Source organism: Lactuca serriola, chromosome 2, assembly GCF_051521515.1.
Source record: "Lactuca serriola cultivar US96UC23 chromosome 2, Lser_US96UC23_V15, whole genome shotgun sequence".
Taxonomy (NCBI): Eukaryota; Viridiplantae; Streptophyta; class Magnoliopsida; order Asterales; family Asteraceae; genus Lactuca; species Lactuca serriola.
In genome coordinates, this window is record NC_136409.1 from 91,876,379 (window position 1) to 91,948,467 (window position 72,089).

Consider the following 72,089-nt stretch of genomic DNA (forward strand, 5'->3'; position numbering starts at 1 on the left):
CAAGATGATACATGAATAAGAGAACACTCTATGAACTATACAAAAGACTACTACACTATATTACAAGAGAAAGCACTAACCCAGAGTATAACACACTAATCCTCTACAAGACACTCTACGCGCTACACACCATGACCAGAGCTTTCCGGAAGGAAGGCGACGCTACATGTATAGATCTATACGGGGCAGACATTATTATATCCCGACTGTTAACCGCAGTCCGAGCCGAGCAGGCCCAGGGATGGCACTACTTCACTGCACTATGTATGACCGGGAAGGTCATGGGATCCTCTATTGTTCACACTATTGGTCACATAAAAGGAATACACTATATCCACACTAAAATACTAAGACTAAGGTCTCAGTTAATATCCCGAAGTAAATAAGTATCTATTACTAATGGAAGATCGCACCACTATTACTGTCAACAGGCATAACTTTTCCTCTATCTATACTACATACTGGAGATTTAGTACCACACTTTTACAACAAACAGTTTTCAATGATAAAAATTACATGCAACTTAGAGTTTTTCATTTACTTCGTATTTTCTGGAAAATATAGGATTTTCTAGGGTTTTCTACTACTTATAAATGTAAATTGCAGGTTTTCACACTATATATTCTAATACATTTTATACAAAATTCACACTAAATTCTTATGAACTCACCAGCTTTATGCTGATACTCGTTTTCAAAATAACTTGTATCCTCATGTCAAAGATAGACAGGTACAGGTGCAGCATTTTGGAGAAGATGGAGCATACAAGATCCATCTCTTATTTTTGTATTACTTTTGGTGTCTATTGAAACTTTACAGAACACACTTGTAATTAAACTCTCTATGTAATGAAATGGTTGTATGTTTCTTGTTTTTACTATTATGCAATTGTGATGATACTGTACATGACGTCCTTCACCCCAAAACGTATTCCGTCGTTATCGGTTTTGGGGTGTGACAAAAGCATTGCTTAAATTGCATAGACTTCTATTAAGGGACTCAAGAATTAAACAATGCTCATCAAAGCTTTGCTAAATTACGCAGACTACTTCTATTGTGGAACTCATGAATTATACAACGCTCATCAAGTCTTTGCTAAATTGCATAGACTTCTAATGTGGAACGCAAGAATGAAACAATGCTCATCATAGCTTTGTTTAAGTTGTATGGACTTGTAACAGCCCGGATTTCCAAGTATTTTATTGTTTTGTTTTTTTGGTGTTTTGAGAGGGGACTCGGCGAGTTGGAGCTCAGACTCGCCGATTAGGGTCGCGATTCTGGACGCGGGATTCGTCTGGACTCGGCGAGTCCAGGATATGGACTCGGCGAGTCCACGCTGTTTAATGAAACCCTAATTTCTCGGGTTTGGGACCTATTTAAAGGGCCTTATGGCCGTCATTTGCACCCAACAGTCCATAGAGAGAAACCCTAGAGTGCTTTAGCGATTTGAGAGAGAAAGGAAGCATTTCTTGACATTTGTGTGTTGTTTAGCAAAGAAGAGGGAGGCTCTAGCCAAGAGGAGGCAAAGGGGGACTGCTATTCGGTGGATTTGAAGCTTAGCCCTTCAATCTAAAGGTATGATTTCGGCTCATCTCCTGTTTTGTGAAGTATAATTGATTTTAGGGTTTCTTGTGACCTTGTTGAGTTGATTGGACGGCCAAATAGTCCCTTGCTAGTGATGAGACTTCGGATCTGGATCCATAGAGGTCCAGAGAGCCTCATTCATCAAGCTTTATATAGAACAATGGAGGTTATGACCTTGATGTAGTGAGATTTGTTGATGATTCTTCATATATGGTCATATAGAGGTTGTTTATGCACAAAGTCTGGAGCTTTACGTGGTGAATCATTCTAGGAAGGCCAGATCTACGAATTGTTGGAATAGATCTGACCTTAGAAGCAAGTTTGAGTGATTGCATGGCATGGACTCGCCGAGTCCGATGAGCAGACTCGGCGAGTAGCTTGAAAATTGCCTTGGACCAACCAGTGAGTGGTCCAGTCGAGTCATGGATTGACCCAGTGAGTCAGGGCGAGTTAGAGAGGGTTGTCAAGTGGTCTGAGTCTAGCTGGGACTCGCCGAGTCGTTCTTGAGACTCGGCGAGTTGAGTCGGGGTGGCCCCGCGATTCTTCCAGGTGGAACTCGTCGAGTCAGGGGGAGTACTCGACGTGTAAGAAGGGAATCCTAGAGAGTTGGTGAAAACGTCTAGACTCGCCGAGTTGCCCTCGTGCACTCGCCGAGTCCGGTCAAAGTTGACCGTTGACCGTTGACCGTTGACCAGAGTTGACCTGTGTTGACTTCTTAGGGATAGTCAACCTTAGAGATAAAAAGTGTTAATTAGAGACATATGATGTTATAGGAGGATTATAGCTCGGAGGATCGGGCACGAGGGATTCAGGATTTGTGAGTCATCGAGATCCGCGAGGTGAGTCTTCTCACTATATTTTACCTTGAGTAGGTAATCAGAGTTATGTGTTAGTGTATGTATGTTATGTGTATGTTATGTGTTGTACTGCATTATTTCTATGTGATTTATGCTGTGCATGATTACAGAGTTGGAACCGGAAGGTTCCTAGAGTTAGAACCTGAGGGTTCACAGAGTTGGGTGCACGGACCCATAGAGTTATAGCCTCGAGTGGCTAATATGTGTTTATGTGGTATTTTGGGGAACTCACTAAGCTTCGTGCTTACAGTGTTAGTGTTGTTGTTTCAGGTACTAGCGATGACCGTGGGAAGGCGCCGGCTTGATCTGTACACACGCAGGGGACTTTGATATATTTACATTGATCTTGGGATTTTGTGTAATGTGAATTGGGATTTAAACCTGATGTTTTTATGAAAAAATTAATGAGAAATGTTTTTTATAAATTGTGAAAAATTATTTTAAAAATTTTCGGTGTTACAAGTTGGTATCAGAGCCTTGGTTTGAGGGATTCGAGTACACCTTCGGGCGTATTTGAACTCAAACTGGGGATTTAAAATGTATTTTCAAAAAGAGTAAAAGATTTCTTTGAAAAAAAAAAAACGCAGAGCAAGAGATGTGTGTACGATCAGTCAGCGCCCGGACGGTGATTTCCCAAAATACCTTTATATATTATGTGATATTGATATGATGTATCCGCATGCTAGAGTAGGCTAGGTATTGCTATTAGGACTAGGGTGGCCTGATTTGTGATGCCTTAGCCTAGGGAGATGTGAGCTGCTATGCGATGCTTGAGAGTGAGTAGGTAGCAACGAGGGGCTTATGAGAGATCTATTAGAGAGTGGTCTATGCATGATAGAGTACTTGAGACCTGGGATCCAAAGAGAAGGACTTGGAGTGTATTCCGGTGCGGTGCGGACAGTAGTATTGGGCCCGTACTACTGGAAGCACCGGGGCGGTGTGCAGCCCAAGTCAGAATCTTTGGAATGCCAAGAATCGAGGAGGAAAGAGTTGACGAGTGTGAGCATACTCGTGTGGATTCTAATTTATCGTATGTTGTATTTCAGAGGTAGATCATGGTGAGGACGCGTTTGATGCCCGAGAGCAGGGGTACCAGTGAGGAGGAGATCCGCCGGATCATTCAGGAGGAGGTGGCTGCGGCCATCAGGGCAGAGATACCGGAGATGTTTGGGTCTATAAAGACCACATTGATTGAGACGTTTGATGAGCGTTATGCCGCTCTTTCTGAGGCTGCTGCTGCAGCGGCTACCGCAGCGATTGCTGCTGCGAGGCCGCAGGGTGGGGATGCGTTGTTGTTCCGTGAGTTCAGCAACACAAAACCACCAGAGTTTGATGGTACTCAGGATCCGGTGGCAGCTATGAGGTGGATATCTGATATTGAGGGGTGTTTCTTCACTTGCTCGTCTCCTGAGCATTTGAAGGTCCGGTTCGCGCTGAACCAGCTTCGCTTGGGAGCGAAGGACTGGTGGAAGTTCGTGACGGCGCATTATACGCCTGCTGAGCTTTCTACGGTGACCTGGGAGAGGTTCACCACCATGTTTCGGGATGAGTACGTTCCCCAGGTGGAGAGGGAGCGTTTAGCACAGGAGTTTCTGACCCTCAAGCAGGGTACTGAGTCTGTTACAGCGATCACGAGGATGTTCCACGAGAGGGCGATGTTCTGCCCTGAGCACGTGTCCACTGAGCAGGCACGTATGAGCCGCTACTTGAGCATCTTGAGGCGGGATATTCGGGAGTTCGCTGCGAACTCCTCGTACCGGACATTTGCCGAGCTTCAGGCAAATGCCCGGAAGAGGGAGATTGAGCTTGAGACTCAGGCCAGGGAGGAGGCGGAGTCTCAGGGGAGGGATCGGCGACCGGCACTGTCGCAGCCGGCCGCCAAGCGGGCCAAGCCTGCTGATCCCAGACCAGGGAGCCAGAAGGGCCGCACTTGCGGAAAGTGCGGCAAGGGTCATGACGGAGTTTGCCGAGCGGGGTCTTGCTACAAATGTGGCAAGGAGGGGCACATGGCCAAGGACTGCCCCAAGGGGTTTGCAGTGTGCTTTCACTGCAACCAGACCGGACACCGGAAGGCCGAGTGTCCGCAGTTGCGCGGAGCATCTCAGGGGTCTGCTCCTGCCGCCATCAAAGCTACAGAGAGTCGGCCTGTGAAGGCCGAGGCGCCGAGAGCTCGAGGGAGAGCCTTCCAGTTGACTGCGGAGGAGGTCCGCGTTGCGCCCGATGTTGTGGCTGGTACCTTTCTTGTGAACTCCGTACCTGCTTTAGTGTTATTTGACTCGGGTGCGAGTCGGTCTTTTGTATCTTTGGCCTTTGGTCAGCATATCAGTGTTAGTCGTGAGGCATTGAGTCGGCCTCTGAGAGTTTCCATAGCTGACGATAGAGTGATTTATGCCACAGAGGTTTTCCGGGGATGTGTGTTAGAGATTTTCGGGGTTGAGTTTCCGATTGATCTGATTCCTATTGCGATGGGTGATGTTTGTGTCATTGTGGGCATGGACTGGTTGAGCCGATTCGGCGCGGTTATCGACTGTGAGCGTGTAACGCCCGTGTTTCTAGGCTAGGCATTAATATTGACATAATGGTCTAGGTTAACCTTTGTAACTCATTTAGAAGAAATGAAAAGGAATTATGTGAATTTTATGTGAATTATGTGTTTTATGCTTAATTATTAGGGTTTAATTAATTAAAAATAAAAATAAGCGTCAAAATTAAAGTGTGAGATAAGCCTGATATCTTTACGTAAAGTTGTAGTGGTCGAAACAAGGATTTCGGGGATATAAAGAATACCAAAATCCGAGTTATAACGAAGAAGTTATGACCTATTGAAGTTTCGCGACAAAACTGGCACGGTGCTGAATGTCGTAAAAAGTGAGTTTTTGATAAACTACTTTTTAGCCTTAGTAATCTAAACGAAAGTCGTAGTATTCGTTAAACCGAGAAGTTCGATAAAAAGAACGCCCAAATCTGACTTCGTATGAGGAAGTTATGATTTTTCGAAGTTTCAGCGTAGCAGTAGACAGCTAAAAACTCGAATTTTAGATCGAGCGATTTTTAGCCGACACAACCTAAACGAGAATTGAAGGTCTCGTCATTAGGAGCACAACGGTAAAAAGTCTGACGAAAACGGACGTCGGATGAAGAAGTTATGAATTTTTAACGGATTTCCTATCCCGGTCTGTTAAAAATAATAATATAAAATTTAAAGTCAAAATTAGCCGACGAAGTCTAAACGGAAGTTGTAGATCGTAATTTTAGCTACGCGTGCATATAAAGAACGTCAAAAACGGAGCTCGTATGCGAAAGTTATGGATTTTAGAAGTTTTGGCACGAAAACCGAGAAATTTCGCATAGTCACACAATTGCCACGTCACCCTCGCTTAGAAAGTGACACGTGTCCTGCTGAGTCACCTGGCTGCTGAGTCATTAGGCTGCTGAGTCACCGAGGCTGCTGAGTCATGCGAGCCACGTGTCCTCTTCTGATTCGACCGAGGAGGAGGCCCAATCCGAAGCAGCCAGCTCCCCAGCCGAAGCTTCGCCCAGCTGCCGCGTGTGTCCGAGCCTCGCATAGCCTAGCTCCGAGTCTCGCAGGTGCGCCAGCAAGCCGCGGTCCACTTAGAAGCCGCCAGCGAGCCCTCGCATGTGCGAACCAGGTGCGAGCCATGCGAGCCTTGTGCGAAGCCACCCCCTGCGAGCCGTCGGATCTCCGAAGCGTGCCATCTTCTCAGCCGTTGGATCAAACTTCGGACCCTATAAATAGAAGGGTACCTGCGAGGGTTTCCGGTTACTTTTGGAATTTTGCCACTTTTAGCCCCTTTCTCCATATTTTCTTCATCTTAACATCCCGCAAAGCCCCGGTATCGATTGCAAAGCCCGGAATACCCCACGAAGTGCCCGAGAAGCCCGGAAAATTTATCTTTTCGGTTTCGAAGCCCGACCTTTCGCAGAGCCTGGTTTCTCAATAAAACTCCCGGTTTTATTAGAAACGATCGTTTTAGGAATCGAATTGCTGCCCGATTTTCACCAAAATAAGTGAGTGTGTAGTTACTTTCAATTTACACATAGATATGAAGTATTTACCTTGAAATACGTGTTATGTGTAAATATATTAATTGTTTGACTGAAGTGACTGTTGAATTGATGTTTTATACAAGTTTTAAACTGTATATGCTTTTTATCTACAAAATATGTTGGGTAGAACATGGGTAGATGAAATAGTGGGTATGATGAAAGGTGAGTTGGATAAAGGAGATGATCAATAATATTGATCATAAGTTAAGGGTGAGTGGTGAAAATTTGAGAGAATCACTTACCCAAATTGTTGGCCCCCGTCATTCAGCAGAGTATGGATGACAACCATGGACTATTCTAGACAGTCTATGGAACACTAGCAGGCCCGCAACCTGTAGGTGTAATGAACTATATGTTCATTTGCTGTACTCTAAAAACCCATTGACATGTATTGCAGGAGAGAACACCTGTAAATAATACTGTCGATAAATGAGAGCTATGGACTTAGCACATGTTGAATAAACTTTGGCAGCTATGGAATTAGTGCCCGTTGTATAAACCCCGGTCACGAGGTGACTTTGTGTCTATTCCTTAGGATGAATCCTTAGGAAGGAGTGATAGTTGATTCTTAGGGTAAACCCTTAAGAAATAAATAAAATAATGGGGTTTGGGGTAGTTAGGTTGATTGATTGATGTATAAACATAATAAATTTATGTATTGTGGGTTGAAAACCCTATATGCTCACCAGGCTTCCAAGCCTGACCCACTCAGCTGTTTATATTACAGGTAGAGGACCCCGAGCATAGTCGGATGATGATGATGAGTGAATTTTGGATTATAGGCCAGTAGTTACAAATAATTGTCGTAAGGCTTATAATGTCTTGTTTATGCTTTTGATCTGTATTGGAACATGACATCCCGAGGTTTTGATATAAAAGGAAATGATATATTTCTTAAAGAAAGATTTTGACAAACTTTTATCATATTTTGTTTTGGGGACCAACTCCGCAACATCTTTTATAAAGATTTCTCTGATTTGATTTTTAAAAAGCATAAATTAAATCGGTCTTTTCTGGCCGAGAAATTTGGGGATGTCACAGTTGGTATCAGAGCATTAGTTTAAGCGAACTAAGAAATTGTAGAATTTCTAGACTTGAACTTAGAATGCTAAGTGATGATTGTGAGATGAGTGTCTACCATATTTTAGACACGAGCACTAGTTTAGTTTAGGGAAGATGCCTAAAATGCCCTTATGTGCTAAATGTTTTGTGTTATAGCTATAATGATGCTATTATTTGTTCGGATCTATGGTCTGTTGCCGACCGGATCTGGAAACCTTATGTGTGTAGGATTCTAAACGTATGACTACGATATTGGAACTAACATATAAACGTTTCGAAGACTTAACATCTAAGAAAAAAAATGAAGATCTAAATTCACCTACGATTGGTGTATAGATCGAAATGCCGAGTACTCAAAGTGGGTTCGGAAGTGATAATCCACAGCCTGAGCCAATCACGATGACTGGAGTGCAGGCAATGGTACGTACGATGTTAGGTGAACAGATGGAAGAAACAAAACGTTTACTTCAACAAAGTAAGGATGAACTTATTGTGCCAGTACTTTAGGCATCTGTTCTTGAGGCAACTATTAGGCTTGCCAAGTCCATTGAGGAAATGATCAATGACACAACCGCCAACAAAGTTGAAGTTGGCAAGAAGAGGAAATTTGAGGGGTCTTCAAGGCCCAACAAGAGCAACATATCCACAAAGTTTGGCAAAAGAAGAGATAAAGGAAAATGGTGCGGGAAGTGCAAAAATAAACACTCTGGGAATTGTGACGGGAAGGTGAAGTGCTTTAAGTGTGGAGAAATAGGGCATTACGCCAATAAGTGTACGATTCCCAAGGAGGTGTGCTACGGATGTAAAGAAGAAGGCCATATTTCTAAGAATTGTCAGAAGAACAATGAAGTAACAAGGCCAAGTGCACCATCAATGCCAAAGGAATTTCAGGATATCCTTGAAGAAGCGATTAATAACACTAGGAAGTAGAAGTCATGACTTGATACCCGAAGATCAAGTTACGAACTAGTAATGTGAATAGTAACAAGTAGTTTAGCCTATGAGAGGCATAGTATAGGGTAAACTTGAACCTTTGTGTAATCGTTTCAAGGAAATAAAATAAACCCTGGTTTTGTCGTCTGATGAATAGAATGGCTGGTGTAATTTTTGAAGTTGTCCCAATCATCTGAAATTTCCATCACCAACCAAGTTGAAGTAGAGTTGATCATTGAAGATACGCGTGAAAGAAGTCCTAGTAGCGTCTAGGAAAATTTTATGATTAATTGGACACATTTGTATGTGTTAAATTGTTTTGTGATTTTAGGACTTGGGGACTGCGAGACAGTACTTGGGACGAGCATGAGTAGGTGTGAATAGTAGTAGAGATTTATACTACTGGAAGCACAGGACTCGCACTTGGATCAGGGAAAGTCACAAGGTTACCAAGAAGCTATTATTTGATTCCGTCTTGTTCTAGTCTGTCGTTACCATCGTTTCGGTAATGACTAAGAAGATCATTGTTATTCCGACCTTAGAGGTCATATCAAATTGAGTCCGACTACGATGAGTTTATTATGTGGTTCAGAGAACCAAGTTCGATGTAACATTTGACTTAAGCCAGAAGATTGAAATGAAAGATGATCAAAGCGATCAATAGAAGTATCGCACTCATTGTTAAAGAAGTTGGTAGTTAGAAATGATACATTTTGAACGGTGATCGTATCGCATTAGAACATGAAGGAAGGTATAATTTGTTCTGAAATTGTCCCTAAGAGATCTGAGTCTAAGTAGTGCAGTATACAATGAGAGATCATTAGAACATGACCCATCGGTTTGTTACAATAAATACTTATTCCAAGAAGAAGGAGGAGTCCTCAATAAGGATTTATTTTGTAACTCGAAGGGTACAATTGAAAGTCCTATAGAGATCTGAAGCTTTTTAGGATTAGCTGGATATTATCGCTGATTTATCCAAGGCTTTTCTTCGATCGCGACTCCATTGACAGCTTTGACCCACAAAGGAGTTGTCTATACTTGGAATGAGAAGCATTGGAAGCTTTGAGAAGTCAAAGAAGAAGTTGTGTGAAGCACCGATTCTTTCATTACCCAAAGGAGTTGATGACTTCACAGTTTATAGTGATGCCTCTGGAGTTGGGTTAGGATGTGTTCTGACCCAAATGGATAAGGTGATAGCATATTCATCGAGGCAATTGAAAGAGCATGACAAGAACTACCCCACTCACGATTTGGAGTTGGCAGCGGTAGTATTCGCCCTAAAGATATGGAGGCATTATCTTTATGGCACAAAGTGTAAACTTTTCACTGATCATAAGAGTTTTCAATATCTCTTTAATCAGAAGGAATTGAACATGAGGCAACAATGCTGGCCAGAGTTACTCAAGGATTACGACTGCGAGATACTTTGCCACCCTGGTAAAGCAAATGTGGTTGCTGATGCTCTCAGTCGGAAGGTAAACCTTGAAAATTAAAGGCCAAGAGCGTTGAGAATTGAAGTTGTCTCGACAATTGTGGAAAGTATAAAGAAAGCTCAAGAGGAAGCTTTAGAGAAAAATGACCGAAAGGAAGCACGTTTGGGCAAAACGTTAGTATTCGGTACAAACAACCAAGAGTTGAAGGTATTCCAAGATAGGATTTGGGTACCTAAGATGGGCCGAGTAAGAGATCTTCTGATGGAAGAAGCTCACAAGACCATGTACTCGATTCATCCCAGCAGTAGAAAAATGTATAGGGATTTAAAACCCTATTATTGGTGGCTGACGATGAAGCTCGATGTTGCTAGGTATGTGGCCGAGTGTGTAACTTGTGCTAGGGTTAAGGCACAACATCAGGAACCGTATGGGAGTTTAGAACCTTTACCCGTACCCATGGGTAAATAGGAAGACGTCACCATGGATTTTGTGACTAAACTGCCCAGAACAAGGAACGGTCACGACATGATTTGGGTAGTCGTTGATCGCTTCACTAAGAGTGCGCATTTCATAGCAGCAATCGAGAAATGGTCTATGGATAAACTCGTGAATTCTTATGTGAAGGAAGTGTGAGGCTTCACGGTGTTTCGTTAACGATTGTATCCGATCGTGACAGCCGTTTTACCTCAATGTTTTGGAGGAGTCTATAAGAGGAAAAGCAGTTTATGGGACTTGAAATAGTCCATTAGATTGCTGAAAAGTTGTAAGTGATTAGGAAAAAGATGTTAGCTGCTCAAAAGAGCTATGCTGACAAGAAAAGACAACCGATATCATTCAAAGTTGGAGATTCGGTTTCACTTAAAGTCTCGTCGTGGAAGGGACTTATAAGATTTGGTAGAAGGGAAAAGTTGAGTCCAAGGTTTATTGGACCATTTAAAGTTCTTCAGAGAATCTGGAATCAAGCTTACAAGCTAGAGTTACCGGAAGAACTAGAGGGTATTCATAACACCTTTCATGTGTGTTATTTGAGAAAGTTCACGGGAGGTGTGCCCGACATAATTCCCATTTCTGAGTTAAGGTTGGACGAGAACAAGAGATTAATTGGAGAACTTGAGGCAATCGTTAACCGTAAGACTAAGAAGTTGTAACATAAGATAGTCGATTTAGTGTCTGTACGTTGGAAACTTATAAATGGGCCAAATCCCACCTGGGAAACGGAGAGTGACATAGTGAGTCGCTACCCGTAGTTGTTTGTCGTTGTGTGATTCCGAGGACGGAATCATCCTAAGGGGGAGAGAGTTGTAACGCCCGTGTTTCTAGGCTAGGCATTAATATTGACATAATGGTCTAGGTTAACCTTTGTAACTCATTTAGAAGAAATGAAAAGGAATTATGTGAATTTTATGTGAATTATGTGTTTTATGCTTAATTATTAGGGTTTAATTAATTAAAAATAAAAATAAGCGTCAAAATTAAAGTGTGAGATAAGCCTGATATCTTTACGTAAAGTTGTAGTGGTCGAAACAAGGATTTCGGGGATATAAAGAATACCAAAATCCGAGTTATAACGAAGAAGTTATGACCTATTGAAGTTTCGCGACAAAACTGGCACGGTGCTGAATGTCGTAAAAAGTGAGTTTTTGATAAACTACTTTTTAGCCTTAGTAATCTAAACGAAAGTCGTAGTATTCGTTAAACCGAGAAGTTCGATAAAAAGAACGCCCAAATCTGACTTCGTATGAGGAAGTTATGATTTTTCGAAGTTTCAGCGTAGCAGTAGACAGCTAAAAACTCGAATTTTAGATCGAGCGATTTTTAGCCGACACAACCTAAACGAGAATTGAAGGTCTCGTCATTAGGAGCACAACGGTAAAAAGTCTGACGAAAACGGACGTCGGATGAAGAAGTTATGAATTTTTAACGGATTTCCTATCCCGGTCTGTTAAAAATAATAATATAAAATTTAAAGTCAAAATTAGCCGACGAAGTCTAAACGGAAGTTGTAGATCGTAATTTTAGCTACGCGTGCATATAAAGAACGTCAAAAACGGAGCTCGTATGCGAAAGTTATGGATTTTAGAAGTTTTGGCACGAAAACCGAGAAATTTCGCATAGTCACACAATTGCCACGTCACCCTCGCTTAGAAAGTGACACGTGTCCTGCTGAGTCACCTGGCTGCTGAGTCATTAGGCTGCTGAGTCACCGAGGCTGCTGAGTCATGCGAGCCACGTGTCCTCTTCTGATTCGACCGAGGAGGAGGCCCAATCCGAAGCAGCCAGCTCCCCAGCCGAAGCTTCGCCCAGCTGCCGCGTGTGTCCGAGCCTCGCATAGCCTAGCTCCGAGTCTCGCAGGTGCGCCAGCAAGCCGCGGTCCACTTAGAAGCCGCCAGCGAGCCCTCGCATGTGCGAACCAGGTGCGAGCCATGCGAGCCTTGTGCGAAGCCACCCCCTGCGAGCCGTCGGATCTCCGAAGCGTGCCATCTTCTCAGCCGTTGGATCAAACTTCGGACCCTATAAATAGAAGGGTACCTGCGAGGGTTTCCGGTTACTTTTGGAATTTTGCCACTTTTAGCCCCTTTCTCCATATTTTCTTCATCTTAACATCCCGCAAAGCCCCGGTATCGATTGCAAAGCCCGGAATACCCCACGAAGTGCCCGAGAAGCCCGGAAAATTTATCTTTTCGGTTTCGAAGCCCGACCTTTCGCAGAGCCTGGTTTCTCAATAAAACTCCCGGTTTTATTAGAAACGATCGTTTTAGGAATCGAATTGCTGCCCGATTTTCACCAAAATAAGTGAGTGTGTAGTTACTTTCAATTTACACATAAATATGAAGTATTTACCTTGAAATACGTGTTATGTGTAAATATATTAATTGTTTGACTGAAGTGACTGTTGAATTGATGTTTTATACAAGTTTTAAACTGTATATGCTTTTTATCTACAAAATATGTTGGGTAGAACATGGGTAGATGAAATAGTGGGTATGATGAAAGGTGAGTTGGATAAAGGAGATGATCAATAATATTGATCATAAGTTAAGGGTGAGTGGTGAAAATTTGAGAGAATCACTTACCCAAATTGTTGGCCCCCGTCATTCAGCAGAGTATGGATGACAACCATGGACTATTCTAGACAGTCTATGGAACACTAACAGGCCCGCAACCTGTAGGTGTAATGAACTATATGTTCATTTGCTGTACTCTAAAAACCCATTGACATGTATTGCAGGAGAGAACACCTGTAAATAATACTGTCGATAAATGAGAGCTATGGACTTAGCACATGTTGAATAAACTTTGGCAGCTATGGAATTAGTGCCCGTTGTATAAACCCCGGTCACGAGGTGACTTTGTGTCTATTCCTTAGGATGAATCCTTAGGAAGGAGTGATAGTTGATTCTTAGGGTAAACCCTTAAGAAATAAATAAAATAATGGGGTTTGGGGTAGTTAGGTTGATTGATTGATGTATAAACATAATAAATTTATGTATTGTGGGTTGAAAACCCTATATGCTCACCAGGCTTCCAAGCCTGACCCACTCAGCTGTTTATATTACAGGTAGAGGACCCCGAGCATAGTCGGATGATGATGATGAGTGAATTTTGGATTATAGGCCAGTAGTTACAAATAATTGTCGTAAGGCTTATAATGTCTTGTTTATGCTTTTGATCTGTATTGGAACATGACATCCCGAGGTTTTGATATAAAAGGAAATGATATATTTCTTAAAGAAAGATTTTGACAAACTTTTATCATATTTTGTTTTGGGGACCAACTCCGCAACATCTTTTATAAAGATTTCTCTGATTTGATTTTTAAAAAGCATAAATTAAATCGGTCTTTTCTGGCCGAGAAATTTGGGGATGTCACAGAGCGTCAGCTGGTGACTATACGAGACCCTAGTGGGGGAATTCTTTCGGTGTACGGCGAGGGTACACGTTCGGGATCAGCCTTTTGTTCGGCCGCTAGGGCGAGGCAGTGTCTACAGCAGGGCTGTAAGGGTTTTGTGGCGTATGTGATGGATACGCGAGCGACTTCCGAGAGACCGAGTTCAGTTGGGGAGGTACCGGTGGTGCGTGAGTTTCCAGATGTCTTTCCCGAGGAGCTGCCGGGGGTACCTCCTGTGAGGCAAGTGGAGTTTGGTATTGATTTGGTTCCGGGGGCTGCGCCTATAGCTAAGGTGCCTTATCGTCTTGCACCTCCAGAGATGCAAGAGTTATCCTCGCAGCTTCAGGAGTTGCTGGGGAAGGGATTCATTCGGCCGAGCAGCTCGCCGTGGGGAGCACCTATTATGTTCGTCAAGAAGAAGGATGGTTCACACCGGATGTGTATTGATTACCGGGAGTTGAACAAGCTGACGGTCAAGAACCGTTACCCGTTGCCGAGGATCGACGATTTATTTGATCAGTTGCAGGGAGCCTCTTGGTTTTCCAAGATCGACTTGAGGTCGGGATATCATCAGGTGAGAGTGCGGGATGAGGACGTCCAGAAGACAGCATTCAGGACGCGATATGGGCATTATGAGTTTGTGGTGATGCCTTTTGGGCTCACCAATGCCCCGGCGGTGTTCATGGATCTCATGAACAGGGTATGCAGGCCGATGTTGGATCGGTCGGTGATTGTATTTATCGATGATATTCTGGTGTATTCGAGATCTAGAGAGCAGCATGAGGAGCATTTGAGGGAGGTCCTTGGGGTATTGAGATCGGAGAAGCTTTATGCAAAGTTCTCCAAGTGTGATTTCTGGTTACGGGAGGTCCAGTTTCTAGGACATCTCGTTAACCAGGAAGGGATTCTGGTCGATCTGGCCAAGGTTGAGGCGGTGATGAGTTGGGAGGTGCCAAAGTCACCCTCTGAGATCAGGAGCTTCCTTGGACTAGCAGGGTATTATCGGAGATTTATCAAGGATTTTTCCAAGATTGCAGTGCCGCTCACCAGACTGACCCGGAAGGGTGTTGCATTCTCATGGGGTCCCGAGCAGCAGACCTCCTTTGAGACACTTCGCCAGAGGTTGTGCGAAGCCCCGGTATTAGCTCTCCCGGAAGGGATGGAGGATTTTGTAGTATATTGTGATGCATCGATTTTGGGGTTGGGTGCGGTGTTGATGCAGAGGGGTCATGTGATAGCATATGCATCGAGGCAGCTGAAGCCTCATGAGATGAGATATCCCACGCATGATCTAGAGTTAGGGGCAGTAGTGTTCGCCCTCAAGATTTGGCGCCACTACTTATATGGGGTTCGATGTACGATATACACGGACCATAAGAGCTTGAAGTACTTGATGGATCAGCCCAATCTAAATATGCGTCAGAGGAGGTGGTTAGATGTGGTCAAGGATTATGATTGTGAGATCCTGTACCACCCGGGCAAGGCCAACGTGGTGGCTGATGCGTTGAGCCGCAGGGCGGAGAGCAATCCATTGCGAGATGTATGTTTGAGATTGACCATGATAGCTCCGGTATTGGATGCCATTCGTGGGGCACAGGCCGAGGCTGTGCAGCCGGAGATGCAGAAGAGGGAACGGGTCGTTGGTTTGGTTTCAGAATTCGTTACGGATGGGCGAGGGCTTATGACTTTTCAGGGTCGGATTTGGGTACCGTTTGTGGGTGGTACGCGCACTTCTTTGATGGAGGAGGCTCATCGGTCGAAATTTTCGATCCATCCGGGGGCCACGAAGATGTATTTGGATTTGAGGAAAGAGTATTGGTGGCCCTGTATGAAGAGAGACGTCGCATGGTTCGTTGAGAGGTGCTTGACCTGCCGTAGGGTTAAGGCCGAGCACCAGAGGCCGCATGGCAAATTGCAGCCATTGGAGGTTCCCGAATGGAAGTGGGAACAGATCTCTATGGATTTCATCACCAAATTGCCGAGGACGGCCAGAGGAGTTGATGCGATTTGGGTGATTGTGGATAGGTTGACGAAGAGCGCTCACTTTCTTGCCATCAGTGAGAGTTCTTCAGCGGAGAAGTTGGCGGAGTTATATGTGAGAGAAGTGGTATCTCGGCATGGGGTGCCGATCTCGATTGTTTCAGACCGTGATGTGCGCTTCACTTCCAGATTCTGGAAGAAATTTCATGAGGAGTTGGGTACTAGATTGCATTTTAGTACCGCATATCATCCCCAGACAGACGGTCAGAGTGAGCGGACGATTCAGACGCTTGAGGACATGCTTCGGGCATGTGTGTTGGATTTCGGGGGTAGCTGGGATGCGTATTTACCCTTGGCAGAGTTTTCCTACAACAACAGCCATCATTCGAGCATTGGTATGCCACCCTTTGAGCTGTTGTATGGTAGGAGGTGTCGGACCCCCATTTGTTGGGGAGAGGTTGGGTAGAGAGTGATGGGCAGTACAGAGATTGTGCTTCAGACGACAGAGCAGATTCAGCAGGTCAGACAGAGGTTATTGACCGCCCAGAGCCGACAGAAGAGTTACGCAGACAGACGCCGATCCGAGCTTGAGTTTCAGGTCGGCGACTTCGTTCTCCTGAAGGTCTCTCCTTGGAAAGGAGTGATTCGATTCAGGAAGAGGGGCAAGTTGGGGCCCCGGTATATTGGGCCATTTCGTGTGATTGCAAGGGTAGGCCAGGTAGCCTATCGTTTGGAATTGCCAGCAGAGTTGGGGCAAATCCACGACACTTTTCATGTGTCGCAATTGAGGAAATGTATTGCCGATGAGTCGGCAGTAGTTCCATTAGAGGATATTCAGGTGGATGCGAGCCTGAATTATGCCGAGAGACCAGTAGCCATCAGAGATCGGAAGATCAAGGTACTAAGGAACAAGGAGGTACCTCTGGTGTTGGTTCAGTGGCAACACCGGAAGGGATCAGAGATGACCTGGGAGCCGGAGCGCGAGATGCGGGAGCAGCATCCGGAGCTATTTTCAGAGCGAGACTTCGAGGGCGAAGTCTAGTTCTAGTGGGGGAGAGTTGTAACAGCCCGGATTTCCAGGTATTTTATTGTTTTGTTTTTTTGGTGTTTTGAGAGGGGACTCGGCGAGTTGGAGCTCAGACTTGCCGAGTAGGGTCGCGATTCTGGACGCGGGATTCGTCTGGACTCGGCGAGTCCAGGATATGGACTCAGCGAGTCCACGTTGTTTAATGAAACCCTAATTTCTCGGGTTTGGGACCTATTTAAAGGGCCTTATGGCCGTCATTTGCACCCAACAGTCCATAGAGAGAAACCCTAGAGTGCTTTAGCGATTTGAGAGAGAAAGGAAGCATTTCTTGACATTTGTGTGTTGTTTAGCAAAGAAGAGGGAGGCTCTAGCCAAGAGGAGGCAAAGGGGGACTGCTATTCGGTGGATTTGAAGCTTAGCCCTTCAATCTAAAGGTATGATTTCGGCTCATCTCCTGTTTTGTGAAGTATAATTGATTTTAGGGTTTCTTGTGACCTTGTTGAGTTGATTGGACGGCCAAATAGTCCCTTGCTAGTGACGAGACTTCGGATCTGGATCCATAGAGGTCCAGAGAGCCTCATTCATCAAGCTTTATATAGAACAATGGAGGTTATGACCTTGATGTAGTGAGATTTGTTGATGATTCTTCATATATGGTCATATAGAGGTTGTTTATGCACAAAGTCTGGAGCTTTACGTGGTGAATCATTCTAGGAAGGCTAGATCTACGAATTGTTGGAATAGATCTGACCTTAGAAGCAAGTTTGAGTGATTGCATGGCATGGACTCGCCGAGTCCGATGAGCAGACTCGGCGAGTAGCTTGAAAATTGCCTTGGACCAACCAGTGAGTGGTCCAGTCGAGTCATGGATTGACCCAGTGAGTCAGGGCGAGTTAGAGAGGGTTGTCAAGTGGTCTGAGTCTAGCTGGGACTCGCCGAGTCGTTCTTGAGACTCGGCGAGTTGAGTCGGGGTGGCCCCGCGATTCTTCCAGGTGGAACTCGTCGAGTCAGGGGGAGTACTCGACGTGTAAGAAGGGAATCCTAGAGAGTTGGTGAAAACGTCTAGACTCGCCGAGTTGCCCTCGTGCACTCGCCGAGTCCGGTCAAAGTTGACCGTTGACCGTTGACCGTTGACCAGAGTTGACCTGTGTTGACTTCTTAGGGATAGTCAACCTTAGAGATAAAAAGTGTTAATTAGAGACATATGATGTTATAGGAGGATTATAGCTCGGAGGATCGGGCACGAGGGATTCAGGATTTGTGAGTCATCGAGATCCGCGAGGTGAGTCTTCTCACTATATTTTACCTTGAGTAGGTAATCAGAGTTATGTGTTAGTGTATGTATGTTATGTGTATGTTATGTGTTGTACTGCATTATTTCTATGTGATTTATGCTGTGCATGATTACAGAGTTGGAACCGGAAGGTTCCTAGAGTTAGAACCTGAGGGTTCACAGAGTTGGGTGCACGAACCCATAGAGTTATAGCCTCGAGTGGCTAATATGTGTTTATGTGGTATTTTGGGGAACTCACTAAGCTTCGTGCTTACAGTGTTAGTGTTGTTGTTTCAGGTACTAGCAATGACCGTGGGAAGGCGCCGGCTTGATCTGTACACACGCAGGGGACTTTGATATATTTACATTGATCTTGGGATTTTGTGTAATGTGAATTGGGATTTAAACCTGATGTTTTTATGAAAAAATTAATGAGAAATGTTTTTTATAAATTGTGAAAAATTATTTTAAAAATTTTCGGTGTTACAGGACTTCTATTGTGGAACTCAAGAATTAAACAGTGCTCTTCAAAGATTTGCTAAATTGCAAAGACGACTTTTATTGAGATACTCAAGAATTAAACAATGGTTATCAAAGCTTTGCTAAATTGCCTAGATTTCTAATTTGGAACTAAAGAGTGAAATAATTCTTATCAATGCTTTGCTTAAATTGTATAAACTTCTATTATGGAACTCAAGAATTAAGCAATGCTCTTCAGAGCTTTGCGAAATTGTGAAGACTACTTCTATTGTGGAACTTAATAAACAATGCATATCAAATCTTTGCTAAATTGCATAGACTTCTAATGTGGAACTCAAGAATAAAAAAAATGTGTGACAACCCGAAATTTCTATTATGTACAACATATCAAGTCAATAGAAGTCAGAACAGTTACTGTTAATTTTCAGACTTTTTAGAATAAGTTTGAGTAATTTAGGATTAACACTTTAGGAGATATCAGGAGAGAGGATGCACTAGGGTTTATTGTGCAACAATAAAGTCTCGACACTTCAAAATATTGGAGTTTACGGCCTAAACAATGGTGTTTACGGCCGTAAACCCCAAGGAAGGGGGTATATAAGTGACACTTAGTCATTTACACCATTTTTCCACCTTTTCAAGAACAAATCTCAAACTCTCTCAAGTATCATCCAAGTTTTCTTCAAGATCTCAAATCTAGTAAGTGTTTCTAGCTCTTTCAAGTTAGTATATCACCTAATCTAGTGTTTTAACACACATCCATCCGTGAAATTGTTCAAAAAGGTTGATTCTTCAAGTTTCATCAAGAACACCAAGAACACACACTGGTGTTCTTCGACTTTTAGCTCATTTCATGCTTCTATATTGTAAGTACTTCTATCCTAGAGTATCATAGGGCTTTTGATACTTCTTTACATCAAGAAAACACAAGGAAACACCAAGATCAAAGGTGTTTACGGTCCAAGAACACCTTGGACCGTAAACCCTTCTTTAGGGGCCAAAGTGACCCTAGTCCCTTCCTATGCCTTAGTAACCATCATGGATCCCTTCATTGATATGTTAAGGACTTGAAAACACCAAAAATACCATATTCCATAGGGGAAGTGGTCTTAGGGCTATAAACTCCTCAAAGGAGGGAAATGGTGCACTAACTTCTTCCTTAGGCTTATACATCAAGTAGAAATGCTTCTAAGGACTTGTAAACCTTCAAATAAACAAATGGTCAAAGGATTATGAGCTTATGGTTGTAAACTCAAGGGTTTACAACCGTAAGCTCAATGAGTTGAGGTCATAAAGCCGTAAACTCAAGAAAGGGGTTCTTTTGAACCCTAAACCAAATAGCTTTGTCCTACAACACTTAGATTCAATCCTTGGGACTTATAACACTTATATAAGGTGTTTAACTTGTCTTAGGATGTCTTAAATTTGTAAATTAGTTGTTTAAAGACTAATTGGATACATATATGTGTATTTATATGTTAACTAGGATCATTGTGTGTGTACAAGTCTTCACTTGACACCTAGCAATCCTATTTTTTCAGTTCATCCATACCACTCACTACAGGTGAGTTCATACCCCTTAATTAACCTTTTAAATGTTTTGAAATGCTTTTATGGGGGGAATACAAGTCGAACAATTCTAGTTATTATATCAATCACATGTAATAATAACTACCAAACTAGTGGATTATTACTTTTCAAACTGTGTTACCAAACTGCTTTACTTCGAACTGTTTTACAAACTCTTTTGCTTATCAAATACTTTTACTTAAACTCTTTCATACTTATATATTTTCCAATTCATGTCTATGTATGTATAGTTAGGAAGGCCAACTCGGTTTAATTCATTTTCCTTGTTTAGATGTTGCTTTAGGGCATCAGTTATCCGTCCAAAGGTCGTTTAAATATTAGGTATATATCATGTATACATACATAGTCATAAAAGTTCCTTCAATCAGTTCTATATCTTTGGGTAACAAGGGTATACAAACATGATCATACATTACTAGTAAGCTACCATAGGGGTAGTTTAGGAAGATACTAAAACAGCTAGAACAATGAAACATACAATGAGTCAGTTCATTTATGAGTCAATACTTGCTAGATAGAGAGAGAGCACACAATACAGCTAGTACACACAGTACATTACTATACATGCTAGATAGAGAGAGAACACACATTACAGCTAGCACATGCAAAACACTACAGTACATACAGGCTAGAAAGAGAAAGAAGACACAATACAGCTAGCACATTCATTACATATACATTCATGTAGTTATGTGAACCGTTAAAAGGGGCATGGCACTACCTGCCATGACCGTTTTTGTATCCACAATCTCCTTAATTGGGGATCGTATGAGTTTGCGTATAGATCTATACTGGATTGACTATCCTACACCTTGCTGCTCACTATAGTGGGACTTGCAAGTCTACGGGTGCCAAATGTCATTTCTTACGGCGTCTTACATCGTCGTTTTACTAGAGTCAGTAGCAGGATACAGGTCGATCACATGTTACTTTAAATATCAATTGGTTTAAGGTAGTTAGTACAGGAGTAGTCACTTATTACAAATACTACAGTACAATGATATTTTCCCATTATATTCACTTCGTGAATATGCACACGATGCACGGTAATGTAAAAACTATATTTTTGGTTAATGATAGTCGGACTTGGGAGAATACACACTCTTACAAGAGACACACACAGACACTAGATGCCTTGGTAGAAGGCTACAATTAGTAGGAAACATAGGGTTTTCTAGGAGAGTTCAAACATTTTACAAAACATCTTACAAATGCTTTCATACAAACACAGACACTAATATACTTATGATCTCACCAGCTTTAAAGATGATACTTGCTTTTAAAATAGCTTGTATTCTCATGTCACCAATAGACAGGTACAAGTGTCAGATTTTGAGAAGATAGAGTTCGTTCAAGACTTGTCTTTTATTTTGATATGTATTTTTGGTGTCTATATAACTTGACAGAACACACTTGCATGAAATTATATTATTAATGCAATGGATGATGTTGTTGCTTGTTTACTACTATTTATTGTTGTGATACTGTACATGATGTCCTCCGCCCCAGAATATTCCCACCGTTCATGGTTTTGGGGTGTGACAGATTGGTAATAGAGCATTGTTTATAGTGAATTGAGTATATCAACCCATAAAAGATATACTAACTATAAATACAATGGGATAAAAATACTCTGACCAAGAGTTTATACTTTAAATAATAAAATATTTAATTAAGTATACGTGTCTGCATTCATACTAAAATCAGTGTCACTAAAAAAGTACAAAAGTATTACAATTTTTGGGCGGCACAAGTAGACTTAGAGACATATAGTAAAAACTGGGAAAATATAGCCTAATCAACTATATTATCTGGGGGTTGACTAGCATGTGCCTAAGTGTAGTTATGAGGTTGCAACAAGTCTAAAAACATACCCACAATACCATAATGAGAACAATAGAACCTAAACTTAAAATACTATAGGAGTATTTTGTGTTAATACAAGCTACTTATGTACTAGATTCTTATACCTCTCTTCTCGCGTAGATTAAATGGTTGGATTCCACCTTCCTGGAGACCCGTACTATCCCAACCACGGCAATACAGGATGGCTGGAAGAAGAACCAGAAGATGATCACCCAATTTCGTTGGATGATCATGAAGCTGAAGGCTTTTCTGATGGTTCTGACTCAGAGCCAGAAGTCAACAACCTACGTCCAGCAGATCAAAACCCAAACCCTCGTCCAGCATTTCAAGGACCCACACCTCTGTGGGACACAAACTTGAATAGATGGAGTCAGGAACAGGGTCAACCCATTCCCTACAATGGAGACAGAAGTTTCTACAACCTCACTGAGGGAGGTTCTGCTGACAGAGTCCTACCAATCATAGTTCATAGGATTGCTCGGAACACAAAGCAGGGTCGAGCGGTTATCGGCCGAGTCGTGGAGATTGACGCCAACTCTGGCGTTAACACAGTCCGCATTCGACAGCTAGAGTCTACTCATGAAAGGACTCTGGTCCACAATGCAGCTCTTCAGAGGGAACTCGCTGAAACCCAAGCTGAAGTCAGGGAACTTCAAGCTCAACAAGCAAGAGCTGATAGGCGCACGAGGGACATAAAACGTCTCCTGTCGGGATCAAGAACTCACTCTGGTAGTTCTCGTCGCCGATAGATTCTCATCAACTTCTCTCTTTTGGATATAACCTAGTTATGTAAAACTTTGGTCTAATTCCGTATCTTTGTAAATCATAGGCATGTTAGGTCTTGGTTAGGTTGTAATTCTGTCAAAATTTTCCTATTTTGGTTGATGTAAGGCCTCCTTCTGTTGGCCGTTTTTCCCGAACTTGTTACATCTGTAATTCCAGTAATATTGACAGGTACCTAATCTTATGGGAATTATTATCCAAATGTGATCATCTATTCGTTCTAGATCTACATTCAATCGTATTGTTGGGCTATGAAGAGTTGGTCCATGAGTCATTCTCATCAATTCTTCCATTAAATTCTTATCAATGTTTTCGTCTTCATAAACTTATAGATCAAAGATGTCGTCTCGCTGAAATCCAAGGAGAAACCCTAATAACGAAACACCGACACCACCACCTCAACCACCTACTCCTCAGTTCGACACGATAGCCCTAAATGTTGCTGTAGCTACAGCTGTGGCTACAGCCATGGCTCAATATCATTCATCCGGTTCCACTAGAGGAGGAACTCCTGTCCTGTCTACACATGGTGAAATCCCAATGCGCTTGAAAGAGTGCTCCTACAAGGACTTCACCAACTGCAAGCCATTGTCCTTCAAAGGGACTGGCGGAGTCATTGCCCTCTCGTAATGGTTCGAGAAAACCGAATCAGTTTTCAAAATTTGCTCTTATTCGGAGGAGAGCAAGGTCAAGTTTGATGCTTGCACCTTTGAAACAAAAGCCCTAACATGGTGGAATAGCCATGTTAAGTCACTATCTCTCATAGTGGCAAATTCTATGGGCTGGGAAACTTTGAATGACCTCATGATTGAGGAGTACTGCCCGTGGGGCAAGATCCAGAAGCTAGAGGAAGAACTGTAGAGTCTAACCATGAAGGGCTCCAACGTAGTCGCATACACTGCCAGATTCTGTGAGCTGGTGGCCCTCTGTCCCAACATGGTTCATACAGAGGGAAAGAAAATTGAGAGATACATATGGGGACTAGTGCCACCATACTAGGGAAATGTATTGGCATCACACCCCACTACATTTGATAGTACCAGACGATTGGCACAGCGGCTCATAGACCATGGGGTTCGTACCCCGGCCGCAACAACTACCCTGGCCATTTCAGAACCCGCAAGAACCGCTGATTCCAAGCGGAAGTTTTGGGATGACAAAAAGAAGGCTAAGGCTGCCAAAAAGTAGCAGGTCGTGGCAGTACATGCTGCGATAGCACCTACCGTTGCTGCCTCGGTAAAGCAGTACGCTGTAAGTTTGCCCAAGTGCAACAAATGCAACTTCCATCCCGTCGGTGCCTGCCCGGAGATGCAGTGTCTGAACTGCAACGGGAAGGGGCACACTGCCCGTTTCTGTAAAGCTCCGGCGAAGCCCATCAACCAAGTCCCCGGTGCTGGAGTGTGCCAAACTTGCTACGGATGTGGCGAGGTAGGCCACTTCAAAAGGAACTACCCATAGGCAGGGTTTGCCGGTGGAGCGGCAAGAGTTCTGGCCATAGGCCATGAGGAAGCGGTTGCCGACCCCACAGTGGTCACTGGTACATTTCTTCTCGATAACTCTTATACATGCATTCTATTTGATAGTGGAACGGAGAGGAGTTTCGTGAACCAGAAATTTGCTCATTTACTTAAGCAAAAATCACGAGCACTTAATGAACCGTTCACTGTAGAAATGGCTAATGGAAAGACAAAGAGCACTAGCAGCATATTCATAGGGTGTACCCTAACTTTAGATAGCCATTCATTTTCGATCGATCTCATGCTGGTCTCAATTAAAAGTTTCAACGTCATTATTGGCATGGATTGGTTGAGTTTTCATCGTGCCTATATCATGTGTTACGAAAAGGCTGTTCGCCTTAATCTGCTGTCTAGCGAAACCCTAGTAGTTTATGGCAACAAACCCGGCACGAACCTTCGTATAATCTCAAGCATTCAAGCTTAGAAATTCTTGCAAAAGGAATGTCGAGAATTCCTTGCTCATGTGGTCGTTGTGAGCCAAGAAACGAGAGACATTCAGAACATTCCAGTAGTACGCGACTTTCCCGACGTCTTTCCAGAAGAACTCCCCGTATTACCTCCACAACGTCAAGTCGAGTTCCGAATCGACTTAGTTCCAGGGGCTACCCCCGTAGCCAAATCGCCCTATCGTCTAGCACCTGTAGAGATGCAAGAACTGTCCTGTTAACTTAACGAACTGCTCAGCAAGGGCTTTATAAGACCAAGCTTCTCACCCTGGGGAGCTCTAGTCTTGTTTGTCAAGAAGAAAGACAAATCGTTTCGTATGTGTATCGACTACAGGGAGCTCAACAAACTAACCGTCAAAAATCGTTATCCGTTGCCTCGTATCGACGATTTATTTGACCAACTTCAAGGGGCGAACTTGTTTTTGAAAATCGACTTGAGCTCCGGATATCACCAACTACGAGTGCTAGGGGAGGATGTTCCGAAGACAGCCTTCCGGACTCGTTATGGGCACTACGAATTCGTAGTGATGCCGTTCGGATTAACAAACGCGCCCATAGTATTCATGGACTTAATGAATATGGTGTGTCGTCCTTACTTTTTTTTTGAAAGAGCCAAAGCTCAGCAAACTTTATTAAAAAAGAATAAAATAATACACATATAAATAAAATAAAAAACAACCCAAACCCCTAAACAATCCAACCTATCCATAACCAACTTCCTAACCATTTTTTAAACACCTCAACAATCCTCCAAATACCCCAAAAAACCTTAAAGTTCATAAGACTACACCAAGGACTTATTGAAGGTGGGAAAAAAGGTAACTTCATCCCCTTGCAATACCCATACCACTAGTCACCATTAAGACCAAAGCAAGGGGTAAGGCCCTTAAAAAAACCCACAGTCCAATAGTGAAGACTTAAAAACCAAACCCATAAAGGTCCAAACCCAAACATACTAAAAACAAAATTAATGAACCAAAAAAAACACAAGAAATATTAAACAAATCCACTGCAGAAATATCAATAACTCAATACAGCATCTTCTTCCTTCTATCAGCCCTTGTATCCATCCTTTGTTGTTCCATCTTTTATCCTTCATCATCAAAAGATAACTCATCATAATGGCCATCATGCTATAAGCTATCCCACAATCAAAAACTTGACTATCAGCTGCAATATGCTCTTCCTGCAATCATAAAAAAAAGAAACACAGGAATCCACAATACCACCATAATTTCAGAACCAGTTGCAGACTAGACATGGCATCAATCACATGTCTAGGATTTCCCATTTGAATATTCTCAATTAAGATCATATCGAAACACAAAATCCCAAAGGTACAAATCACATGATTCAAGAGCAAGCTCTTAAACCAGTGAATTAATCCGTCAATTCCTTGATAACCATCAATTCCTTTAAATATGTTATTCCGAAAATACCCCCAACACAAATCTCCCATAAAGACAGCCATACTAACCATCAATCCCATATCAACCCGATTATCTAAACAAATTGAAACATAACAGTTAACCTAGAAAGAGACCTTCATTATTTACAATAATAACTTCCAAGAATACCCCAGGTCTGAAACACTTTTTCACTGACCATAATATTCATTTTCCTCAACCCTAACAACTTCAATTTAATTTCATTTTCAATACAAGAAATCACTCCTTTATCCGATTTTCTCGTATTACAAAAAATCCTCGAATTCCTTTCTTTCCAAATATGATAAACACAACTAGCAAGCATCCATTTTTTGATCAAATTCTCAACAGATCTTGATTTTAAGACAAAACACAATTTAAGAACTAAGTCATTCCAATTAGAATAAGAAATGTCAATCCCAGCCTTAGAACAACATTGATTCCAAATAGCATTCGAGAATTCACATTGAAAGAAGAGATGATCATGGGAATTTGGAATGATTAAACAGAAAGGACAGAGCAATGAACCTGATTTCTCCCAGAGTTTAACTCGATCTTGGGTCTTCAATCTGTTCAGCACAGCAAGCCACAAAATAAAAGTATTCCTGGGAATACAATTGCCATACCAAACACAGTCAAACCAACTGACTATGCTTGCAAAATTATTGATATCTCTCCAAACTTGCTTGCATTGATTAGCATTGATTAGTTCTTGAGTTCCACAATAGAAGTAGTCTTTGCAATTTATCAAAGCTTTGATGAGCATTATTTAATTCTTGAGTTCCACAATAGAAGTGGATGTAATTTAAGCAAAGCTTTGAAGAGCATTGTTTCATTCTTGAGTTTCAGATTAGGAGTCTAATGAATTTAGCAAAGCTTTGTTGAGCATTGTTTAATTCGTCAGTTCCATAATAGTAGTCTTCGCAATTTAGCAAGGCTTTGAAGAGCATTTCTTTATTCTTGAGTTCCACAATATAAGTCTATGCAATTTAAGCAAAGCTTTGATGAGCATTGTTTTATTATTGTGTTCCACATTAGAAGTCTATGCAATTTAGCGAAGCTTTGATGAGTATCCTTTAATTGTGTTCCTCAATAGAACTCTATAAAATTTAAGCAAAGCTTTTATTAGCATTGTTTGATTCTTGAGTACAACAATAGAAGTCTATGCAATTTAGCAAAGCATTCATGAGCATTCTTTCATTCTTGGGTTCCACATTAGAAGTGTATGCAATTTAGCAATGCTTTGATGAGAATTGCTTAATACTTGAGTTCCACAATAGAAGTCTATGCAATTTAGCAAAGCCTTGATGAGCATTATTTAATTCTTGAGTTCCAAAATAGAAGTAGTCGTTGCAATTTAATAAAGCTTTGATGAGCATTGTTTAATTCTTTGGTTCCACAATAGAAGTGTATGCAATTTTTGCAAAGCTTTGATGAGCATTGTTTCTTTCTTTAGCTCCACATTAGAAGTCTATGCAATTCAGAAAAGCTTTGATGAACATTTTTTATTGAGTTCCACAATAGAAGTGGTCTTCGTAATTTAGCAAAGCTTTGATGAGTATTGTTTAGTTCTTGAGTTCCATAATAGAAGTAGTCTTCGCAATTTAGCGAAGCTTTGATGAGCATTTCTTTATTTTTGAGTTCCACAATAGTAGTCTATGCAATTTAAGCAAAGCTTTGACGAGAATTGTTTCATTCATGAGTTCCACATTACAAGTCTACGCACATTGGCATAGCTTGGATGAGCAGCGTTTCGTTCTTGAGTTCCACAATAGAAGTCTATGCAATTTAAGCAAAGCTTTGATGAGCATTGTTTGATTCTTGAGTTCCACAATAGATCTCTATTCAATTTTGCAAAGCTTTCATGAGCAATGTTTCATTCTTGGGTTCCACATTAGATGTCTATGCAATTTAGCAAAGCATTGATGACCAATGTTTAGTTCTTGAGTTCCACAATAGAAGAGTCTTTGCAATTTAGCAAAGCTTCGATGAGCATTGTTTAATTCTTGAGTTTCACAATAGAAGTGAATGCAATTTAAAAAAAAAGCTTAGATGAGGATTGTTTTATTCTTGAGTTCAACATTAGAAGTCTATGAAATTTAGCAAAGTTTTGATGAGCATTGTTTAATTCTTGAGTTCCACAATAGAAGTCTATGCACTTTAAGCAAAGCTTTGATGAGCATTGTTTCATTATTGAGTTCCACATTATAAGTCTATGCAATTTAGCAAAGCTTTGATGAGCATTGTTTAATTCTTGAGTTCCACAATAGAAGAGGTATTCGTAATTTAGCAAGGCTTTGACGAGCAATTCTTTATTCTTGAGTTACACAATAGTAGTCTATGCAATTTAAGCAAAGCATTGACGAGCAGTGTTTCATTCTTGATTTCCACATTTGAGGTCTACGCAATTTTGCAAAGCTTTGATGAGCATCGTTTCATTCTTGAGTTCCACAATAGAAGTCTATGCAATTTAAGCAAAGCATTGATAAGCATTGTTTTGTTCTTGAGTTCCACAATAGAAGTCTATGCAATTTAGCAAAGCTATCTTAAGCATTGTTTCATTCTTGGGTTCCACATTAGAAGTCTTTGCAATTTAGCAAAGCATTGATGAGCATTGATTAGTTCTTGAGTTCCACAATAGAAGTAGTCTTTGCAATTTATCAAAGCTTTGATGAGCATTATTTAATTCTTGAGTTCCACAATAGAAGTGGATGTAATTTAACAAAGCTTTGAAGAGCATTGTTTCATTCTTGAGTTTCACATTAGAAGTCTATTGGATTTAGCAAAGCTTTGATGAGCATTGTTTAATTCGTCAGTTCCATAATAGTAGTCTTCGCAATTTAGCAAGGCTTTGAAGAGCATTTCTTTATTCTTGAGTTCCACAATATAAGTCTATGCAATTTAAGCAAAGCTTTGATGAGCATTGTTTTGTTATTGTGTTCCACATTAGAAGTCTATGCAATTTAGCGAAGCTTTGATGAGTATCCTTTAATTGTGTTCCTCAATAGAACTCTATAAAATTTAAGCAAAGCTTCTATTAGCATTGTTTGATTCTTGAGTACAACAATAGAAGTCTATGCAATTTAGCAAAGCATTCATGAGCATTCTTTCATTCTTGGGTTCCACATTAGAAGTGTATGCAATTTAGCAATGCTTTGATGAGAATTGCTTAATACTTGAGTTCCACAATAGAAGTCTATGCAATTTAGCAAAGCCTTGATGAGCATTATTTAATTCTTGAGTTCCAAAATAGAAGTAGTCGTTGCAATTTAATAAAGCTTTGATGAGCATTGTTTAATTCTTTGGTTCCACAATAGAAGTGTATGCAATTTTTGCAAAGCTTTGATGAGCATTGTTTCTTTCTTTAGCTCCACATTAGAAGTCTATGCAATTCAGAAAAGCTTTGATGAACATTTTTTATTGAGTTCCACAATAGAAGTGGTCTTCGTAATTTAGCAAAGCTTTGATGAGTATGTTTAGTTCTTGAGTTCCATAATAGAAGTAGTCTTCGATATTTAGCGAAGCTTTGATGAGCATTTCTTTATTTTTGAGTTCCACAATAGTAGTCTATGCAATTTAAGCAAAGCTTTGACGAGAATTGTTTCATTCATGAGTTCCACATTACAAGTCTACGCACATTGGCATAGCTTGGATGAGCAGCGTTTCGTTCTTGAGTTCCACAATAGAAGTCTATGCAATTTAAGCAAAGCTTTGATGAGCATTGTTTGATTCTTGAGTTCCACAATAGATCTCTATTCAATTTTGCAAAGCTTTCATGAGCAATGTTTCATTCTTGGGTTCCACATTAGATGTCTATGCAATTTAGCAAACATTGATGACCAATGTTTAGTTCTTGAGTTCCACAATAGAAGAGTCTTTGCAATTTAGCAAAGCTTTGATGAGCATTGTTTAATTCTTGAGTTTCACAATAGAAGTGAATGCAATTTAAAAAAAAGCTTAGATGAGGATTGTTTTATTCTTGAGTTCAACATTAGAAGTCTATGAAATTTAGCAAAGTTTTGATGAGCATTGTTTAATTCTTGAGTTCCACAATAGAAGTCTATGCACTTTAAGCAAAGCTTTGTTGAGCATTGTTTCATTATTAAGTTCCACATTATAAGTCTATGCAATTTAGCAAAGCTTTGATGAGCATTGTTTAATTCTTGAGTTCCACAATAGAAGTAGTATTCGTAATTTAGCAAGGCTTTGACGAGCAATTCTTTATTCTTGAGTTACACAATAGTAGTCTATGCAATTTAAGCAAAGCATTGACGAGCAGTGTTTCATTCTTGATTTCCACATTTGAGGTCTACGCAATTTTGCAAAGCTTTGATGAGCATCGTTTCATTCTTGAGTTCCACAATAGAAGTCTATGCAATTTAAGCAAAGCATTGATAAGCATTGTTTTGTTCTTGAGTTCCACAATAGAAGTCTATGCAATTTAGCAAAGCTATCTTAAGCATTGTTTCATTCTTGGGTTCCACATTAGAAGTCTTTGCAATTTAGCAAAGCATTGATGAGCATTGATTAGTTCTTGAGTTCCACAATAGAAGTAGTCTTTGCAATTTATCAAAGCTTTGATGAGCATTATTTAATTCTTGAGTTCCACAATAGAAGTGGATGTAATTTAACAAAGCTTTGAAGAGCATTGTTTCATTCTTGAGTTTCACATTAGAAGTCTATTGGATTTAGCAAAGCTTTGATGAGCATTGTTTAATTCGTCAGTTCCATAATAGTAGTCTTCGCAATTTTGCAAGGCTTTGAAGAGCATTTCTTTATTCTTGAGTTCCACAATATAAGTCTATGCAATTTAAGCAAAGCTTTGATGAGCATTGTTTTATTATTGTGTTCCACATTAGAAGTCTATGCAATTTAGCGAAGCTTTGATGAGTATCCTTTAATTGTGTTCCTCAATAGAACTTTATAAAATTTAAGCAAAGCTTTTATTAGCATTGTTTGATTCTTGAGTACAACATTAGAAGTCTATGCAATTTAGCAAAGCATTCATGAGGATTCTTTCATTCTTGGGTTCCACATTAGAAGTGTATGCAATTTAGCAATGCTTTGATGAGAATTGCTTAATACTTGAGTTCCACAATAGAAGTCTATGCAATTTAGCAAAGCCTTGATGAGCATTATTTAATTCTTGAGTTCCAAAATAGAAGTAGTCGTTGCAATTTAATAAAGCTTTGATGAGCATTGTTTAATTCTTTGGTTCCACAATAGAAGTGTATGCAATTTTTGCAAAGCTTTGATGAGCATTGTTTCTTTCTTTAGTTCCACATTAGAAGTCTATGCAATTCAGAAAAGCTTTGATGAACATTTTTTATTGAGTTCCACAATAGAAGTGGTCTTCGTAATTTAGCAAAGCTTTGATGAGTATTGTTTAGTTCTTGAGTTCCATAATAGAAGTAGTCTTCGCAATTTAGCGAAGCTTTGATGAGCATTTCTTTATTTTTGAGTTCCACAATAGTAGTCTATGCAATTTAAGCAAAGCTTTGACGAGAATTGTTTCATTCATGAGTTCCACATTACAAGTCTACGCACATTGGCAAAGCTTGGATGAGCAGCGTTTCGTTCTTGAGTTCCACAATAGAAGTCTATGCAATTTAAGCAAAGCTTTGATGAGCATTGTTTGATTCTTGAGGTCCACAATAGATCTCTATTCAATTTTGCAAAGCTTTCATGAGCAATGTTTCATTCTTGGGTTCCACATTAGATGTCTATGCAATTTAGCAAAGCATTGATGACCAATGTTTAGTTCTTGAGTTCCACAATAGAAGAGTCTTTGCAATTTAGCAAAGCTTCGATGAGCATTGTTTAATTCTTGAGTTTCACAATAGAAGTGAATGCAATTTAAAAAAAAGCTTAGATGAGGTTTGTTTTATTCTTGAGTTCAACATTAGAAGTCTATGAAATTTAGCAAAGTTTTGATGAGCATTGTTTAATTCTTGAGTTCCACAATAGAAGTTTATGCACTTTAAGCAAAGCTTTGATGAGCATTGTTTCATTATTAAGTTCCACATTATAAGTCTATGCAATTTAGCAAAGCTTTGATGAGCATTGTTTAATTCTTGAGTTCCACAATAGAAGTGGTATTCGTAATTTAGCAAGGCTTTGACGAGCAATTGTTTATTCTTGAGTTACATAATAGTAGTCTATGCAATTTAAGCAAAGCATTGACGAGCAGTGTTTCATTCTTGATTTCCACATTTGAGGTCTACGCAATTTTGCAAAGCTTTGATGAGCATCGTTGCATTCTTGAGTTCCACAATAGAAGTCTATGCAATTTAAGCAAAGCATTGATAAGCATTGTTTTGTTCTTGAGTTCCACAATAGAAGTCTATGCAATTTAGCAAAGCTATCTTAAGCATTGTTTCATTCTTGGGTTCCACATTAGAAGTCTTTGCAATTTAACAAAGCATTGATGAGCATTGATTAGTTCTTGAGTTCCACAATAGAAGTAGTCTTTGCAATTTATCAAAGCTTTGATGAGCATTATTTAATTCTTGAGTTCCACAATAGAAGTGGATGTAATTTAACAAAGCTTTGAAGAGCATTGTTTCATTCTTGAGTTTCACATTAGAAGTCTATTGGATTTAGCAAAGCTTTGATGCGCATTGTTTAATTCGTCAGTTCCATAATAGTAGTCTTCGCAATTTCGCAGGGCTTTGAAGAGCATTTCTTTATTCTTGAGTTCCACAATATAAGTCTATGCAATTTAAGCAAAGCTTTGATGAGCATTGTTTTATTATTGTGTTCCACATTAGAAGTCTATGCAATTTAGCGAAGCTTTGATGAGTATCCTTTAATTGTGTACCTCAATAGAACTCTAAAAAATTTAAGCAAAGCTTTTATTAGCATTGTTTCATTCTTGAGTACAACAATAGAAGTCTATGCAATTTAGCAAAGCATTCATGAGCATTCTTTCATTCTTGGGTTCCACATTAGAAGTGTATGCAATTTAGCAATGCTTTGATGAGAATTGCTTAATACTTGAGTTCCACAATAGAAGTCTATGCAATTTAGATAAGCCTTGATTAGCATTATTTAATTCTTGAGTTCCACAATAGAAGTAGTCGTTGCAATTTAATAAAGCTTTGATGAGCATTGTTTAATTCTTTGGTTCCACAATAGAAGTGTATGCAATTTTTGCAAAGCTTTGATGAGCATTGTTTCTTTCTTTAGTTCCACATTAGAAGTCTATGCAATTCAGAAAAGCTTTGATGAACATTTTTTATTGAGTTCCACAATAGAAGTGGTCTTCGTAATTTAGCAAAGCTTTGATGAGTATTGTTTAGTTCTTGAGTTCCATAATAGAAGTAGTCTTCGCAATTTAGCGAAGCTTTGATGAGCATTTCTTTATTTTTGAGTTCCACAATAGTAGTCTATGCAATTTAAGCAAAGCTTTGACGAGAATTGTTTCATTCATGAGTTCCACATTACAAGTCTACGCACATTGGCATAGCTTGGATGAGCAGCGTTTCGTTCTTGAGTTCCACAATAGAAGTCTATGCAATTTAAGCAAAGCTTTGATGAGCATTGTTTGATTCTTGTGTTCCACAATAGATCTCTATTCAATTTTGCAAAGCTTTCATGAGCAATGTTTCATTCTTGGGTTCCACATTAGATGTCTATGCAATTTAGCAAAGCATTGATGACCAATGTTTAGTTCTTGAGTTCCACAATAGAAGAGTCTTTGCAATTTAGCAAAGCTTCGATGAGCATTGTTTAATTCTTGAGTTTCACAATAGAAGTGAATGCAATTTAAAAAAAAGCTTAGATGAGGATTGTTTTATTCTTGAGTTCAACATTAGAAGTCTATGAAATTTAGCAAAGTTTTGATGAGCATTGTTTAATTCTTGAGTTCCACAATAGAAGTCTATGCACTTTAAGCAAAGCTTTGATGAGCATTGTTTCATTATTAAGTTCCACATTGTAAGTCTATGCAATTTAGCAAAGCTTTGATGAGCATTGTTTAATTCTTGAGTTCCACAATAGAAGTAGTATTCGTAATTTAGCAAGGCTTTGACGAGCAATTCTTTATTCTTGAGTTACACAATAGTAGTCTATGCAATTTAAGCAAAGCATTGACGAGCAGTGTTTCATTCTTGATTTCCACATTTGAGGTCTACGCAATTTTGCAAAGCTTTGATGAACATCGTTTTATTCTTAAGTTCCACAATAGAAGTTTATGCAATTTAAGCAAAGCATTGATAAGCATTGTTTTGTTCTTGAGTTCCACAATAGAAGTCTATGCAATTTAGCAAAGCTATCTTAAGCATAGTTTCATTCTTGGGTTCCACATTAGAAGTCTTTGCAATTTAGCAAAGCATTTATTAGTTCTTGAGTTCCACAATAGAAGTAGTCTTTGTAATTAGCAAAGCTTTGATGAGCATTATTTAATTCTTGAGCTCCATAATAGTAGTCTTCGCAATTTAGCAAGGCTTTGAAGAGCATTTCTTTATTCTTGAGTTCCACAATACAAGTCTATGTAATTTAAGCAAAGCTTTGATGAGCATTGTTTTATTCTTGTGTTCCACATTATAAGTCTATGCAATTTAGCGAAGCTTTAATGAGCATCGTTTTATTGTGTTCCATAATAGAAGTATATAAAATTTAAGCAAAGCTTTGATTAACATTGTTTGATTCTTGAGTTCAACAATAGATGTCTATGCAATTTAGCAAAACATTCATGAGCATTCTTTCATTCTTGGGTTCCACATTAGAAGTTTATGCAATTTAGCAATGCTTCGATGAGCATTGCTTAATACTTGAGTTCCACAATAGAAGTCTATGCAATTTAGCAAAGCATTGATGAGCATTATTTCATTCTTGAGTTCCACAATAGAAGTAGTCGTTGCAATTTAATAAAGCTTTGATGAGCATTGTTTAATTCGTTGGTTCCACAATAGAAGTGTATGCAATTTTTGCAAAGCTTTGATGAGCATTGTTTCTTTCTTTAGTTCCACATTAGAAGTGTATGCAATTCAGAAAAGCTTTGATAAACATTTTTTATTGAGTTCCACAATAGAAGTGGTCTTCGTAATTTAGCAAAGCTTTGATGAGTATTGTTTAGTTCTTGAGTTCCATAATAGAAGTAGTCTTCGCAATTTAGCGAAGCTTTGATGAGCATTTCTTTATTTTCGAGTTCCACAAAAGTAGTCTATGCAATTTAAGCAAAGCTTTGACGAGAATTGTTTCATTCATGAGTTCCACATTACAAGTCTACGCACATTGGCAAAGCTTGGATGAGCAATGTTTCGTTCTTGAGTTCCACAATAGAAGTCTATGCAATTTAAGCAAAGCTTTGATGAGCATTGTTTGATTCTTGAGTTCCACAATAGATCTCTATGCAATTTTGCAAAGCTTTCATGAGCAATGTTTCATTCTTGGGTTCCACATTAGATGTCTATTCAATTTAGCAAAGCATTGATGACCAATGTTTAGTTCTTGAGTTCCACAATAGAAGTAGTCTTTGCAATTTAGCAAAGCTTTGATGATCATTGTTTAATTCTTGAGTTTCACAATAGAAGTGAATGCAGTTTAAAAAAAGCTTAGATGAGGATTGTTTTATTCTTGACTTCAACATTAGAAGTCTATGAAATTTAGCAAAGTTTTGATGAGTATTGTTTAATTCTTCAGTTCCACAATAGAAGTCTATGCACTTTAAGCAAAGCTTTGATGAGCATTGTTTCATTATTGAGTTCCACATTATAAGTCTATGCAATTTAGCAAAGCTTTGATGAGCATTGTTTGATTCTTGAGTTCCACTATAGAAGTAGTCTTCGTAATTTAGCAAAGCTTTGATGAGCAATTCCTTATTCTTGAGTTCCACAATAGTAGTCTATGCAATTTAAGCAAAACTTTGACGAGCAGTGTTTCATTCTTGATTTCCACATTTGAGGTGTACGCAATTTAGCAAAGCTTTGATGAGCATCGTTTCATTCTTGAGTTCCACAATAGAAGTCTATGCAATTTAAGCAAAGCATTGATGAGCATTGTTTTGTTCTTGAGTTCCACAATAGAGGTCTATGCAATTTAGCAAAGCTATTTTAAGCATTGTTTCATTCTTGGGTTCCACATTAGAAGTCTATGCAATATAGCAAAGCATTGATGAGCATTGATTACTTCTTGAGTTCCACAATAGAAGTAGTCTTTGCAATTTATCAAAGCTTTGATGAGCATTATTTAATTCTTGAGTTCCACAATAGAAGTGGATGTAATTTAAGCAAAGCTTTGAAGAGCATTGTTTCATTCTTGAGTTTCAGATTAGAAGTCTATTGAATTTAGCAAAGCTTTGTTGAGCATTGTTTAATTCGTCAGTTCCATAATAGTAGTTGTCACACCCCCAAACCAAGGATGGCGGAAACGTCCAGGGGTGGAGGACTTCATGTACAGTATCACAACAACATGTATAATAGTGCTCAAAGTAAATACAACCATCATAAATATAATTGAAAAAGGTACACCAAAGTATATGTTTACATGTTTCAAAATCAATTACATTGTGATGATAAAAATAAATTGTTGACGGTTTAACGTCCCATCCTCAAAGCGCTGAAGTTCTCCTGTTTCACTGATTTCCTGAGAATACAAGTAGTTTTGAAAAGTGTCAACAATTAAGTTGGTGAGTTCATAAGAGTTTTGTTTGGAGTAGAAACCGTTTTCCTTTTTAAAAGCGATAGGATATGAATCCAGAAAATCCAATATTTTCTTAGTTAGGTGTAGACAAAATATTCCTATATGATGTGTTGATGAACCCTAGATTGACCCGTAGATTTTCTCTATAATCATCCAGCGTATATAAGTTATAGAAGATTTAAGTCAGATAAAACGTCGAATGTAGTGGGTCTGCCCTAGGTCCACAACCCAACGAGGAACAGGAGATGAGGCGGGCACCACCAATTCTAAGCCAATCCAGACTAAATTCTTGTATGACTCAAGCATATACGCTCAATGATTATAGTTGAAGTCTAACAATGCTAACCTTTAATGTGAATATAACCTATACATACCATAGTTCACCGGGGAGTAATAGAGATTAGTGAACCTGAACTATGCATATGATAGCTTATCAAAAGTGATGGTGAATATAACCTATATTATGTGTTAATGTATCCTAGATTGACCCGTAGATTTCCCCTATAATTGTCCAGCGTATATAAGTTATAGAAGATTTAAGTTAGATAAAACGTCGAATGTAGTGGGTCTGCCCTAGGTCCACAACCCAACGAGGAACAGGAGATGAGGCGGGCACCACCAATTCTAAGCCAATCCAGACTAAATTCTTGTATGACTCAAGCATATACGCTCAACGATTATAGTTGAAGTCTAACAATGTGAACCTTTAATGTGAATATAACCTATACATATCATAGTTCACCAGGGAGTAATAGAGATTAGTGAACCTGAACTATGCATATGAATAGCTTATCGAAAGTGATGTGATGGTGAATATAACCTATACATATCAAAAGTGATGGTGAATGTGAATATAACCTATACATATCATAGTTCACCGGGGAGTAATAGAGATTAGTGAACCTGAACTATGCATATGAATAGCTTATCGAAAGTGATGTGATGGTGAATATAACCTATACATATCAAAAGTGATGGTGAATGTGAATATAACCTATACATATCATAGTTCACCGGGGAGTAATAGAGATTAGTGAACCTGAACTATGCATATGAATAGCTTATCGAAAGTGATGTGATGGTGAATATAACCTATACATATCAAAAGTGATGGTGAATGTGAATATAACCTATACATATCATAGTTCACCGGGGAGTAATAGAGATTAGTGAACCTGAACTATGCATATGAATAGCTTATCGAAAGTGATGGTGAATTCCTTTCTTGTAATTAAGTTCCTAGGGTAGATGAAACATAAACTATACCTATTATAGTTTATTACTTTGTTTGTAATATGTATTTACCATAACTATACCGATTATAACTAACGCGTTCGTTTGTGGGGGTATAATGGCTTAACTATACTTAATATAGATTATCTTAATCGTCCATAGCGGCAATAACTCTTTTGTAAGTGTAAGACCTTTAATATTGTGTTTGTTATATAAATAACCCTAAACTATACCTATTATAGTTTATCGATTGATTTCGTGGGAAATGAGCATAGGCCTTACTTGTCATAATTTATCAATGTTTATATTTTAATGGATATAGCCTCGTAATATCGTATATATATATATATATTTGTCATACTTGTGAAGGTGTAAATCCACTTCTTTTCTGATGTATGTCTATGTAAGAATACAAAATTTGTCATATATTGCAACTACACATAATCACATAACAATGTATACCTTGCTCAACATGTTACAAGGTGAAATGAAATTTATTGTGTTTTTCTGTTAATAACATTTTCTGTAACTGTTATTGGAAAAATTGTAGAAAAATCATAAAATGTCCAAATCAGGTTCTGTAACTTCTGAGAGTTTGGAAAATGAGTCTAGTTTGTTCATAATTTTTATTATAATTTTTAATGACCTCTAACTTGGGTGAAAAAGTCCATAATCACAGACTGGTCCGGATTGATGTTTGAAATGATAGGCAGTTTTGTAAAAATCACCATAAATTGTAGAAAAATCGTATGGAGATGTGCAAGTAGTCATTTTAAAGCTAAGAAGTGGAACTACATGCACCTAAAACAGTTTTGAAAACAAAAATATTTAAGATGTCCAAAACAGTCCGTGAATGGAGTGAAACTTTTCTGATGAAAGCTGTTAGAAAAATGTAGTTATGTTCTAAGTATTTTAACTTGTATTCCCCCCCTAAAAACTTGAGAAAACATGAAAATGTAGGGGTATGAACTCACCTTAAGTGTTTTCAGTAGGTAAGTGTTGAAGAAGAGAAGTGTTCAACCCAAGAACACTTGAAGAATCACTTGAAGATTCGAAGCTCTAACACAAATATAATGGAGTTTGTGTAAGATATCCATGATTTGAGTGGAAATAATTGAGATAATCATAAAGAGAATGGATTATGCTTACCAAATGTGGAGGAAAAACTCAAGATCAGCCCTTGAATCTCGAATTTCTAGAGAGAGAAAGTGAGAGAGAAAAGAGTTTGATCTTCTTGTGAAATGAGAGCAAATGAGAAAAATGAGGAGAGAGGATGATTATCCAGCTCTCAAAAACGTGGAGATGGCTTGTAAAAAGGGGTAAAAGGTACAAGGTATGGTGGGGAGGAATATGGGTGGTCATGGAGTGGGTATGGGGGTTGCTTGCGTCATAAAATAAGGTAAAGTCAACACTCTACCTTTGTACTTTACCTACTCTTATTTGGATAAGATTTTACCCTTAAAATATGATTAAATTATTAATTTAGGGGTCTTATATTTTAAAATAAAGTTTTGGGTGAAAATCCCATGTTAAAATAATTAAAAATGGGTTTAAAACGCAAAAATACGCAAAAACGGGTGAAAAATGAACTTTCCAGCGAGACCCTTCGGATCTCGGCCGAGGTTCGGTCAGGGGAGGTGCTGGTCTCGGAAGCGAAGGCGCGAGCCAGAAGAAGGAGCGAAGGCGGGGTTCGTCCGAAGGCTCGGTCCGATGAGGAGTCAGAAACGAAAGTCAGGGGTTCGGTCCGAAGTGATGCTAGAACCGAAGGGACTGTTGTGAACAGTAATGAACAGTACTTTCGGTTCGGACCTTCCTACTATGCGAGGTTCGGTTCGGACCTTCCTTCTATGCGCGATTCGGCTCGGATGAACAGTGACTTCGGTTCGGTTCATGGGTCAGCAGCTTTGGTTCGGTTCATGGGTCAGCAGCTTCGGTTCGGTTCATGAACAGTACTCTCGGTTCGGACCTTCATGAATAGTACTTTCGGTTCGGAGGGTTCGTTTCCTTAAGTCCGTTTTTCGCGTAGACTTCCGTTTTTGGGCTGTTTTCGCCAAATTCGAGGGTCGGGATGCCCCGAGTGATTATAGAAAGTTGGGAGAGATTTCGAGAGAGATTTTGAGAGAGATTCTACATACTCAGAGAGATTTGGGAGAGATTTGACATACTTGGAGAGATTTCACATACAAAGAGATATGTGGGAGAGATTTCACATACTTAGAGAGATTTGGGAGAGATTTGACATACTTGGAGAGATTTCACATACAAAGAGATATGTGGGAGAGATTTCACATACTTAGAGAGATTTGGGAGAGATTTGACATACTTGGAGAGATTTCACATACTTAGAGAGATTTGGGAGAGATTTGACATACTTGGAGAGATTTCACATACAAAGAGATATGTGGGAGAGATTTCACATACTTAGAGAGATTTGGGAGAGATTCGACATACTTGGAGAGATTTCACATACAAAGAGATATGTGGGAGAGATTTCACATACAAAGAGATATGTGGGAGAGATTTCACATACTTAGAGAGATTTCACATACTTAGAGAGATTTGGGAGAGATTCGACATAAGAAGAGATAGAGTGAAAACGATTGAGAGAGGTTTCATTGGTGACCTTTTTGAGTGTCCGGCTACGCACTCCAAGGTCCGTAAACCTCGTTACGCCTTGTTTAAGGATCTTGCATACTCCCGATGAGTATGCGACATTGTTTTATCGGTTTGGCTCGCCACGTACCCCGGTTTTAGGTTAAGGAGGTCTAGGTGTACGCACTTTTTGATTTAGGATCTCTTGTTAGAATAGAGAGTTGTTTAGGAGTTACTTATCATAAGCTCTAGCACTTACGGCAAGATGAGTGGACCGGTTTGACTTGTTGACTTTCGTTGACTTTTACTTGACTGAAAATTGACGGTTGTCACAGTAGTCTTCGCAATTTAGCAAGGCTTTGAAGAGCATTTCTTTATTCTTGAGTTCCACAATATAAGTCTATGCAATTTAAGCAAAGCTTTGATGAGCATTGTTTTATTATTGTGTTCCACATTAGAAGTCTATGCAATTTAGCGAAGCTTTGATGAATATCCTTTAATTGTGTTCCTCAATAGAACTCTATAAAATTTAAGCAAAGCTTTTATTAGCATTGTTTGATTCTTGAGTACAACAATAGAAGTCTATGCAATTTAGCAAAGCATTCATGAGCATTCTTTCATTCTTGGGTTCCACATTAGAAGTGTATGCAATTTAGCAATGCTTTGATGAGAATTGCTTAATACTTGAGTTCCACAATAGAAGTCTATGCAATTTAGCAAAGCCTTGATGAGCATTATTTAATTCTTGAGTTCCACAATAGAAGTAGTCGTTGCAATTTAATAAAGCTTTGATGAGCATTGTTTAATTCTTTGGTTCCACAATAGAAGTGTATGCAATTTTTGCAAAGCTTTGATGAGCATTGTGATGCGTGTATGGGCTTGATTTGGTGAGTAGGGTAGTGTTTAGGTAAATTAAAAGAGAATAGTAACCACAAATGATATATGAATGGAAAGAAATGGATAGATTAGTAACAACTCAAGACCTATTAAGTTGTATACCGGTGAAAACAATCCAAGACCTATTGGATTGAGTTCGTATCAAGTCAAGAACACGTCCTAACAAGATAATTTGTGAATTATAACAATAATTCAAAGTGAACAAAAGGGTTCTTTGATTAAAAATTCGTCTACTACTTTTTCCATGCATAATTTGGCTTTATATGAAGCCTTTATTACAAATTTGGTGGTTACAAGCCAACCAACCAATTATTCATTAAAACTAGTAAATAGAAATTAAGGTAACTCTTGAAAGAACACAAAAAAAACGTCCATGAGACTTGTGAATGAAAAAAAAACGGCTATGCTTCATTAAGGAGCCATAAGAAGCATTAAGGAGTCATCATAAGCATTAAAGTGTAACCCTAATCCACCAAAGAGTGTCAAAAACGGCTAGGAGGCTTTATGAAGCAAATAGTAACGTTTTTAGCACTTATGAAGCCTTAAAAATGTTGCCCTAGTCTTCATGCAACCCTAATTCAATTTGTGGGTTACCATGCACAACCCAACCATTGAGCCCAAACCACCTTCTAGCCCACTAGTAATCACTAATCCATCACATTTTGGGCTTTCATGATCCATGCATGGATCATCCCCTCCCCCTTTGAAAGGAATTGACCTCAATTCATCAAGTCCATCATCATCAAGATAAGGTGAAAGATCTCCCACATTAAAGGTAGCATGCACTCCATGGTCTCCTCCCAAATCTACCTTATAAGCATTATCATTGACACGTGACACCACTCTGTAAGGACCTTCAGCTCTTGGCATCAACTTGTTTTTCCTTTTGTTAGGAAAACGTTCTTTCCTCATATACACCCACACCAAGTCACCATCTTGAAAGACACGTGGTTTCCTATGCTTGTTGGACTTCTGTTTGTACAACTCATTCACGGCTTCAATCTTCTCACGAACTTGTTGGTGTAGTTTCATCATAGCCTTCAACTTGTCATTAGCATCCTTGTGAACCAATTCATCCTTTGGCAATGGAATCAAATCCAAAGGCATGTAAGGATTCACACCATACACCACCTCAAAAGGAGAGTGACCTGTAGCATAAGTAGGAGAACGATTATAGGCAAATTCAGCATGTGCAAGTTTGATGTCCCAATCTTTTTGAGTTTTGCTAACCAACCCTCTCAACAAAGCACCCAAAGTTCTATTAGTCACCTCCGTTTGCCCATCCGTTTGTGGATGATGGGATGTACTAAAAAGTAACTTAGTACCGACTTTCCTCCACAAAGTGTTCCAAAAGTAACTTAGAAACTTGGAATCCCTATCAGAAACAATTGTTTTAGGAATACCATGCAAACGAACCACCTCTTTAAAGTACAAATCAGCCACGTTAGAGGCATCATTTGTTTTATGACATGGCACAAAGTGAGCCATTTTTGAAAACCTATCCACCACCACCATAATGGAATCCTTCCCCCTTTGAGTTCTAGGCAAAGCCATAATGAAATCCATGGACACATCTTCCCAAGGACGAATAGGAACCGGCAAAGGAGTGTAAACACCATGCTTGAAAGTTGTTTTTGCCATATGACATGTAACACACTTGCCCACTATGTTGGTTACATCCCCCAACATCTTCGGCCAAAAGAAATGTTCTTTAAGCACCTGCAAAGTTTTGGTAATGCCAAAATGACCAGCCAAACCACCGCCATGAGCTTCACGAATCAACAACTCCCGTATTGCATGTTTTGGGACACAAAGGCGGTTGCCTTTGAATAGAAAGCCATCTTGAATCACAAATTCACCATTAGGACCACCTGCACATTTCAAAAACATATCTCCAAAGTCCATATCAGATTGATAATGGTCCTTTAGAGTTTCAAATCCCAAGAAACGAACATCCAAAGTCACCAACAACGAGTAACGCCTCGAGAGTGCATCAGCCACCACATTGCTTCTACCATCCTTGTATTTGCATGAGAAATGAAAGGATTGCAAGAACTCCACCCACTTTGCATGTCTTGTGCTCAACTTTTGTTGCCCATTGATGTACTTTAAGGATTCATGATCAGAATGCAAAATAAAATGATTTGCACGCAAATAATGACTCCAATGATCTAAAGCACGGACAATAGCATAAAACTCCTTATCATAAGTGCAATAATTCAAACGAGCACCACCCAACTTTTCAGAAAAATAAGCAATAGGACGTTTGGATTGGATCAAAACAGCCCCAATACCAACTCCACTTGCATCACACTCCACTTCAAATGGTTGAGAAAAATCAGGAAGAGCCAAAATAGGAGCATCACACAACAATGCCTTGAGTTTCTCAAATGCCTTTTGAGCTTCTTCTCCCCATGCAAAGACTCCTTTCTTCAAACAACCTGTTATGGGACTTGCAATGGTGCTAAAATCACGAACAAATCTTCTATAGAAAGAAGCAAGACCATGAAATGATCTAACTTCAGAAATATTAGTAGGAATAGGCCATGACTTGATTGCTTCAGTCTTGGATGGGTCCACGGACACGCCATTTCTTGACACCACAAAACCCAAAAATGCCACTTCTTCCACCAAAAACGAACATTTTTCTTGCTTCCCATAGAGTTTTTGAGCTCTAAGCGTCTCGAAAACCTGTTTTAAGTGCACCAAATGATCCTCCAAGCTCTTGCTATATACCAAGATATCATCAAGGTACACAACCACAAACCTGCCCAAAAAAGATTTTAGCACTTCATTCATTAGTCGCATGAAAGTGCTAGGTGCATTAGTTAGACCGAAAGGCATCACGGTCCATTCATACAAGCCATGTTTAGTTTTAAAGGTTGTTTTCCATTCATCCCCTTCACGCATACGAATTTGATGGTAACCACTTCTCAAATCAATTTTTGAGAACACAATAGAACCATGCAACTCGTCCAACAAATCATCAATTCTAGGAATAGGAAATCGGTATTTTATGGTGATGTTATTAACGGCCCTACTATCAACACACATCCTCCAAGAACCATCTTTTTTTGGAACCAACAAAACTGGAACAGCACAAGGACTTAGGCTTTCACGAACATAACCCATTTTCATGAGTTCATCAATTTGTTTTTGCAACTCTTTTGTCACCTCCGGATTACATCTATAGGCGGCTTTATTGGGCAAAGGAGCACCCGGAATAAGGTCAATTTGGTGTTCGATACCACGGATTGGAGGCAAACCCGGTGGTAATTCGCTTGGAAACACATCTTGAAACTCCAAAAGCAAATCAGCAATAGCGTTTTCTCCATGCACCATCTTCTCCACCTTTGCATGCTCTTTGGCCACAAGCATGTAGATAACATCACCTTTGTCAAGAACTTGCTCCACCTCCCTTTCACTAGCAAACATAGAAAGATTAGGTTTTTTTACTTGTTTAGAATTCATGGACCTTATGGCCGTCGGGGACATGGGTTTTAACACAATTTTTTTATTATTGTGTTTCAACTCATATTCATTGCTCCTCCCTCTATGTAATACGTCCCTATCAAATTGCCAAGGACGCCCCAACAAAATATGACATGCATCCATAGGAATAACATCACACAACACTTCATCTTCATAAGACCCCATAGTTAGACCAACTCTAACCTGTTTTGTCACCTTTATTTTGCTTCCATCATCCAACCAATGAAGAACATATGGTTTTGGGTGGTTTGTAGTAGACAAACCCAATTTGATCACCATTTCATTAGAAGCAACATTAGTACAACTTCCACCATCAATAATCAAACTACACCACTTGTTTCTAACCAAACATTTGGTGTGAAACAATTGGTCTCGTTGATCCATATCAGCCACGGTTTGAACCCCTTGAGTTTTAAGGGTTCTAAGCACCAAAACTGTATCATACACCGGTGCTTCATACTCTACCTCCTCCTCTTCTTCCTCTTCTTGTTGTGTATCATAAAAAATACCCGCCAACCTCTCTTCTTCCTCCAACTCTTCACGACATTCAATGGCCTCCCTTAAAGTCACCACCCTTTTGTTTGGACAAGCATTTTGGTAATGACCAAAACCTTGACACTTGAAACATCTAATTTTCGCCAAACTAGTTTCTTTGGTACCACTAGTAAGTTTAGGAGCAATGGGAACACTACTAGAACCAGAAGGAGTAGAAACAGAATTTTGTCTATTGCTAGACTCGGGCTTGGACCACGACTTTGACTTGGGACTTTCGAGACTTGAACTTGAACTCCCACCATAACGTGCTTTGGCCTGCCCTTCCAACTTCAAACACAAACCACAAAGAGTTCCAAAATCAGCATAAGGATATAACTCCACAACATTGGCAATGTTGTAGTTCAACCCTTTTAGAAAACGAGTCATTTTTTGTTCTTCAATTTCTTCAATATCCCCCATCAAGGACAACTTCTCAAATTCATCAATGTATTCTCCAACACTCATTTTTCCTTGCCTCAAATCAGCAATCTTCTTGTAAGTGGCAATTCTATGAGTAGAAGGAACATATCTCTTTCTTAGCTTTCGTTTTAGAGAAAGCCAAGAACAAATTTTTTCTTTGCCTTCACGGGTTCTCTTGGCCTTAAGCCCTTCAAACCACAATGAAGCACCACCACTTAGCTTGAGAATGGCATACTTGCAGCTTTTTTCATCATCCACTTCTTTGAACTCGAACATTCTTTCAATCTTCCTTTCCCACTCCAAGTAGCGTTCAGGATCAGTTCCACCAACAAATTCAGGCAATTCAGACACCTTGAATTCTTCCACAACCCTATGTTCACCACGGCGGGGTTGCCTTCGATTTCCACCTTCTTGGATGTTTCTTAATGCTTCACGAAGATTTTGTAGGAACTCCGGATCATCAAAATCCATTATGCGCTCTGATACCACTTATGATGCGTGTATGGGCTTGATTTGGTGAGTAGGGTAGTGTTTAGGTAAATTAAAAGAGAATAGTAACCACAAATGATATATGAATGGAAAGAAATGGATAGATTAGTAACAACTCAAGACCTATTAAGTTGTATACCGGTGAAAACAATCCAAGACCTATTGGATTGAGTTCGTATCAAGTCAAGAACACGTCCTAACAAGATAATTTGTGAATTATAACAATAATTCAAAGTGAACAAAAGGGTTCTTTGATTAAAAATTCGTCTACTACTTTTTCCATGCATAATTTGGCTTTATATGAAGCCTTTATTACAAATTTGGTGGTTACAAGCCAACCAACCAATTATTCATTAAAACTAGTAAATAGAAATTAAGGTAACTCTTGAAAGAACACAAAAAAAACGTCCATGAGACTTGTGAATGAAAAAAAACGGCTATGCTTCATTAAGGAGCCATAAGAAGCATTAAGGAGTCATCATAAGCATTAAAGTGTAACCCTAATCCACCAAAGAGTGTCAAAAACGGCTAGGAGGCTTTATGAAGCAAATAGTAACGTTTTTAGCACTTATGAAGCCTTAAAAATGTTGCCCTAGTCTTCATGCAACCCTAATTCAATTTGTGGGTTACCATGCACAACCCAACCATTGAGCCCAAACCACCTTCTAGCCCACTAGTAATCACTAATCCATCACATTTTGGGCTTTCATGATCCATGCATGGATCACATTGTTTCTTTCTTTAGTTCCACATTAGAAGTCTATGCAATTCAGAAAAGCTTTGATGAACATTTTTTATTGAGTTACACAATAGAAGTGGTCTTCGTAATTTAGCAAAGCTTTGATGAGTATTGTTTAGTTCTTGTGTTCCATAATAGAAGTAGTCTTCGCAATTTAGCGAAGCTTTGATGAGCATTTCTTTATTTTTGAGTTCCACAATAGTAGTCTATGCAATTTAAGCAAAGCTTTGACGAGAATTGTTTCATTCATGAGTTCCACATTACAAGTCTACGCACATTGGCATAGCTTGGATGAGCAACGTTTCGTTCTTGAGTTCCACAATAGAAGTCTATGCAATTTAAGCAAAGCTTTGATGAGCATTGTTTGATTCTTGAGTTCCACAATAGATCTCTATTCAATTTTGCAAAGCTTTCATGAGCAATGTTTCATTCTTGGATTCCACATTAGATGTCTATGCAATTTAGCAAAGCATTGATGACCAATGTTTAGTTCTTGAGTTCCACAATAGAAGAGTCTTTGCAATTTAGCAAAGCTTCGATGAGCATTGTGTAATTCTTGAGTTTCACAATAGAAGTGAATGCAATTTAAAAAAAGCTTAGATGAGGATTGTTTTATTCTTGAGTTCAACATTAGAAGTCTATGAAATTTAGCAAAGTTTTGATGAGCATTGTTTAATTCTTGAGTTCCACAATAGAAGTCTATGCACTTTAAGCAAAGCTTTGATGAGCATTGTTTCATTATTAAGTTCCACATTATAAGTCTATGCAATTTAGCAAAGCTTTGATGAGCATTGTTTAATTCTTGAGTTCCACAATAGAAGTGGTATTCGTAATTTAGCAAGGCTTTGACGAGCAATTCTTTATTCTTGAGTTACACAATAGTAGTCTATGCAATTTAAGCAAAGCATTGACGAGCAGTGTTTCATTCTTGATTTCCACATTTGAGGTCTACGCAATTTTGCAAAGCTTTGATGAGCATCGTTTCATTCTTGAGTTCCACAATAGAAGTCTATGCAATTTAAGCAAAGCATTGATAAGCATTGTTTTGTTCTTGAGTTCCACAATAGAAGTCTATGCAATTTAGCAAAGCTATCTTAAGCATTGTTTCATTCTTGGGTTCCACATTAGAAGTCTTTGCAATTTAGCAAAGCATTGATGAGCATTGATTAGTTCTTGAGTTCCACAATAGAAGTAGTCTTTGCAATTTATCAAAGCTTTGATGAGCATTATTTAATTCTTGAGTTCCACAATAGAAGTGGATGTAATTTAACAAAGCTTTGAAGAGCATTGTTTCATTCTTGAGTTTCACATTAGAAGTCTATTGGATTTAGCAAAGCTTTGATGAGCATTGTTTAATTCGTCAGTTCCATAATAGTAGTCTTCGCAATTTAGCAAGGCTTTGAAGAGCATTTCTTTATTCTTGAGTTCCACAATATAAGTCTATGCAATTTAAGCAAAGCTTTGATGAGCATTGTTTTGTTATTGTGTTCCACATTAGAAGTCTATGCAATTTAGCGAAGCTTTGATGAGTATCCTTTAATTGTGTTCCTCAATAGAACTCTATAAAATTTAAGCAAGCTTTTATTAGCATTGTTTGATTCTTGAGTACAACAATAGAAGTCTATGCAATTTAGCAAAGCATTCATGAGCATTCTTTCATTCTTGGGTTCCACATTAGAAGTGTATGCAATTTAGCAATGCTTTGATGAGAATTGCTTAATACTTGAGTTCCACAATAGAAGTCTATGCAATTTAGCAAAGCCTTGATCAGCATTATTTAATTCTTGAGTTCCAAAATAGAAGTAGTCGTTGCAATTTAATAAAGCTTTGATGAGCATTGTTTAATTCTTTGGTTCCACAGTAGAAGTGTATGCAATTTTTGCAAAGCTTTGATGAGCATTGTTTCTTTCTTTAATTCCACATTAGAAGTCTATGCAATTCAGAAAAGCTTTGATGAACATTTTTTATTCAGTTCCACAATAGAAGTGGTCTTCGTAATTTAGCAAAGCTTTGATGAGTATTGTTTAGTTCTTGTGTTCCATAATAGAAGTAGTCTTCGCAATTTAGCGAAGCTTTGATGAGCATTTCTTTATTTTTGAGTTCCACAATAGTAGTCTATGCAATTTAAGCAAAGCTTTGACAAGAATTGTTTCATTCATGAGTTCCACATTACAAGTCTACGCACATTGGCATAGCTTGGATGAGCAGCGTTTCGTTCTTGAGTTCCACAATAGAAGTCTATGCAATTTAAGCAAAGCTTTGATGAGCATTGTTTGATTCTTGAGTTCCACAATAGATCTCTATTCAATTTTGCAAAGCTTTCATGAGCAATGTTTCATTCTTGGGTTCCACATTAGATGTCTATGCAATTTAGCAAAGCATTGATGACCAATGTTTAGTTCTTGAGTTCCACAATAGAAGAGTCTTTGCAATTTAGCAAAGCTTCGATGAGCATTGTTTAATTCTTGAGTTTCACAATAGAAGTGAATGCAATTTAAAAAAAAGCTTGGATGAGGATTGTTTTATTCTTGAGTTCAACATTAGAAGTCTATGAAATTTAGCAAAGTTTTGATGAGCATTGTTTAATTCTTGAGTTCCACAATAGAAGTCTATGCACTTTAAGCAAAGCTTTGATGAGCATTGTTTCATTATTAAGTTCCACATTATAAGTCTATGCAATTTAGCAAAGCTTTGATGAGCATTGTTTAATTCTTGAGTTCCACAATAGAAGTGGTATTCGTAATTTAGCAAGGCTTTGACGAGCAATTCTTTATTCTTGAGTTACACTATAGTAGTCTATGCAATTTAAGCAAAGCTTTGACGAGCAGTGTTTCATTCTTGATTTCCACATTTGAGGTCTACGCAATTTTGCAAAGCTTTGATGAGCATCGTTTCATTCTTGAGTTCCACAATAGAAGTCTATGCAATTTAAGCAAAGCATTGATAAGCATTGTTTTGTTCTTGAGTTCCACAATAGAAGTCTATGCAATTTAGCAAAGCTATCTTAAGCATTGTTTCATTCTTGGGTTCCACATTAGAAGTCTTTGCAATTTAGCAAAGCATTGATGAGCATTGATTAGTTCTTGAGTTCCACAATAGAAGTAGTCTTTGCAATTTATCAAAGCTTTGATGAGCATTATTTAATTCTTGAGTTCCACAATAGAAGTGGATGTAATTTAACAAAGCTTTGAAGAACATTGTTTCATTCTTGAGTTTCACATTAGAAGTCTATTGGATTTAGCAAAGCTTTGATGAGCATTGTTTAATTCGTCAGTTCCATAATAGTAGTCTTCGCAATTTAGCAAGGCTTTGAAGAGCATTTCTTTATTCTTGAGTTCCACAATATAAGTCTATGCAATTTAAGCAAAGCTTTGATGAGCATTGTTTTGTTATTGTGTTCCACATTAGAAGTCTATGCAATTTAGCGAAGCTTTGATGAGTATCCTTTAATTGTGTTCCTCAATAGAACTCTATAAAATTTAAGCAAAGCTTTTATTAGCATTGTTTGATTCTTGAGTACAACAATAGAAGTCTATGCAATTTAGCAAAACATTCATGAGCATTCTTTCATTCTTGGGTTCCACATTAGAAGTGTATGCAATTTAGCAATGCTTTGATGAGAATTGCTTAATACTTGAGTTCCACAATAGAAGTCTATGCAATTTAGCAAAGCCTTGATCAACATTATTTAATTCTTGAGTTCCAAAATAGAAGTAGTCGTTGCAATTTAATAAAGCTTTGATGAGCATTGTTTAATTCTTTGGTTCCACAGTAGAAGTGTATGCAATTTTTGCAAAGCTTTGATGAGCATTGTTTCTTTCTTTAGTTCCACATTAGAAGTCTATGCAATTCAGAAAAGCTTTGATGAACATTTTTTATTGAGTTCCACAATAGAAGTGGTCTTCGTAATTTAGCAAAGCTTTGATGAGTATTGTTTAGTTCTTGTGTTCCATAATAGAAGTAGTCTTCGCAATTTAGCGAAGCTTTGATGAGCATTTCTTTATTTTTGAGTTCCACAATAGTAGTCTATGCAATTTAAGCAAAGCTTTGACGAGAATTGTTTCATTCATGAGTTCCACATTACAAGTCTACGCACATTGGCATAGCTTGGATGAGCAGCGTTTCGTTCTTGAGTTCCACAATAGAAGTCTATGCAATTTAAGCAAAGCTTTGATGAGCATTGTTTGATTCTTGAGTTCCACAATAGATCTCTATTCAATTTTGCAAAGCTTTCATGAGCAATGTTTCATTCTTGGGTTCCACATTAGATGTCTATGCAATTTAGCAAAGCATTGATGACCAATGTTTAGTTCTTGAGTTCCACAATAGAAGAGTCTTTGCAATTTAGCAAAGCTTCGATGAGCATTGTTTAATTCTTGAGTTTCACAATAGAAGTGAATGCAATTTAAAAAAAAGCTTAGATGAGGATTGTTTTATTCTTGAGTTCAACATTAGAAGTCTATGAAATTTAGCAAAGTTTTGATGAGCATTGTTTAATTCTTGAGTTCCACAATAGAAGTCTATGCACTTTAAGCAAAGCTTTGATGAGCATTGTTTCATTATTAAGTTCCACATTATAAGTCTATGCAATTTAGCAAAGCTTTGATGAGCATTGTTTAATTCTTGAGTTCCACAATAGAAGTGGTATTCGTAATTTAGCAAGGCTTTGACGAGCAATTCTTTATTCTTGAGTTACACTATAGTAGTCTATGCAATTTAAGCAAAGCATTGACGAGCAGTGTTTCATTCTTGATTTCCACATTTGAGGTCTACGCAATTTTGCAAAGCTTTGATGAGCATCGTTTCATTCTTGAGTTCCACAATAGAAGTCTATGCAATTTAAGCAAAGCATTGATAAGCATTGTTTTGTTCTTGAGTTCCACAATAGAAGTCTATGCAATTTAGCAAAGCTATCTTAAGCATTGTTTCATTCTTGGGTTCCACATTAGAAGTCTTTGCAATTTAGCAAAGCATTGATGAGCATTGATTAGTTCTTGAGTTCCACAATAGAAGTAGTCTTTGCAATTTATCAAAGCTTTGATGAGCATTATTTAATTCTTGAGTTCCACAATAGAAGTGGATGTAATTTAACAAAGCTTTGAAGAGCATTGTTTCATTCTTCAGTTTCACATTAGAAGTCTATTGGATTTAGCAAAGCTTTGATGAGCATTGTTTAATTCGTCAGTTCCATAATAGTAGTCTTCGCAATTTAGCAAGGCTTTGAAGAGCATTTCTTTATTCTTGAGTTCCACAATATAAGTCTATGCAATTTAAGCAAAGCTTTGATGAGCATTGTTTTGTTATTGTGTTCCACATTAGAAGTCTATGCAATTTAGCGAAGCTTTGATGAGTATCCTTTAATTGTGTTCCTCAATAGAACTCTATAAAATTTAAGCAAAGCTTTTATTAGCATTGTTTGATTCTTGAGTACAACAATAGAAGTCTATGCAATTTAGCAAAGCATTCATGAGCATTCTTTCATTCTTGGGTTCCACATTAGAAGTGTATGCAATTTAGCAATGCTTTGATGAGAATTGCTTAATACTTGAGTTCCACAATAGAAGTCTATGCAATTTAGCAAAGCCTTGATCAGCATTATTTAATTCTTGAGTTCCAAAATAGAAGTAGTCGTTGCAATTTAATAAAGCTTTGATGAGCATTGTTTAATTCTTTGGTTCCACAGTAGAAGTGTATGCAATTTTTGCAAAGCTTTGATGAGCATTGTTTCTTTCTTTAGTTCCACATTAGAAGTCTATGCAATTCAGAAAAGCTTTGATGAACATTTTTTATTGAGTTCCACAATAGAAGTGGTCTTCGTAATTTAGCAAAGCTTTGATGAGTATTGTTTAGTTCTTGTGTTCCATAATAGAAGTAGTCTTCGCAATTTAGCGAAGCTTTGATGAGCATTTCTTTATTTTTGAGTTCCACAATAGTAGTCTATGCAATTTAAGCAAAGCTTTGACGAGAATTGTTTCATTCATGAGTTCCACATTACAAGTCTACGCACATTGGCATAGCTTGGATGAGCAGCGTTTCGTTCTTGAGTTCCACAATAGAAGTCTATGCAATTTAAGCAAAGCTTTGATGAACATTGTTTGATTCTTGAGTTCCACAATCGATCTCTATTCAATTTTGCAAAGCTTTCATGAGCAATGTTTCATTCTTGGGTTCCACATTAGATGTCTATGCAATTTAGCAAAGCATTGATGACCAATGTTTAGTTCTTGAGTTCCACAATAGAAGAGTCTTTGCAATTTAGCAAAGCTTCGATGAGCATTGTTTAATTCTTGAGTTTCACAATAGAAGTGAATGCAATTAAAAAAAAAAGCTTAGATGAGGATTGTTTTATTCTTGAGTTCAACATTAGAAGTCTATGAAATTTAGCAAAGTTTTGATGAGCATTGTTTAATTCTTGAGTTCCACAATAGAAGTCTATGCACTTTAAGCAAAGCTTTGATGAGCATTGTTTCATTATTAAGTTCCACATTATAAGTCTATGCAATTTAGCAAAGCTTTGATGAGAATTATTTAATTCTTGAGTTCCACAATAGAAGTAGTATTCGTAATTTAGCAAGGCTTTGACGAGCAATTCTTTATTCTTGAGTTACACAATAGTAGTCTATGCAATTTAAGCAAAGCATTGACGAGCAGTGTTTCATTCTTGATTTCCACATTTAAGGTCTACGCAATTTTGCAAAGCTTTGATGAGCATCGTTTCATTCTTGAGTTCCACAATAGAAGTCTATGCAATTTAAGCAAAGCATTGATAAGCATTGTTTTGTTCTTGAGTTCCACAATAGAAGTCTATGCAATTTAGCAAAGCTATCTTAAGCATTGTTTCATTCTTGGGTTCCACATTAGAAGTCTTTGCAATTTAGCAAAGCATTGATGAGCATTGATTAGTTCTTGAGTTCCACAATAGAAGTAGTCTTTGCAATTTATCAAAGCTTTGATGAGCATTATTTAATTCTTGAGTTCCACAATAGAAGTGGATGTAATTTAACAAAGCTTTGAAGAGCATTGTTTCATTCTTGAGTTTCACATTAGAAGTCTATTGGATTTAGCAAAGCTTTGATGAGCATTGTTTAATTCGTCAGTTCCATAATAGTAGTCTTCGCAATTTAGCAAGGCTTTGAAGAGCATTTCTTTATTCTTGAGTTCCACAATATAAGTCTATGCAATTTAAGCAAAGCTTTGATGAGCATTGTTTTGTTATTGTGTTCCACATTAGAAGTCTATGCAATTTAGCGAAGCTTTGATGAGTATCCTTTAATTGTGTTCCTCAATAGAACTCTATAAAATTTAAGCAAAGCTTTTATTAGCATTGTTTGATTCTTGAGTACAACAATAGAAGTCTATGCAATTTAGCAAAGCATTCATGAGCATTCTTTCATTCTTGGGTTCCACATTAGAAGTGTATGCAATTTAGCAATGCTTTGATGAGAATTGCTTAATACTTGAGTTCCACAATAGAAGTCTATGCAATTTAGCAAAGCCTTGATCAGCATTATTTAATTCTTGAGTTCCAAAATAGAAGTAGTCGTTGCAATTTAATAAAGCTTTGATGAGCATTGTTTAATTCTTTGGTTCCACAGTAGAAGTGTATGCAATTTTTGCAAAGCTTTGATGAGCATTGTTTCTTTCTTTAGTTCCACATTAGAAGTCTATGCAATTCAGAAAAGCTTTGATGAACATTTTTTATTGAGTTCCACAATAGAAGTGGTCTTCGCAATTTAGCAAATCTTTGATGAGTATTGTTTAGTTCTTGTGTTCCATAATAGAAGTAGTCTTCGCAATTTAGCGAAGCTTTGATGAGCATTTCTTTATTTTTGAGTTCCACAATAGTAGTCTATGCAATTTAAGCAAAGCTTTGACGAGAATTGTTTCATTCATGAGTTCCACATTACAAGTCTACGCACATTGGCATAGCTTGGATGAGCAGCGTTTCGTTCTTGAGTTCCACAATAGAAGTCTATGCAATTTAAGCAAAGCTTTGATGAGCATTGTTTGATTCTTGAGTTCCACAATAGATCTCTATTCAATTTTGCAAAGCTTTCATGAGCAATGTTTCATTCTTGGGTTCCACATTAGATGTCTATGCAATTTAGCAAAGCATTGATGACCAATGTTTAGTTCTTGAGTTCCACAATAGAAGAGTCTTTGCAATTTAGCAAAGCTTCGATGTGCATTGTTTAATTCTTGAGTTTCACAATAGAAGTGAATGCAATTTAAAAAAAAGCTTAGATGAGGATTGTTTTATTCTTGAGTTCAACATTAGAAGTCTATGAAATTTAGCAAAGTTTTGATGAGCATTGTTTAATTCTTGAGTTCCACAATAGAAGTCTATGCACTTTAAGCAAAGCTTTGATGAGCATTGTTTCATTATTAAGTTCCACATTATAAGTCTATGCAATTTAGCAAAGCTTTGATGAGCATTGTTTAATTCTTGAGTTCCACAATAGAAGTGGTATTCGTAATTTAGCAAGGCTTTGACGAGCAATTCTTTATTCTTGAGTTACACAATAGTAGTCTATGCAATTTAAGCAAAGCATTGACGAGCAGTGTTTCATTCTTGATTTCCACATTTGAGGTCTACGCAATTTTGCAAAGCTTTGATGAGCATCGTTTCATTCTTGAGTTCCACAATAGAAGTCTATGCAATTTAAGCAAAGCATTGATAAGCATTGTTTTGTTCTTGAGTTCCACAATAGAAGTCTATGCAATTTAGCAAAGCTATCTTAAGCATTGTTTCATTCTTGGGTTCCACATTAGAAGTCTTTGCAATTTAGCAAAGCATTGATGAGCATTGATTAGTTCTTGAGTTCCACAATAGAAGTAGTCTTTGCAATTTATCAAAGCTTTGATGAGCATTATTTAATTCTTGAGTTCCACAATAGAAGTGGATGTAATTTAACAAAGCTTTGAAGAGCATTGTTTCATTCTTGAGTTTCACATTAGAAGTCTATTGGATTTAGCAAAGCTTTGATGAACATTGTTTAATTCGTCAGTTCCATAATAGTAGTCTTCGCAATTTAGCAAGGCTTTGAAGAGCATTTCTTTATTCTTGAGTTCCACAATATAAGTCTATGCAATTTAAGCAAAGCTTTGATGAGCATTGTTTTGTTATTGTGTTCCACATTAGAAGTCTATGCAATTTAGCGAAGCTTTGATGAGTATCCTTTAATTGTGTTCCTCAATAGAACTCTATAAAATTTAAGCAAAGCTTTTATTAGCATTGTTTGATTCTTGAGTACAACAATAGAAGTCTATGCAATTTAGCAAAGCATTCATGAGCATTCTTTCATTCTTGGGTTCCACATTAGAAGTGTATGCAATTTAGCAATGCTTTGATGAGAATTGCTTAATACTTGAGTTCCACAATAGAAGTCTATGCAATTTAGCAAAGCCTTGATCAGCATTATTTAATTCTTGAGTTCCAAAATAGAAGTAGTCGTTGCAATTTAATAAAGCTTTGATGAGCATTGTTTAATTCTTTGGTTCCACAGTAGAAGTGTATGCAATTTTTGCAAAGCTTTGATGAGCATTGTTTCTTTCTTTAGTTCCACATTAGAAGTCTATGCAATTCAGAAAAGCTTTGATGAACATTTTTTATTGAGTTCCACAATAGAAGTGGTCTTCGTAATTTAGCAAAGCTTTGATGAGTATTGTTTAGTTCTTGTGTTCCATAATAGAAGTAGTCTTCGCAATTTAGCGAAGCTTTGATGAGCATTTCTTTATTTTTGAGTTCCACAATAGTAGTCTATGCAATTTAAGCAAAGCTTTGACGAGAATTGTTTCATTCATGAGTTCCACATTACAAGTCTACGCACATTGGCATAGCTTGGATGAGCAGCGTTTCGTTCTTGAGTTCCACAATAGAAGTCTATGCAATTTAAGCAAAGCTTTGATGAGCATTGTTTGATTCTTGAGTTCCACAATAGATCTCTATTCAATTTTGCAAAGCTTTCATGATCAATGTTTCATTCTTGGGTTCCACATTAGATGTCTATGCAATTTAGCAAAGCATTGATGACCAATGTTTAGTTCTTGAGTTCCACAATAGAAGAGTCTTTGCAATTTAGCAAAGCTTCGATGAGCATTGTTTAATTCTTGAGTTTCACAATAGAAGTGAATGCAATTTAAAAAAAAGCTTAGATGAGGATTGTTTTATTCTTGAGTTCAACATTAGAAGTCTATGAAATTTAGCAAAGTTTTGATGAGCATTGTTTAATTCTTGAGTTCCACAATAGAAGTCTATGCACTTTAAGCAAAGCTTTGATGAGCATTGTTTCATTATTAAGTTCCACATTATAAGTCTATGCAATTTAGCAAAGCTTTGATGAGCATTGTTTAATTCTTGAGTTCCACAATAGAAGTGGTATTCGTAATTTAGCAAGGCTTTGACAAGCAATTCTTTATTCTTGAGTTACACAATAGTAGTCTATGCAATTTAAGCAAAGCATTGACGAGCAGTGTTTCATTCTTGATTTCCACATTTGAGGTCTACGCAATTTTGCAAAGCTTTGATGAGCATCGTTTCATTCTTGAGTTCCACAATAGAAGTCTATGCAATTTAAGCAAAGCATTGATAAGCATTGTTTTGTTCTTGAGTTCCACAATAGAAGTCTATGCAATTTAGCAAAGCTATCTTAAGCATTGTTTCATTCTTGGGTTCCACATTAGAAGTCTTTGCAATTTAGCAAAGCATTGATGAGCATTGATTAGTTCTTGAGTTCCACAATAGAAGTAGTCTTTGCAATTTATCAAAGCTTTGATGAGCATTATTTAATTCTTGAGTTCCACAATAGAAGTGGATGTAATTTAACAAAGCTTTGAAGAGCATTGTTTCATTCTTGAGTTCCACAATAGAAGTCTATGCACTTTAAGCAAAGCTTTGATGAACATTGTTTCATTATTAAGTTCCACATTATAAGTCTATGCAATTTAGCAAAGCTTTGATGAGCATTGTTTAATTCTTGAGTTCCACAATAGAAGTGGTATTCGTAATTTAGCAAGGCTTTGACGAGCAATTCTTTATTCTTGAGTTACACAATAGTAGTCTATGCAATTTAAGCAAAGCATTGATGATGCAAACCCACAGCTGTCAACAAAGGATCCAAATCAAATGCCAGATGGACCAGTTACGAGGGCACGAGCTAAAACATTCAAAGAGGCTTTAAATGGATTGGTTAGAGAAGTTTGTACTCAAGAAAGTGTATGGAGACCCATTGGACCCAATCAAAGTTGGATTACCATAATTCAAGTCCAAGAGTGATTTACAAGATACAATAAGAGCCTTTATAAGCCCATTTCGTTTTTTTTCTATATTTTTATGTAATTTTCGTTTTTATATATCCTAAATAAGTGTTGGGGAGATAAAAGGGTCTTAGGTTACATGAACCTTGTGATAAACCATGTCTAGGTTCATAGTTTTAAACTTGGGGGTTAAATGCCTTAAATTAAAGACACTTCTTTAATTCATGGCTCTTTAGGTGCTCTTCCCACACTATAAAAACGTGGTATTTGTATCCATTTGAAATCAATCAAGTTTTGAATACAATTTGTGAGTTTTTAACTCTTTTTTCGTTCTTTGTGAACTTTAGAACTTATCAGGTTTTCATAGCTTGTGGCGTTCAAACTTATCAATCAATTTGGTGGGTTGATTGTGGCGTTTTATACCAAGGTTCTTGTCTCTTTATAGACAACGGGTCGCGGTTTCCACCTTTGTTTTACAATTCTGTAACCAAAAGAACGATCGGGCAAAACGTGTTCAAACCTCAATTTTGGGTGAGATCACATCATTTGGTATCAGAGCCAGTTCTTTGTGTTGCATATCTATTTTGTTTTCTTCCTTGATTACTTGAGTTCTAAGACGCATATTGGTAGCGGGTCTTGTCACAAGTTGTCAAGGTTCTTACTAGCGACTTTTGAATTTCTAAGTTGTCAAACTTCTATATTCTACATTTCTTTTGTTTCCTTTATGTTTTCATTTGGCTATTAGTTTCCTCAAAAAAAAATCAAAGGAAAAAAAAACAAAAACAAAAACATAAAGAAGCAAAAAAAAAAAAAAAAAAAAAAGCAAAAAATAATATTTACAAAAAAAAAAGATTTACAAAGAAAAAAAAAGAGAGAGAAAAAAAAACAAAAAAAAAAGGAAAAAAAAAGAAAGAAACAAGAGGAGGAACAAGTAAAGCCTTTTTTTTTTTCTATAAAGTCAATTTGAATTGCAAGTGTAGTCTTTTTTTTCAAAAAAAAAAAAATAACCCATTGTTTGCTTCATCATTAGCAAAGCCAAGTTTGTTTGGCTTTCTTTTGTGTATTGAGGTTACTTTAATTTGGATACAATTTCTTTTGATTTGTTTGGTAAGTTTGAATTCCTCAAGGCCACAAGTTCAAATTTGATAATTGCTTCTTTAGTTTGTTTAGAACTTTAAGAGTTAAAAGGGAGTGGTAAAAGGCTGTGTGGTGAGACTAAAAGAGGGTAAAAGCCATTTGAGGGATACACGAGGGTTGAGTGAACTATTTTTGAGAGAAACACGTGAGTGAGTGTTGGGAGGAAGTAAATTATTATTATTATTATTATTATTATTTTTTATTTTTTTGGCAGAAATATAAGATGGGTGATCAAAACCCCCCACCAAACCTTCAAGTTCAAGCTATGATGGATGAAATGCGACGTTTGATGACAAATGAATTTAACCAAGTACATGAAAGAATGGACCGAATGGAGGCACAAGTACAAAGAACTCGATCTCGAGCATCATCACAGGTTTCTAACGGGGAAGAGGAGGATGATGGTTGGGAACCTGAAAGGCGACCAAATAGAAGGAGGTCACGAAGAGATGACAATTTAAGTTCTATTAAAATGAAAGTTCCTTCTTTCAAAGGCAAGTCAGACCCGGACGCGTACATTGAATGGGAGACAAAAATGGAGTTCATATTTGATTGTCATGAATATTCCAACCGTAAGAAGGTAAAACTAGCCGTAGTTGAGTTTTCTGATTATGCACTAACATGGTGGGATCAACTTCTAATCACTAGACGGAGAAATGGAGAAAGGCCTATTGAGACATGGGATGAAATGAAGAGTGTCATGCGAAGACGGTTTGTGCCAAGTCATTACTTTCGTGATCTCCACAATAAACTTCAAAGCTTAAAACAAGGCAGCAAGTGTGTTGATGATTACTTCAAAGAAATGGAGGTTATGATGGTTCGTGCCAATATTGAGGAGGATCCTGAGGCAACCATGGCCAGATTCTTAAATGGCTTAAATCTTGAAATTCGTGATCGCGTTGAGATGCAACATTATGTTGAAATTGAAGACATGGTCCATATGGCTGTTAAAATTGAGAAACAATTAAAAAGAGGTGGCGGGTCTCGAAATAACACTTGGAAGGCTAGTACTTCAAAAAAATCAGAAAATACACCTACTTCTTCTTCTAATTCCAAATCTGATCCTAAAACAACAAACTCTTCAAAAGGAAAAACTGATTCTTCTACTTTTAGGAATCGTGACATAAAGTGTTTCAAGTGTCAAGGAAGGGGTCATATTGCAAGTCAATGTCCAAATAAGCTTACCATGGTGGTTAGAGAAAATGGCGAGATCGAAACGGATGAATCTGATTCTATAGTTTCAACGGAAGATTGTAGTTATGATGAAGAGGTGGCTGTTCAAGGTGATTTGTTGGTTGCAAGACGAGCTCTAAACATTCAATCCAAGGAGGGAGACGATGCCCAAAGGGAGAATATATTTCATACTCGTTGCTATGTTCAAGGCAAGGTATGTAGTGTTATAATTGATGGTGGGAGTTGTACTAACGTTGCAAGTACTTCCATGGTTGAAAAGTTAGGTATACCCACGATGAAGCATCAAAAACCATACAAACTTCAATGGCTCAATGATAGTGGTGAGGTGCGAGTTACAAAACAGGTGATGGTTTCATTTCGGATTGGAAGATATGAAGACGAGGTGTTGTGTGATGTTGTTCCTATGCAAGCCACTCACTTGCTGCTAGGTAGACCATGGCAATATGATAGACACGTAAGTCACGACGGTTTCACTAACAAATACACTTTTGTTTACAAAACAAAACCGGTAACTCTTGTACCAATGTCACCAATTCAAGTTTACCAAGATCAAGTAAAACTTCAACAAGATGCGAAAAAAGAGAGCGAAGGAAAAAAAGAGAGTGAGAAAAAAAAAGATGATGAACAAAAAAAATGAGTGAGAAAACAGAAGAAAATGAACAAAAAAAAGAAAGTGAACAAAAAAAAGAGAGTGAAAAAAACAAAGAAAACATGAAAAAAAGAGGGAAAGAAAAAAAGGAAAATAAATATATTGCACTGGCAAAAAAAAGTGAGATAAAAGAAGCTTTTAAATCAGAAATGCATATTGTGCTTCTTTTGTTCAAAGAAGCTCCAATAGCCACTAACACTTCGGCCGGAACTCTTCCGAGCGATGTTACCTCTCTCTTGCAGGAATTTGGAGACTTGTTTGCTGAGGATGTTCCAAATGGATTGCCACCAATTCGTGGGATTGAACACCAAATTGACTTTATGCCTGGGGCGTCTATTCCCAACAAACCAGCCTATAGAACAAGCCCTGAAGAAACCAAGGAGCTACAAAGGCAAGTTGAAGAGTTACTTGCAAAGGGATTGGTTCAAGAAAGTATGAGCCCTTGTGCCGTTCCAGTCTTGTTGGTGCCAAAGAAGGATGGTTCTTGGAGGATGTGCGTAGATTGCCGTGCCATCAACAATATTACGGTAAAGTATCGTCATCCCATTCCCCGACTCGATGATATGCTTGATGAGTTGTATGGAGCAAAACTTTTTTCCAAAATTGATTTAAAAAGCGGGTATCACCAAATTCGCATGAAAGAAGGTGATGAGTGGAAAACAGCTTTTAAAACAAAACATGGTTTATATGAATGGTTAGTAATGCCTTTTGGCCTAACTAATGCTCCTAGTACCTTCATGAGATTAATGAACCATGTTTTGCGTGAATATATTGGCAAATTTGTGGTTGTTTACTTCGATGATATTTTGATTTATTCAAAGTGTCCAAAAGATCACCTTGAGCATCTGACATGTGTTTTGAGTGTGCTTAGGAAAGAAAGGCTATATGCTAACTTGAAGAAGTGTACCTTTTGTACTGACCAAGTTGTTTTCCTTGGGTATGTGGTGAGCTCCCAAGGAGTGGCTGTTGATGAAGAAAAGGTAAAAGCCATCCAAGATTGGCCAACTCCAAAGACTATAAGTGAAGTTCGAAGTTTTCATGGCCTGGCAAGTTTTTATCGCCGGTTTGTCAAACATTTTAGCACTTTAGCATCACCACTTACAGAAATCATCAAAAAGAATGTTGGGTTTAAATGGGGCAAAGAACAAGAGCATGCTTTTCAACAACTCAAGTTTCACTTAACTCATGCTCCTTTGTTGTCTTTGCCTAATTTTGACAAAACATTTGAAATTGAATGTGATGCATCAGGAATTGGAATTGGTGCTGTTTTGATGCAAGAGGGTAAACCTTTGGCATATTTCAGTGAAAAATTAAGTGGGGCAACTTTAAATTACCCAACTTATGACAAAGAGCTTTATTCTTTGGTCCGAGCATTGAAAACATGGCAACATTATCTGTGGGCTAAAGAATTTGTAATTCATTCAGATCATGAGTCCTTAAAGTTTCTAAAAGGACAACACAAATTAAACAAAAGACATGCTAGGTGGATGGAGTTCATTGAGACATTTCCTTATGTCATCCGATACAAGAAAGGTAAGGAAAATGTTGTGGCTGATGCTTTGTCACGTAGACACTCTCTACTTTCTTCTCTAGATTTCAAAATTCTAGGATTTGAACAAATCAAGGAATTATACCACAATGACGTTGATTTTGGTCAGATTTACCAAGCTTGTGAACAATGCTCTTTTGAAAAGTTTTTCTTACATAATGGTTTTTTGTTCAAAGAATCAAGACTTTGCATTCCTAAATCTTCCTTGCGTGAGCTTTTGGTTAGAGAAGCACATAGTGGAGGCCTTATGGGACATTTTGGGATCGCAAAAACATTATCTACTTTGCAGGAACATTTCTTTTGGCCAAAACTGAAGGTGGATGTTGGAAGAATTTGCAATAATTGTATTGTGTGTAAGCAAGCCAAATCCAAGGTTCAACATCATGGTTTATATACTCCACTTCCAATACCATGTGAACCATGGGTTGATATTTCAATGGACTTCGTGTTGGGTCTACCAAGATCCAAAAGTGGAAAGGACTCTATTTTTGTGATTGTTGATAGGTTTTCTAAAATGGCTCATTTTATTGCATGCAATAAAACTAATGATGCATCTCACATTGCTGATTTGTTTTTTAGAGAAATTGTCAGGTTGCATGGAATGCCAAAAACCATTGTCTCAGATCGGGATTCTAAGTTTTTGAGTTATTTTTGGAAAACTTTGTGGGCAAAATTAGGGACAAAACTCTTGTTTTCAACAACTTGCCACCCACAAACGGATGGTCAAACAGAAGTGGTGAATAGGACCTTGTCCACCTTGTTGAGGGCTTTAATAAAGAAGAACATCAAAACATGGGAGGACTGTTTGCCACATGTTGAGTTTGCATACAATCGTGCCACTCATTCTGCTACAAAAATGTCACCATTTGAAATTGTATACGGTTTTAATCCTTTTACTCCTTTGGATTTATCACCTTTGCCTTTTTCTGAGCAGGTTAACTTAGATGGAAACAAAAAGGCTGAATTTGTGAAACAGATACATGAGAAAGCAAGACTAAATATAGAAAGAAGAACGGAGCAATATTCAAAACAAGCGAATAAAGGGCGACGCAAGATGATTTTTGAACTGGGTGATTGGGTTTGGTTACATATGAGAAAAGAACGATTTCCAGCCCAACGACGTTCAAAATTGCTTCCAAGAGGGGACGGTCCTTTCCAAGTTTTAGAGCGTATCAATGACAATGCATACAAATTGGACCTGCCGGGTGAGTATAATGTTAGTGCAACTTTCAATGTAACTGATCTAGCTCCTTTTGATGTAGGTTCTGATTTGAGGACAAATCCTTTTCAAGAGGAGGGGAATGATGCAAACCCACAGCTGTCAACAAAGGATCCAAATCAAATGCCAGATGGACCAGTTACGAGGGCACGAGCTAAAACATTCAAAGAGGCTTTAAATGGATTGGTTAGAGAAGTTTGTACTCAAGAAAGTGTATGGAGACCCATTGGACCCAATCAAAGTTGGATTACCATAATTCAAGTCCAAGAGTGATTTACAAGATACAATAAGAGCCTTTATAAGCCCATTTCGTTTTTTTTCTATATTTTTATGTAATTTTCGTTTTTATATATCCTAAATAAGTGTTGGGGAGATAAAAGGGTCTTAGGTTACATGAACCTTGTGATAAACCATGTCTAGGTTCATAGTTTTAAACTTGGGGGTTAAATGCCTTAAATTAAAGACACTTCTTTAATTCATGGCTCTTTAGGTGCTCTTCCCACACTATAAAAACGTGGTATTTGTATCCATTTGAAATCAATCAAGTTTTGAATACAATTTGTGAGTTTTTAACTCTTTTTTCGTTCTTTGTGAACTTTAGAACTTATCAGGTTTTCATAGCTTGTGGCGTTCAAACTTATCAATCAATTTGGTGGGTTGATTGTGGCGTTTTATACCAAGGTTCTTGTCTCTTTATAGACAACGGGTCGCGGTTTCCACCTTTGTTTTACAATTCTGTAACCAAAAGAACGATCGGGCAAAACGTGTTCAAACCTCAATTTTGGGTGAGATCACATCAATTGACGAGCAGTGTTTCATTCTTGATTTCCACATTTGAGGTCTACGCAATTTTGCAAAGCTTTGATGAGCATCGTTTCATTCTTGAGTTCCACAATAGAAGTCTATGCAATTTAAGCAAAGCATTGATAAGCATTGTTTTGTTCTTGAGTTCCACAATAGAAGTCTATGCAATTTAGCAAAGCTATCTTAAGCATTGTTTCATTCTTGGGTTCCACATTAGAAGTCTTTGCAATTTAGCAAAGCATTGATGAGCATTGATTAGTTCTTGAGTTCCACAATAGAAGTAGTCTTTGCAATTTATCAAAGCTTTGATGAGCATTATTTAATTCTTGAGTTCCACAATAGAAGTGGATGTAATTTAACAAAGCTTTGAAGAGCATTGTTTCATTCTTGAGTTTCACATTAGAAGTCTATTGGATTTAGCAAAGCTTTGATGAGCATTGTTTAATTCGTCAGTTCCATAATAGTAGTCTTCGCAATTTAGCAAGGCTTTGAAGAGCATTTCTTTATTCTTGAGTTCCACAATATAAGTCTATGCAATTTAAGCAAAGCTTTGATGAGCATTGTTTTGTTATTGTGTTCCACATTAGAAGTCTATGCAATTTAGCGAAGCTTTGATGAGTATCCTTTAATTGTGTTCCTCAATAGAACTCTATAAAATTTAAGCAAAGCTTTTATTAGCATTGTTTGATTCTTGAGTACAACAATAGAAGTCTATGCAATTTAGCAAAGCATTCATGAGCATTCTTTCATTCTTGGGTTCCACATTAGAAGTGTATGCAATTTAGCAATGCTTTGATGAGAATTGCTTAATACTTGAGTTCCACAATAGAAGTCTATGCAATTTAGCAAAGCCTTGATCAGCATTATTTAATTCTTGAGTTCCAAAATAGAAGTAGTCGTTGCAATTTAATAAAGCTTTGATGAGCATTGTTTAATTCTTTGGTTCCACAGTAGAAGTGTATGCAATTTTTGCAAAGCTTTGATGAGCATTGTTTCTTTCTTTAGTTCCACATTAGAAGTCTATGCAATTCAGAAAAGCTTTGATGAACATTTTTTATTGAGTTCCACAATAGAAGTGGTCTTCGTAATTTAGCAAAGCTTTGATGAGTATTGTTTAGTTCTTGTGTTCCATAATAGAAGTAGTCTTCGCAATTTAGCGAAGCTTTGATGAGCATTTCTTTATTTTTGAGTTCCACAATAGTAGTCTATGCAATTTAAGCAAAGCTTTGACGAGAATTGTTTCATTCATGAGTTCCACATTACAAGTCTACGCACATTGGCATAGCTTGGATGAGCAGCGTTTCGTTCTTGAGTTCCACAATAGAAGTCTATGCAATTTAAGCAAAGCTTTGATGAGCATTGTTTGATTCTTGAGTTCCACAATAGATCTCTATTCAATTTTGCAAAGCTTTCATGATCAATGTTTCATTCTTGGGTTCCACATTAGATGTCTATGCAATTTAGCAAAGCATTGATGACCAATGTTTAGTTCTTGAGTTCCACAATAGAAGAGTCTTTGCAATTTAGCAAAGCTTCGATGAGCATTGTTTAGTTCTTGAGTTTCACAATAGAAGTGAATGCAATTTAAAAAAAAGCTTAGATGAGGATTGTTTTATTCTTGAGTTCAACATTAGAAGTCTATGAAATTTAGCAAAGTTTTGATGAGCATTGTTTAATTCTTGAGTTCCACAATAGAAGTCTATGCACTTTAAGCAAAGCTTTGATGAGCATTGTTTCATTATTAAGTTCCACATTATAAGTCTATGCAATTTAGCAAAGCTTTGATGAGCATTGTTTAATTCTTGAGTTCCACAATAGAAGTGGTATTCGTAATTTAGCAAGGCTTTGACGAGCAATTCTTTATTCTTGAGTTACACAATAGTAGTCTATGCAATTTAAGCAAAGCATTGACGAGCAGTGTTTCATTCTTGATTTCCACATTTGAGGTCTACGCAATTTTGCAAAGCTTTGATGAGCATCGTTTCATTCTTGAGTTCCACAATAGAAGTCTATGCAATTTAAGCAAAGCATTGATAAGCATTGTTTTGTTCTTGAGTTCCACAATAGAAGTCTATGCAATTTAGCAAAGCTATCTTAAGCATTGTTTCATTCTTGGGTTCCACATTAGAAGTCTTTGCAATTTAGCAAAGCATTGATGAGCATTGATTAGTTCTTGAGTTCCACAATAGAAGTAGTCTTTGCAATTTATCAAAGCTTTGATGAGCATTATTTAATTCTTGAGTTCCACAATAGAAGTGGATGTAATTTAACAAAGCTTTGAAGAGCATTGTTTCATTCTTGAGTTTCACATTAGAAGTCTATTGGATTTAGCAAAGCTTTGATGAGCATTGTTTAATTCGTCAGTTCCATAATAGTAGTCTTCGCAATTTAGCAAGGCTTTGAAGAGCATTTCTTTATTCTTGAGTTCCACAATATAAGTCTATGCAATTTAAGCAAAGCTTTGATGAGCATTGTTTTGTTATTGTGTTCCACATTAGAAGTCTATGCAATTTAGCGAAGCTTTGATGAGTATCCTTTAATTGTGTTCCTCAATAGAACTCTATAAAATTTAAGCAAAGCTTTTATTAGCATTGTTTGATTCTTGAGTACAACAATAGAAGTCTATGCAATTTAGCAAAGCATTCATGAGCATTCTTTCATTCTTGGGTTCCACATTAGAAGTGTATGCAATTTAGCAATGCTTTGATGAGAATTGCTTAATACTTGAGTTCCACAATAGAAGTCTATGCAATTTAGCAAAGCCTTGATCAGCATTATTTAATTCTTGAGTTCCAAAATAGAAGTAGTCGTTGCAATTTAATAAAGCTTTGATGAGCATTGTTTAATTCTTTGGTTCCACAGTAGAAGTGTATGCAATTTTTGCAAAGCTTTGATGAGCATTGTTTCTTTCTTTAGTTCCACATTAGAAGTCTATGCAATTCAGAAAAGCTTTGATGAACATTTTTTATTGAGTTCCACAATAGAAGTGGTCTTCGTAATTTAGCAAAGCTTTGATGAGTATTGTTTAGTTCTTGTGTTCCATAATAGAAGTAGTCTTCGCAATTTAGCGAAGCTTTGATGAGCATTTCTTTATTTTTGAGTTCCACAATAGTAGTCTATGCAATTTAAGCAAAGCTTTGACGAGAATTGTTTCATTCATGAGTTCCACATTACAAGTCTATGCACATTGGCATAGCTTGGATGAGCAGCGTTTCGTTCTTGAGTTCCACAATAGAAGTCTATGCAATTTAAGCAAAGCTTTGATGAGCATTGTTTGATTCTTGAGTTCCACAGTAGATCTCTATTCAATTTTGCAAAGCTTTCATGAGCAATGTTTCATTCTTGGGTTCCACATTAGATGTCTATGCAATTTAGCAAAGCATTGATGACCAATGTTTAGTTCTTGAGTTCCACAATAGAAGAGTCTTTGCAATTTAGCAAAGCTTCGATGATCATTGTTTAATTCTTGAGTTTCACAATAGAAGTGAATGCAATTTAAAAAAAAGCTTGGATGAGGATTGTTTTATTCTTGAGTTCAACATTAGAAGTCTATGAAATTTAGCAAAGTTTTGATGAGCATTGTTTAATTCTTGAGTTCCACAATAGAAGTCTATGCACTTTAAGCAAAGCTTTGATGAGCATTGTTTCATTATTAAGTTCCACATTATAAGTCTATGCAATTTAGCAAAGCTTTGATGAGCATTGTTTAATTCTTGAGTTCCACAATAGAAGTGGTATTCGTAATTTAGCAAGGCTTTGACGAGCAATTCTTTATTCTTGAGTTACACAATAGTAGTCTATGCAATTTAAGCAAAGCATTGACGAGCAGTGTTTCATTCTTGATTTCCACATTTGAGGTCTACGCAATTTTGCAAAGCTTTGATGAGCATCGTTTCATTCTTGAGTTCCACAATAGAAGTCTATGCAATTTAAGCAAAGCATTGATAAGCATTGTTTTGTTCTTGAGTTCCACAATAGAAGTCTATGCAATTTAGCAAAGCTATCTTAAGCATTGTTTCATTCTTGGGTTCCACATTAGAAGTCTTTGCAATTTAGCAAAGCATTGATGAGCATTGATTAGTTCTTGAGTTCCACAATAGAAGTAGTCTTTGCAATTTATCAAAGCTTTGATGAGCATTATTTAATTCTTGAGTTCCACAATAGAAGTGGATGTAATTTAACAAAGCTTTGAAGAGCATTGTTTCATTCTTGAGTTTCACATTAGAAGTCTATTGGATTTAGCAAAGCTTTGATGAGCATTGTTTAATTCGTCAGTTCCATAATAGTAGTCTTCGCAATTTAGCAAGGCTTTGAAGAGCATTTCTTTATTCTTGAGTTCCACAATATAAGTCTATGCAATTTAAGCAAAGCTTTGATGAGCATTGTTTTGTTATTGTGTTCCACATTAGAAGTCTATGCAATTTAGTGAAGCTTTGATGAGTATCCTTTAATTGTGTTCCTCAATAGAACTCTATAAAATTTAAGCAAAGCTTTTATTAGCATTGTTTGATTCTTGAGTACAACAATAGAAGTCTATGCAATTTAGCAAAGCATTCATGAGCATTCTTTCATTCTTGGGTTCCACATTAGAAGTGTATGCAATTTAGCAATGCTTTGATGAGAATTGCTTAATACTTGAGTTCCACAATAGAAGTCTATGCAATTTAGCAAAGCCTTGATCAGCATTATTTAATTCTTGAGTTCCAAAATAGAAGTAGTCGTTGCAATTTAATAAAGCTTTGATGAGCATTGTTTAATTCTTTGGTTCCACAGTAGAAGTGTATGCAATTTTTGCAAAGCTTTGATGAGCATTGTTTCTTTCTTTAGTTCCACATTAGAAGTCTATGCAATTCAGAAAAGCTTTGATGAACATTTTTTATTGAGTTCCACAATAGAAGTGGTCTTCGTAATTTAGCAAAGCTTTGATGAGTATTGTTTAGTTCTTGTGTTCCATAATAGAAGTAGTCTTCGCAATTTAGCGAAGCTTTGATGAGCATTTCTTTATTTTTGAGTTCCACAATAGTAGTCTATGCAATTTAAGCAAAGCTTTGACGAGAATTGTTTCATTCATGAGTTCCACATTACAAGTCTACGCACATTGGCATAGCTTGGATGAGCAGCGTTTCGTTCTTGAGTTCCACAATAGAAGTCTATGCAATTTAAGCAAAGCTTTGATGAGCATTGTTTGATTCTTGAGTTCCACAATAGATCTCTATTCAATTTTGCAAAGCTTTCATGAGCAATGTTTCATTCTTGGGTTCCACATTAGATGTCTATGCAATTTAGCAAAGCATTGATGACCAATGTTTAGTTCTTGAGTTCCACAATAGAAGAGTCTTTGCAATTTAGCAAAGCTTCGATGATCATTGTTTAATTCTTGAGTTTCACAATAGAAGTGAATGCAATTTAAAAAAAAGCTTGGATGAGGATTGTTTTTTTCTTGAGTTCAACATTAGAAGTCTATGAAATTTAGCAAAGTTTTGATGAGCATTGTTTAATTCTTGAGTTCCACAATAGAAGTCTATGCACTTTAAGCAAAGCTTTGATGAGCATTGTTTCATTATTAAGTTCCACATTATAAGTCTATGCAATTTAGCAAAGCTTTGATGAGCATTGTTTAATTCTTGAGTTCCACAATAGAAGTGGTATTCGTAATTTAGCAAGGCTTTGACGAGCAATTCTTTATTCTTGAGTTACACAATAGTAGTCTATGCAATTTAAGCAAAGCATTGACGAGCAGTGTTTCATTCTTGATTTCCACATTTGAGGTCTACGCAATTTTGCAAAGCTTTGATGAGCATCGTTTCATTCTTGAGTTCCACAATAGAAGTCTATGCAATTTAAGCAAAGCATTGATAAGCATTGTTTTGTTCTTGAGTTCCACAATAGAAGTCTATGCAATTTAGCAAAGCTATCTTAAGCATTGTTTCATTCTTGGGTTCCACATTAGAAGTCTTTGCAATTTAGCAAAGCATTGATGAGCATTGATTAGTTCTTGAGTTCCACAATAGAAGTAGTCTTTGCAATTTATCAAAGCTTTGATGAGCATTATTTAATTCTTGAGTTCCACAATAGAAGTGGATGTAATTTAACAAAGCTTTGAAGAGCATTGTTTCATTCTTGAGTTTCACATTAGAAGTCTATTGGATTTAGCAAAGCTTTGATGAGCATTGTTTAATTCGTCAGTTCCATAATAGTAGTCTTCGCAATTTAGCAAGGCTTTGAAGAGCATTTCTTTATTCTTGAGTTCCACAATATAAGTCTATGCAATTTAAGCAAAGCTTTGATGAGCATTGTTTTGTTATTGTGTTCCACATTAGAAGTCTATGCAATTTAGCGAAGCTTTGATGAGTATCCTTTAATTGTGTTCCTCAATAGAACTCTATAAAATTTAAGCAAAGCTTTTATTAGCATTGTTTGATTCTTGAGTACAACAATAGAAGTCTATGCAATTTAGCAAAGCATTCATGAGCATTCTTTCATTCTTGGGTTCCACATTAGAAGTGTATGCAATTTAGCAATGCTTTGATGAGAATTGCTTAATACTTGAGTTCCACAATAGAAGTCTATGCAATTTAGCAAAGCCTTGATCAGCATTATTTAATTCTTGAGTTCCAAAATAGAAGTAGTCGTTGCAATTTAATAAAGCTTTGATGAGCATTGTTTAATTCTTTGGTTCCACAGTAGAAGTGTATGCAATTTTTGCAAAGCTTTGATGAGCATTGTTTCTTTCTTTAGTTCCACATTAGAAGTCTATGCAATTCAGAAAAGCTTTGATGAACATTTTTTATTGAGTTCCACAATAGAAGTGGTCTTCGTAATTTAGCAAAGCTTTGATGAGTATTGTTTAGTTCTTGTGTTCCATAATAGAAGTAGTCTTCGCAATTTAGCGAAGCTTTGATGAGCATTTCTTTATTTTTGAGTTCCACAATAGTAGTCTATGCAATTTAAGCAAAGCTTTGACGAGAATTGTTTCATTCATGAGTTCCACATTACAAGTCTACGCACATTGGCATAGCTTGG

At 37.7% G+C, this 72,089-nt stretch overlaps 2 protein-coding genes across 2 annotated transcripts; one reads left to right on the forward strand and one right to left on the reverse strand.

Annotated features, from left to right (window-relative positions):
* Positions 1-25,708: 25,708 nt before the first annotated feature.
* Positions 25,709-46,501, reverse strand: LOC145089395 (uncharacterized). Its single transcript, XM_079027839.1, has 5 exons — positions 45,165-46,501; positions 44,445-45,008; positions 43,304-44,351; positions 25,827-25,977; positions 25,709-25,746 (listed from the first exon to the last, which is right to left on the reverse strand). Exons 1-5 carry the CDS (start codon positions 46,499-46,501, stop codon positions 25,709-25,711), a joined length of 3,138 nt encoding a protein of 1,045 aa, XP_078883965.1.
* Positions 46,502-59,874: 13,373 nt separating this feature from the next.
* LOC145089396 (uncharacterized) lies at positions 59,875-61,482 on the forward strand. Its single transcript, XM_079027840.1, has one exon. The coding sequence runs from the start codon at positions 59,875-59,877 to the stop codon at positions 61,480-61,482; it is 1,608 nt and encodes a 535-aa protein (XP_078883966.1).
* Positions 61,483-72,089: the final 10,607 nt, after the last annotated feature.

Excerpts from the sequence above, each read along its gene's own strand:
- LOC145089395 (XM_079027839.1), bottom strand. The coding sequence starts at position 46,501 with ATGGATTTTGATGATCCGGAGTTCCTACAAAATCTTCGTGAAGCATTA. Across the intron at positions 45,009-45,164 it reads ATTTTGTTGGGGCGTCCTTG|TGAAAGGGAGGTGGAGCAAG; the intron begins GCAATTTGATAG and ends TATGTTTGCTAG. Across the intron at positions 25,978-43,303 it reads GCATTACCAAAACTTTGCAG|GAAGAGCATATTGCAGCTGA; the intron begins GTGCTTAAAGAA and ends TTATGATTGCAG.
- LOC145089396 (XM_079027840.1), top strand. The coding sequence starts at position 59,875 with ATGGGTGATCAAAACCCCCCACCAAACCTTCAAGTTCAAGCTATGATG.